Source organism: Aythya marila (genome assembly GCF_965140915.1).
Source record: "Aythya marila genome assembly, chromosome: 17".
In the NCBI taxonomy this organism is placed as follows: domain Eukaryota; kingdom Metazoa; phylum Chordata; class Aves; order Anseriformes; family Anatidae; genus Aythya; species Aythya marila.
Genome location: NC_139058.1, coordinates 10,131,082 through 10,203,170, shown reverse-complemented (window position 1 = coordinate 10,203,170; position 72,089 = coordinate 10,131,082). Strand labels below are relative to the sequence as shown.

The 72,089-nt window shown below is 41.6% G+C and overlaps 2 protein-coding genes across 3 annotated transcripts; both read right to left on the bottom strand.

Moving 5' to 3' along the window:
- Positions 1-12,671: 12,671 nt before the first annotated feature.
- On the bottom strand, positions 12,672-37,980 carry PPM1F (protein phosphatase, Mg2+/Mn2+ dependent 1F). Of its 2 annotated transcripts, none has more exons than XM_082774234.1 (7): positions 37,796-37,980; positions 29,324-29,457; positions 25,490-25,689; positions 24,668-24,856; positions 23,662-23,805; positions 22,614-22,707; positions 12,672-21,365 (listed from the first exon to the last, which is right to left on the bottom strand). In XM_082774234.1, exons 1-7 carry the CDS (start codon positions 37,969-37,971, stop codon positions 20,992-20,994), a joined length of 1,311 nt encoding a protein of 436 aa, XP_082630360.1. In that variant the 5' UTR covers positions 37,972-37,980; the 3' UTR covers positions 12,672-20,991. The 2 variants fall into 2 exon arrangements, with proteins under 2 accessions (XP_082630360.1, XP_082630361.1); XM_082774235.1 differs by having other exon boundaries at positions 29,324-29,454.
- Positions 37,981-42,665: 4,685 nt separating this feature from the next.
- On the bottom strand, positions 42,666-57,191 carry TOP3B (DNA topoisomerase III beta). Its single transcript, XM_082774458.1, has 18 exons — positions 57,038-57,191; positions 56,799-56,959; positions 55,999-56,130; positions 54,870-54,976; positions 53,412-53,486; positions 52,244-52,440; positions 51,642-51,798; positions 50,425-50,538; positions 49,419-49,509; positions 48,966-49,120; positions 48,627-48,732; positions 47,650-47,796; positions 46,710-46,883; positions 45,806-45,934; positions 45,412-45,561; positions 44,835-44,935; positions 44,378-44,579; positions 42,666-43,185 (listed from the first exon to the last, which is right to left on the bottom strand). The coding sequence occupies exons 2-18, from the start codon at positions 56,866-56,868 to the stop codon at positions 42,704-42,706; spliced, it is 2,589 nt and encodes an 862-aa protein (XP_082630584.1). The 5' UTR covers positions 56,869-56,959; positions 57,038-57,191; the 3' UTR covers positions 42,666-42,703.
- Between the last annotated feature and the right edge of the window lie 14,898 nt (positions 57,192-72,089).

Below are 72,089 nucleotides of genomic sequence, written 5' to 3'. Positions count from 1 at the left end.
CTTTAGATATGCAGAGCCTAACAATAAAATGCCTTTTTAAGTGCAATACATCCATTGTAATCAAGCACCACGTTTATCTTATTGCATTACTGAGTCTCTGGGTCTTGTACAAATGACACAAAATTGTTGAGAGGATCTCTGAGTGTCCTGCACCTCAACCAGCTTTTTAATACGACGTCTCATTTCCCACCATCATTAACAGAGCCAAACTGAACCCCTGCCCTGGAAATCCTTTGACTGAAAGATCAACAGCACTGAAAAGTATTTTTGATTATTTGATAATAAGGGATGCTTAAAAAAAAAAAAAAAAAAAAAAAGGCGGGGGAGGGGAGAAAAAAGAGCAAGAAAGAAGACGCTGCTCTTCTTGAAGAATATGCCAAAACATCTGTAGGATGATGCTCTACGTCCAATTTTACAGGTAATGGAGGTAGGGTAAGATTAAGCAATTATATGCTCTGCCAAACGCTACGTATGGGAAAGCAGACAGCAGATGTCCAGCCACTTAGGCCTGTGCCTTGTGCACCAGACCACGGTATGGAAATGTGTGTGGATATTTAATTGTAATTCAACTACAAATTGCTTGGATTTATGAGTCTGGGAAGCCCATATGCTGCAGTGAGAAACGAGCGTTTATTAGCACAGTAGCTATGTTGGCCTTTCCCGCAGAGAAGCAAAGTACCCCCTTCTATAGAAAATGGATTAAAAGGGGGCAGCATACCACTCTCACGTCCCATTTACCTTTGTGAAGTGCAGCTGGATAAATGCCAATATGTGGATACATTTCCATCGTGAACTCTGAACAGCTTTTACTGCCGCTTGTCTCAAATAATAAAAATGCAGCAGCTGTCCTCTTATCAAATCTCAATTTGGAGAGATGTATACCTAAATAATGGAAATAAACAGGACTCCCCTTTCCAGGCCTGCTACCTGGATACATGAGAAAAAGCCTTCGAGAGCTGGATAAGCAAGATGGGACCATTGCCCCATATTCCAGCATTTTCTCAGTGCTCGTTGCAGCAGCATTCTGCAGTCATTCTGAACACGTCCTGTTCCCTTCTTGATTCCTCTTCCACTACTCATACCCATGACAACACCCTCCTGGGCTCCTGCAGTCCTGCAGCAATTCATTCCCTTCTCTGCCGTGTGGCCTGGCACTGCTGGATTACCTCCCTTCACCTGTCCAGGCATCTTTCTTGATCAGTCCATGCTCATTTCATACCCTTTTTAGTGAGGCACCACCTAGGAGATGAAGTGGGAAGTTAGGTGTAGGGTAGCAGCAAGGCATCCTCCTGAACACCCCACACCTGCAGCAAAAATCTGACATCCACGCTTCTCCCACTCATTGCAGTTCCAGTTTTGCTTCTCACAGTGTCTAACCCTCCTTCCCTCCTGGGCTGGTACTTCACTAATTTTTGCTGAATTCATTTTCTTACCATTTATTGAGCTGCATAAACTCAAAGGGTCCAGACAAGCACCAGATCTGTATAAAGAAAGCAGCAAGGCTGGGAGCAGAACTGCCCTTTTTGATACCAGCAATTCATTAGATCTGGCTCAGCTGCCATGTGATATCACTCTGTCAGTCTAGTTTTGTCTGCAGAACAGGGAGATTTGGCTACACTACTGGAAAGCCTTCAGACACCTCTGTTGCCTTTGCCATCATTTGTTGCCCTTTTGTCCTTTCTGGCCAAAATGCAGGAAACAGTGATCATGAGAGCAGTTTTATAGTGCCTTTCTTGCTACCTCCTTTCCATTCATTATCTTCCTCTCCTGTTTCTGCCTTTTACTCCTTCCAAAATCTTTCTGCTGCAGCTACTGACATCTAGAAATGTACTCCCAATCCAGGACCTTTTTGCTTGCATGCACACTCACAAGCCAGATAGATAAATGCAAGCCTTCTTTCTCAGAACAAGCATTTTTTTTTTTTAAAAAAAAGTATTACACAATCCACAAGACATGCGCATTACTCACCAAAACAATCATGGGTATCCAATTTCTGCAGCCCTGCCTCTCGGTGATTGTTTCTTTCCAATATCATACCAATGTATCAAAGCCAGTACCCAATAACAATTACCTGTGTATGAAGCCAAAGCTGATGGAGTGGATTTTTTGTATAGCTATATACAAATAAGCAATAATGATCAGAGGCAGTCCTACTGTGAAGGACAGAGGTATCTTGGTGCGTTTATCTTGTGATGTGCTATGATCATTTATACTGTTGAATTAAGAAAAACAACAAGCTATGAGCTTTCCAAATGGAATCCGTTGCTAACTGTCATTCATTGCTCCATTCTTATTCCACATGCATTAGGAAGTGCACATTATCTTATAAATCAAGACATATAAAACAAATAAATGCCTTTATATTGTAAGAAAAAAACCCTTTCTAGAAATACTGTAGAAACATTCACATCCCCTATTTCTGTCTTTTATAAAAGGCTGGCTGTGTCTTATTATCAAGTAAAAAGTAAACAAACGTAATTTCATCAGTTCTGTCTTTCGTTGATTTGCATCAGCAAGAATAAAAGACAAAGGCAGAATGGAAAACAGCAGCTTTGTACTAAAAGTTTGAATGCACAAAATACTTCTTTCTCCAGCTGTCAAACATTAAAAAACGCTATGCATACCAGTAATAATAAAAGTGTCAAACAATCAACCACAATGGGAATCACAATGCTTCATTAAAAGCTCTAAAGCAGAGTAGAAAAGCTTCCAGCCATTTGTTAAACAGAACTAAATGCTAAGATACTTTCAAAAGCATCAGAATATGCTTTCATCTAGTCTCGTTAGCCAGATAAGTATCTTGTTGCTTCGTTTAGTCTGGTCTTGGAGCTTGCACCAATTCAGCAGCAACAGCTGTACATGGCGCTTGCTCTCCTGAGACTGGGGCATCTCTCCGTAAAACAGACAAGGTTAATGTCCCTTCCAGTGATCAGGCCTTCACTCCACGTGGTGCAGGGATATAATCAGTAATTTTGTATTTACATACGTAATTAGGTAGTATTCGGAGAACCTAACCTATTTGTTCAGCTGACAGGCGATGTTGTGATAAGGAATTTCAGCAGACAGGATATTTATAGACCCTTTATCTCTATGTACAATCAGAACTAAAATGTCAAACAATACCCTGAATGAAGGGTTGTTTCAGTTCAACTTTTCTCCATTGTTACTTTTCCCTTTTTTTTCCTCCTTGTCTGGTTACTGCTTAAAACTTGGCAGGGAGAGGAAAAAAAGGGAATGTGACTCACACTGACAACTTCATTTGCTGTAAGAGACCTCAGTAATTGCTCTAACCCACTTACAGGAAAGCTACCCCTCCTCTTTTTCTCTTCCTCCACCCTTAGATAGACACAGGCCATATTTGTAACACGAGCAGCCTCGCTGATCTCAGAGGTCACGCTATCACTTATAAAGTAGCCAGGCCTCTTTTCTTTTCACTTTTCTTGATCTGGATTCAAGTTAACCCATCACAAGAACTAAAAGCTGCTTCAGTTTAAGGGGCAGCTTCCTGCCACGGATTTCTCATGAACCTAATAACCAGGGTTTCTGAAGGATTCGCAGCTCAAACACAGCAGGGTTCAAGTGGCTGCTCCCATGACGTGCACCAGTCTGGCAGCCAGTGCCACAGCTTCAGCATAAAGCTCCTGGCGAGCCAAACAATTGTTGTCTTTTCCTTTTTGTATGGGCTGGGGGGCAGGGGGCAGCGAATAGGAACAGAAGAATCAGCACAGATGCCTATGCAGCACTCTACCAAAATATATTTTCATTTTTAATTACATAATCAACATAATGAGAGTGGCATTCGTAGTGAGGGGGCGGAACAGATGGCAAAGACTTAGTTTTCAGCAAGACATTAATTAACAACAACTCTGGTTTCTGCTAGAAAAGGGGTGTTGTTCTGCTCTAGCAGGGTTAAGATGGGTGCTTACTACATGGAACTAAGCTTAGTTTCCAAATACAGAACAATGATTTCTCCCCCCCCCCCCCCATATCCCTGTTGAAATGTTCAGGATGCTCTAAAACACAGCAACATCCTACCTGCAAGGTATTATTAGAACCCAGCACAAGTTTGCATCCTAAAAGCAGTTTGGGATTCTCCTTGCAAATGCTTTTGAGTGCTCTGTGGACATATACATAAAAAAAAAAAAAAAGGAGAGGGAGGAGGAGTTAATATGATTGAGAGAGCTTTGTGCAACTTAAAATTCAGGTGAGGTTTGTAACATACAGCAGCTTCATAGTGATATTATTAAAGTTAAAGCTTCCTTAGATGCTCTATGGGAAGTTCTCCTTTTTCCCGTTCCACACGTTCAACTTAACATCTTCAGCATACTGATGCAGCTGAGTTGGAAAGAGCTATCCCAAGGGGGACTGAAGCAGAAAGTAGCTTAGAAAGACATTTATTAAAACCACAGGCAGAGAATACATCACCCAGACACAATGAATAGGGAAATAACACATGCAGCCGAAAAGTCTAGCCTCTATTTTTCTGTCTGATGAGACAACCGGAGAGCCAAGCACACTGAGCAGCCCGCAGATCCCCAGCTCTCCCCTCCCTGTGCTGCCAGGTGACACGAGATTGCTTTTTCCTGCTTTGCATTCCCCATCACAGGCTCTCTGGAGTCACACGCCCAGGTCCTGCAGAGGCCTGTGGGCCACATTCCTCTGGGGATTACAGCCATCCCCAGCAGGAGAGAGGGAAGAGAGATGCAGGCCAAAAGGGATGGGCAAGCAGCAAGGAGGGAGGAGCTGGGGGGTAAGGAACCATGCTGTGGAGATCAAGATGAACACAGGCCAGGAGCTGGAAGCTGTGCTACAGGACAGGGAGAGAGGAAGCAGTCATACACTGTGATAACGTTATACAGAATAAGGCAGCAGGACATCTAGATTCATCCGCTGTAGAACTTGGAAGTGAACCCATTATTCCCACATCTCAACACTCATCCCTGTGCTGCCAGCAAATATCTTAACAGCTGACAAGAAACATCTCTGCCCATTCTAGTGACACGTACATTTAGAAAGGATGCTTTTCCATTACTCCTACTTACTCTGTGCAGGCAGTAGAGTTGTAGGTCTGTGCTGTAAGCTCAAAATCACACCCCTACCCATTACCCAGGGGGAGTGAATGATATGATTGCAGATGATTTTTTTTTCTTTTAATGTGCATGCTAAAAACATAGTGGGGCTGAGTTAAAAATTACATTAAAAGAATATTGCAGTTATAATGTCAAACACGAAAATATATGTCTGAACTAAGAATACCTGTTCCACCTTCCAGCAGCTACTTTTATTCAAAATATCAGCTCAGGCTCCCACACCATACTGCTATCAGCCACAAGAAAGCGCATCCTTACGTTGCTATACTGAGCAGAACTAACCCGCAGAATTGTACGTGACTTGGCCTCCATCAGTTCACGTTGTGTTAACCCAAAAACGGGCCACAGACAGGAACTCAGCTTCTTGCATACATCTGATGGCAGGCAGAGATTCTTCGCAGGATGATTTTTTAGAAGTGCCATATATCAGCAGAACTGTGCTTAGGAAGCGCAAAGTAGTGGAAAGGAAAGAATACAGAAAAGTATTTTCTGCTTAGCATGTCCTCATTCTGCAGGGCTTAAGAGGGAGATGAGAGAATCAACAGAACAGCATTTGTACTTACAGCTACTCTACCAGGGAGGGGAGAAGGGTGACTAAAAACCCTTTGCAGATACTAACTTTAAAAATAAAATAAAATCAGTGCAACAAGAAGTTAACTCTTCAAGCAAAAACTACCAGAAGATGCACAGACAAGCACTGACTTCAGTGGAGCTGCAAGGCTGAATTTGGCTTGAATTCTGTGAAGTACTTTCAAAGCAGGAGCATACTGCATACAAATGAGCGTTAAATAATTCGCATCATTAAGAGAGCTCAGAGCAGCTTATCTGGACTTTGAAAAAAGCTAAAGCAAATGTACATTGTTTGAATACCATTAGGGACAGTCATTAACTAGCATTAAGACATCTACTGTATCGACACTTAGCGCTGTAATGAGACCCATCCTCCATTCCAGGTTATTTTCCTTATTGATTTGTAGATTTCTTATACTCAAGCTTTTGAGTACCACAGAGGTCAGCAACTCATGTGGAATATCCATTAAAGAACTATACAATTGCTTCTAATTTATACTGGATCTTTTAATTTAGGTTTCCAGAAACACAATCCTGTTTGCGTGGTGTAGATACGGTAGGCGATTTAAACACCAAAGTTTATCAAAGAAGCAAACATGCTGTTTTACTCCAGGGTTTGGATGCCCAGGTCCCTGGTCTAACCATTGCACTTGATTGGCTCTAAGCACAGCTGCTGTAGGCCAGGGATAAACTATGGCCATATTCCACATCTCAAATGCTTGAAAACACACATCAGTAGTAGCAGGGACAGTACAGAAGGGGTCAGGTGGAGAAAGCAAGTTGTGCAAAGAACCAAAGGTACAATCCAGTTTAATATGGATGAAGGTATTCAACTGCCAGAGCTGCACGAATGGATGAGTGATGGAATACTGAGAGCTAAATCCGTGCAGCAAAGTGCACAGGGGGAGGCAGGGGCAGGCAGCAGCCTACAGGCAGTTGAAGGGGAGCTGGAAGGAATCTCTAATGAAGGCAGAAATCGTTCTGGGTGACTCAGAATATTGGTATTCACAAAGAGAATTGAGAACAGGCAAAAAATAAATAAAGCTGCAAGCAAAAAGGCCAAATCCCTCTCAATAGCCAGAACACTGATATAATCTGAGCAACCAAACAACAGGTCCTTGTGAAAACCTCTCCCCGGCTACTTCCTGCACACCAGCCCCTCTCAGCAGCCAGCAATGACTGCAAGCAGCTCACACTGCACAAGCCAGAGAGCTTTGCAGGCTGCTGTCACACTGACACCATTTTTCTTGCAAAATGCAACCCTGGTGGTCATTGTTCGACACCCCCAGCCCTTGGCTTCCCTGTGACATCTCAACTAGCGTGTTCAAACTTCACAATCTTCCCTTGAGTACTGAGCAGCTCAGCTCTGATTTCATTAGCTGCCAGCTTTTCTACATGTCACAGGCATACATCGGTCACTGACAGATTCCAAATCCCAGTACTTTTATTTATGAGTGGATTTATGCTAGCTGATTTCCAGATCCCGCTGCCATCAGCCTGAAACGTATGCAGGCAGCATTTAACTAAAATCTGTAGAACAGTTAGTTCTACAAGTTTTATTACAGTGAAGACTGAAAACCAGATTAGTTTCCATTTTTGATATGAATATAAATGTGATGGCTTTTTGTCTTTATTAAGATTTCATTAAAGAGTAGTCAAAGAAGTTACAGTTCTATGCATTGGAACTGAGATCAGTAAGACTGAAGAAGAGGAAAGACATCCTGACAGTGAGATCTATTAGTCAATGGAGCAGTCTCCCAAAGGAGACAATGGGAGGACAAGAAGTGCTTTAGCAGAGCCAGGATTAAGTGCTCCAAGTGGTGCAGCCAACTCCTAGAGGATTGCTGTGAGCCGCAGTGCCTTCAGCAAGGCAGGATGCCTGCCATTAGCCTGCTAATGCACATCCTGGCTTGGCCTATTACTATTTGGGAACAGCTCATTGACTTAAAATTTCATTAACAAGAAAATATTAGAAGACAGTTTTCCGAGGGTAAGGGCAGGCCTTTTCAACGCATCTTCCCATTACAAAAGGTGATTATTAGTAGGGGGAAGAAATGAACGGTTTGCATTAGTATTTCGATTACAATTTATTAATTAGCTTTTTCTTAAACTACTTAAAAGATACTAAATTGCTTGGATACCCTCCTTTTTTTACCCTGCAGAAGCTAGCCATTTCCTAATTTCTTTCTAACACTATCAAATAAATGATTAAATAAGTAACAGCCAGTTACAAAGGGGTTTAACATTAAGAATACAGATCCATAATTCTTTTACTTTAGACAGCAGACAAAACCAAAACAAATTGAGATGCCACAATTAAGGCAAAAAAACCACAGCCTTTTAAACATTGTTGTGAGAAAGAACATAATGGGAAAATAAATTTAGATGAAAATATTTTTCACAGGTTTTAATGTCAGCTGAAAAATAAGAATGTGAAACACTTTCTCCAAAATACCCTAATAAATATGCACTGCAGTGCATAGCAGGAAGGTTGTCTCAATGGTTCAGCGGGTAACTTCCAAGCACCCTGTATTTAGGCTTTAAATGTAACCTTAATAGTGGATGTCCACATTGGATGTTTACGCAGTATTCTCGTCAATTACCAATACAGGCACACAGCTGTAGTTCTGCAGTAAAAGAAAGGTCTTTCCATGTATGATGTGACATTCTCTATATCTTGGAGGTGAAAATCCATTGAAGGATGGGACAGAAAGATGGAGGCAAGGATTTCTTTTTATTATTAAAAGCCGACTTACCAATGCCACAGCAGTATCTGACTACACTGTTGAACTTGACCTTTGCCGCAACTGCATGTTTCTTCAGAAACACATGCGACTTCACGTGACTGATACAATAAAAAAGGGAGAGTTTGCAGAGCCATTTCAGCATCTAATTCATTCTCCCATTTTAAGTCCTTCGATATCGGGGACTTCAGAGGAGCATTGCTAAAGCAGCTTTGCTCCCAGATATCTTTGCAGAGCCAATACCAAGGACACAGTACCTTTAAAGACCAATGACATTTGGCCAGTTAAGTCTGCCAGGGAAAACTCTTGACAGGCATCCAGGCTTCACCTCATGCCAATCATTCCAGCTGCTGGAACAGTTGTGTGGAATTAGCTGCATCAACAGAAAGCAATTGGGTGAAATATCTGATGTCAGTGGCCCAACTCGCATTACCTGCGCCTGTCTGTAACCCAACAATTAGATCCATCGTTAGCAGCTTGGCTTAATTATAACTTAGAACTTCTTCAAGCAAAGACTGCGCACAAGATTTTTAAATGACTATAATTAATTATACAGAAAACTTGAAGTGTCTTCTGTTCCATTGTTGGTTTTGGTGTTGTTTTTTTTTTTTTTTTTTCCTCCTTTCCCCACACTGACACCAGAATTTAATTCTGCAAAGGAGCTGTGCTCTAGACTAAAAGTGAGGTCTCTTGGGTACACTGATAAACACACACAGAGAAATATATTTTACATCTTATGTGAAGAGAAACAAGACTTCACATTTTTATTATTATTCTAAGAGGTGCTAAAAGGAAAGTTACTTCTAACCTGTAACATCTTAGTCCCACTCGTTATGAATTACCACTCTCCTGCCTCCTACGTAAAAGGCTTCTTGCACTCACTCCAGTATCCTGCTGTTGGCCGTTATCAGAGCTCTGTTGTTGGACAAGCTGCATCCCATCCTGAACCAACTAGCTGAAATTTAGCCAGTAAGAAAACAAAACACAGTATTAGTGCCAGAATCATTGCAACTTCTTAAAAGATATGGGGTAGGAAAGAAGGTATTACCATGCAAATAAATTTTTCTGACTCAGCTTTCCAGTGGTTAACTGCAAGATAAAAATATTACAGGAATGACACAGCACACAGAGGGCTCTTAGAAACAGCTTGTGGTAAAGGCAACATCGGGTATCTTTTCCTATCGCCCTCGTTTTGCTTTGGCCAAAGGAAGGAGGGAGCCCTCTAGGGGCAGAAACAAAGAGACCTGAAAGCATTCAGGCACCAGCGGAGCAGCCGGCTTTTTCCATAGCGAGCCCCTCCTGCCTTACCTTGAGGTAGGAGCAATTCCCTGTCACTTGCAAGGACTGAGAGACGTAGATCTACACAGAAAAGTCAGGTCGAGTAGGAGAAGGTCACAAGCTGGCTCCTGGAATGCTTACTTTACAGCCTAGAACATGACGTGGGAAAGCAAGTCTTTCTCTACTGTTTGTGCAATCTTTTTCAGAGAAGACAGAACATCACCAAACTGCAGACTCAAGTACTGTACTATAGCTACTCTGGCCCACCACAGCATAGCTAGAATTTTTCTTTTAGGCTATGCAAAGGACTTGTTTTTGCCTTATAATATGCCTCAAGCATATGGTGAACTCTTGCATAAAGTGAGCAGGTTTACATTTGTCAAGGCATGTTCAAAATATTTCCTTCCAAGAGCTACTTATATCTCAAGGCTTGATAACAGCTGCACCACTTAAACATTTAAATATTTTCTCATTCTAATGAGAACTTAAGATTCTTTCCAAACAGCTCAACATAACAACATAAGAATGTGGCAAATCCAAACTTCAAAACAATTTTTTTTTTTTTAACTGGCATAAAAAAGTATTGGCATCTAACAAAAACATCAGGAATTAGCTATAGTGCAAAAGATAATAGATTTTGTAAGATATCCAAAACAGAAAAGTTCAAGAACAGCTTAACACATTGAAAAAACAGATTATATAAGGGATGTCCACCATAAGACATTGGTTGTATATATATAAAACTGCACTATCACTATGTTGAAAGAAGTGGTTAATACCTTCTACAGTCTCTACACAATTTACAAGTGACTTTCCGCATGGCAAATTCAAGCTTACACTTGATTTCTTAGAAAAAAAAACGATTAACATGAAAGCCTGTAATTTGTATCAGTGCTAGTTGAATAATGATCTTGATCTAGATGTAGAAATTGCTATGTCTGTCCCTCGCCAGTGAGTATAGACCTCTGAAATCCCCTGCATTCCTACAAGAAAACCCGTATTTCTTAAAGTTCTTCCAGTCTCCGATGAAGCACTGCTGCTCGCTGTTTCCCAGGTGTGTGGAAATGCCTGTCCCACACCAATCTGACAGACTTGAAGAATTGATTAACAACCCTCAGTAAAGTTTCCTAGAGAACCTGGAGGAAAACAGCAAACACTAGCTAAGGCCAACTGAGCAGCAGCTCTATGAGAATTAAATAGTCTTCATTTGTGTTGCAACAATCACTAATTCAGGCTGAAGCAGAAACATCTACCTCATCACCACTGTTACTTCATTACTTTCTACAGCCTGGGAAATGAGCGGCATCAGATTTTACTGCACGTTGTCTGCAAAGAAACATACATTAAAAGGAGGCAGTTAAACGGGACATGAAGATTTGTTATTGCTTGTCAAACGATTGAGGCAGATAATGCTTCTGTCATTAACTGTATGTTTGGACACACTGAACCTTATCAACAGCATCCAACTCCAGCCTCATGTAGTTTTAAATCAAAGTTTTATATTTGCTTCCATGGGCTAATTAACTGCTTCTTGCTCAAATCCACCAGCTTCAGAGAACTACGGATGACTGACATCACAGAGCAGAAGGTTGGCTGAGCCCCATTTTGGGCACATGGTATTGGAGATTTGCTAGATGAGGAAGAAAATATAAGTAAGATTGCACAGCCAAAAAGATTCAGCAATGTCTGGCTTTCACCTTCTACTAATCAAAAGGAGACAGAAAAGCCGATGTTGGACACCAGCAAGGAGAAACAACAGTCATGTTCACTTTTTTTTCTCTTCAAATACCACCTAACTGCAGTTGGAACAAGCCTCAGATCTACAGGAAGTACCAAGTATGCCTACAACACACTGGAGTGATTTAGTTCAGCTCTGTGTTATCAGTAAAGAATAGCTGTAGCTGCCTTTGGATTGTGGATCTACCCGGATGATCGATTCCCATAGTTGCTTTGCATACCCATGAAAGAACAGCAGCAGTTAACTGTTGCTTATGTTCCCTGGTAAGCTAAGAAAATCACCTGTTACGAAACTGCTTCTAAAGCTAGTCAAGCAAATCTCCAACTTACACTTTCCTGAGAATTTACTACTTCTTTAGAAATTATTACAAGTGAATTTTCACCCCGGCATTCTTATTTAAAAAGTTAAATTAAAATTTAAAAAGCAACAACATTTAGAACCATGAAAAGGAAGGTATTTTCAGGAGATCTGAGATCTGGTCTGATGTTCAAATATCCTGATCCTTATTTTTTGTATTTCAAGAAATACCTTACCTGCTTCCCTCTGACACAGCATCCTGGTTTTACTAGACTTTTTTTTTTTTTTCTTCTTCCCTAGGATAAACGCAACAGCATTTAGACAAGCTGCCTATCTCAGATTCTCAAGTCTGTTAGCCCTTGTGTTTTGTTAACTGTTATCTCTGTCGTGCTGTTTTTACAGCTTCCTTTCTTGAGCAAATGAATACCAGCACTTCAGAAACCACCACAGATCAGCTTAGCTTCCAAGTCCATCATTATATTTTGAAAGTTACCATCCTTCTCAAAACTTTCTCTATGCTCTGTAGTAAATTAACCCTATGTGCTTCCAGACCCTTTCTTTAACAAATACACAAGTAAACAAGTTTTCACCACCTCTTCTGAAACAGGGATTTTCTGATCATTACCCCATAACTTACCCTGCATTATTATTGTTGGTAGCTGGTAAGAAGGATGAAAGAAAACTTAGCTCAGATCGATGAATTCAAGATACACAGGCTTTCTAACATGGCTTTAGCAACACCACCTTTTCAAGTAAGCATGCTCTGTAATCCCAAGGATTGTTTCCTTCTAGTATTTCCACTGGTCTCTCCTCACAGAAAGACCCTATGGAAGAAAGGAGGATTTAGTGACATTTGTGAGTATGACAGGGAACCCCCTCAAAGGTAATGCAATGGATCCAGGTACTTGAAGGATTAAAATGATAAATACATTGAAGAAAAGAAACGAACAACACTTCAAATCACTATGCTTTATTAATACTTCGGAAACATCAGATCCCACAGTGAAGAATTCTTATCCCCACTTGTTTCCAATCACTGCTTTGAAACAATTTCTTGCAATATGCAAATAGATACATGAGGCACCGTGTGAATACAAAAGTGACAATACAAAAAAAATTAAACCTCATGCAATACATACATACATATATATATATAATATGGTAATGTAGGATAATACACTCAAGCACTATTAGAATAATCCATATAAATGAACATACAATATGCATAGCATGTAATGATCAATGACAACAGGTTTCTGAGCTGTGAGCAGAACCAGTCAGTTTAAATAAGACTTTTAAGATACTAGAAACTGGTTAAGCCACAGCTTATAAAACCTGCTGTGTTGCAGCTTTTCTGCTCAGAGTCACAAGTGCAGATTAACATACAAAATAAATAAAGACTACAGTTCTACAACACTTGGCTAACAGCTCCTACTTCAAAGTCACTGGCCATTCTTACTTTCATTCAAGGTTCATTAGCCAACACAGTGGCAAGAAATGTGCCTAAAGCAACAGTTCTGCTCTTAGACTACTTTAATACTGATAAGGACACGTTTTTATGTCAGCAGGAGTAGTTACAGAAGTCTAACTTACCACTAAACAAGCAAAGGACTGAGGTTGTTGTATAGAGCAGACACTGAAGAGGTACACTGGCTGAGAGGCTGGTTAGCCACGCGGTATGCTGCAGCCTGTCTGTTCAGTCAACTAGCGCAGGAAAGAGAGAGAAATGAAGCACTGAAGAAACTTAGAAAGCTTTCCCCCTCCCACCAAACAGTGCAAATGTTTGAAAGCACAGACAGTCTGCAGGAACAAGAAAATAGAGACAAGAATACTTCTCAAGTCCTGTATCCACGGTGAGAGCTACTCTTACCTGAAAAAAGCTCAAGTACTCCTATGTAATAGCATGCAAGTAACAGGATTTTCTTCTTACCCATCCAATAGTGGGCTACGCCAATAACAGAACAGTTGCTCTAGTCTCTTATCTTCCTAGCTGACCTGGTACTTTCTATGCTCTTGGTGTTGCAGGCATGCAAAGATCAGACTACTTCACTATGAACACAGATGAAATTAAAATTATACAGAGGCAACTAAGCTGACTTAACAGCCAACAGGGTTTACTGGTTAAGCAGTTTTTTTTGTTTTTTTTTGTTTTTTTTTTTTTTGGGGGGGGGGTCAGGGGTAGCAGAAGGAGGCTGACAGTGTTAAAAGGCCATAAAAGGTAGCTGAAAGAAAATTGGGAAGAGAATGAGGAGGAGAGAGAGCAGGACTGACTTTAAGAAGAGTAAGTAAGAAATGCTATACTGGCAAAAAAAAAAAGGTGTGAAGTTTTAACTCTCAACAAAACTAGCATCTGGCTATTATTAAACATGACATTCCTTCAAATACACTGAAGAAAAAAAAAAGGACAGTAGTATTAATCATGAAGTATTAAGCAGAATGCCTTTTAACAAAGTTAAGAAGGGCAGCATGAAAAAGAGAAGCCACAGTATCTAATTATCCTGAGAAGGTCCCTCTAAGATCTCCCTAGTTTCCTAGCTATTATCTCTTTAGCCTTAGATACCCAAAATGTATAATCATTCCTTAGATAAAAGGATAAGTACTTCCTTCAGGGAGTGATCATCCAACCTTCCAGGTCCATCTGCCGAGGTGACAAACCCTTCACGTGCCAAAGGTACTGCCACACAAATGATAACAAACCAAGAAGTGATCAACTAGATTAGGGAAGACTGATGTTCTTGTGCATGGGTATCCAGAACCACTTCGTCATTTGTAAGTTCAGTACTTGATATATGAGTATCTCCCAGGAATTAGTAATCAGGTTAATAGTTTAGAGTATGATTACAGAATTTTCTCTCAACTAGAGTAGTCACAAAACCCACATAAATGTAACTTTCTAAGGAGCTGAATGTATCTTCTCTCTTCAGACTAAAAAGCACATATCAACAAGACATGAAACCCTGACTGAGAGGAGTTTGTTAACAAAACAGAGCAAACATTACAAAGCAGCCAAATTTATTTGCTTAAAACAGTGGTTTTAAGCTGACAGCATGCTGCCAACTCTTCTATGTTGCATTTTTTTTATTCAATTGTTTGCATTCCAAGAAGTTTGAAAACATTTCTTTCCCTATTGATTTTGTCCTCTCCTATTTGACAAAAGCTGCATCTTGCTAAATTTCTGTGCTGCCAACACAGCTGTCTTTTGTTTATTTTTGTGTGCACCAGCAGCAGCAAGCACAGCTTGGAAAACACATTAACTGGCAGCACTGAACAGCTTGCGGGGAGGGCTCATGCCTGCTTGGGCTCTGGCGGGTCACTCCAAAATTAAGGTTTAAATGATTCTCTCTTGAAAGGTTTTGGCTTCCTGTTCTATTTGGAGAGATAAGGTTATGACAAGAGCCTATCAGCTTATTTTAGGGTATTTTAAGAAGTGTCTATGACAGATACGTGTGCAGATTCGCTCCCTCCATTTGATTACTTTTCAGCTGACATGACTGAAATCAATCAAAATAGCTTTATGCAAAGTAAAATCCATTAAACATATTAAAACCAAACAAAATGTATGCAGAAAGTGACAGGCTTAGCTCTTCAAGCTGTCACCACTACAAAACAAATGCTCAGCAGGGCTGGCTGTTTTAGTAGCGGGGTTCAGGAAAGCAGGGAGGATGAGCCTCGTGGCTTTGGTGCTGTCAGTTGTAAAGGTTATGATGGGCTTGGCAGAAAATCAATCCCTTTCCAGCACAACTATGGCCATGCTATCCATGTCTTTAGAGAGTACATGCAGCTTTGGGTAGATTAGGAAGTCTTGCACTCATTTTAAAACTTTTTTCTTCAACTGCAACCTTTCCTGAAAGGCGTTCCAGCCATCAGGAGCCATTTGCTCCTTAAAAAAGGGGAACAGAAAGAACATTACCTCCCAGTAGGATTTTGTCTGACAGCACAGGCCCAATTGTAAGAGGGACAGTAACAGACCTAAGTAGGGAAATTTAATTCAGGCTTAACTAGAGATAAATTACATATGAATCATCTGCAATCTGCTCTGTTGTGGCTAACATTCCCCCCACCTTCTCCCTAAAGCGTTTGCTTGCTACTTCAGTACTCTAAGAACAGAAATATACCTCGCCTGGTGCTATGCATTGTCTGCGTCCACGAGAACCCAAGTAATCACACAAAGAGTGGAGCTGCAATCTTAATTTAGGCGTTAAACACCTCAATTAACTGATTCTCTCCTTTACATATTGAGGGTATTTGCTGGCTCCTTAAAGCTATGGCTTTTTGTGCAACACCGTTTAGAAACACATATGTTCCGCAGCCACTTGTTCTGGAACCACATTTTTGCTTGTTTTTAAAGGACTGCTAAAAGGGAAATTTCAACCCCAAACAGCTGCTTTAAGCTATCAACTGAGAATGGGCTCTCCAATGCAGCCAGCCAACTTATCTCCCGAATTCAGAAAGCAAGAGAAGCACTTTTCCCAACATCCAACAAAAAAATGGAAATTTTAGTGGTTTTTCGTGACAGAAAGCTAATAGCACTGGAAACGCTTTTAAAAAGAGCGATATCTCATCTGACTTTGAATTCAGATAAGTGTCTATTAAATGCTATTAAAGTCATCACTGTGATTAACACTATTCAACTGCCAGCTCTGATGTAACTACTCTGTGTCCAATTACTCATCTCGTGAGAGCTTACCAGCAGCACCAACTCATTAACACACTTCATGGCATTTACTCATGGCAGCAGTTGCATAGTGACCAGTGACTGCGTATACCGAATGCTCCCTCTTAGCACTCCTTTACACGTAAAGACGTTTTAAAAAAAATCCATTTAGTAGCATTAACATCCAAGACAGTGCCGAGGGGTCAGAGTAAGTCACCTAGGATGCTTTTATTGTGATTTCTTCCCTGGCTGTTTGAAGACAGAGTTACTGCATCTGAGCGTTGCCTTTTTAATGGGTGTGTTTCTAATTCTTCCAAGCACTGGTATTTCACTCTAAAGAACTGACATTTGTAGCTCTATTTTCCAGCCCACTTCCTTTTTAAAATAGGCATTAATAATACTTAAATGCACTCCTGTCTCTCTCTTTCACTCCTCCATCACTTAGAGGGTGGATTTTGCTTAATCTCCCTCTGTTCTAAAATTTTTCCTGCCTTTCTATCCTCTGTATTAGGAAAAAGGAAAAAAAAAAAAAACACACAACAAAAAACAAAAGTGATTTGTAAAATTGTCATCTCATCTATGTCACACCCAGAAGATGTTACTGTCTTAGGCATATTTCTTTGCAGGAGAGGGTGGAGCACGGAAGGAAAGAAAGGTAGAAGTATGAATTACCCAGAACTACAATGACTACATTGTATACCCACAAAGCAGCATGACTAAAGCTGGTTTTCAATCAAGCACAATGTGAGAATTTAAGAATGCTGTGTTTCAAAGATGCAGGCTCCTTTGAAAGGCAATTTTTCTGGTGCTGGGTGCTAATATGCAGCAGCAGACATCCAATTGAAGTCTAGTAAAATATGAAAATAATTTTTCATTGAACATTTGTCTTGAATCCTTCAGCTAACTTCTACAGCTTCATAGATTTTGACTAGACTCAAACGTTGGTTTTGATGAAGGCTCATACCCAGTAGAAAGACAACAAGGAGACAGGCAAATTAGCCAATTGAACACTGTTGGACAAGTCATAATATACTGTAGATGATGCTAGGAAGGCCTGGAGAGATGACATCATTCTCTCACCACAACTACATACTGTTGAAACCCAAGGGAGAGAAGGAAAACAACAGAAGAAAAAAAAAAACACCCAACACCTGAAATCCAGAAAATTTTAAGAGGAATGATAAGAAAAGCTAACATAGCAGATTAGTACTTCAAATTAATAAACTAAAATACTAAACATAGCACCATTCCATATATTTTGGAATATTTAGTTCAACTTCATCATCTTCTTCTAGAGCTCTTACCCGTCTCCTCCCCACCCATACTGGTGAGGCTTCTTTTAACAGTATTATGCTAGCTACTATTTAGTAGCTGCTAGCTACTAAAAGTGATAGTAACGTCACAAGTGAAACAAATACTGGAGTTTGCATGCCAACCCAAGGATGGTAAGACCATCCATTGTGATTTTCAATAACATTTTGAAAGCTCTCTTCCAAAATCTATAGTTGTGTCCTTTCTCATACTTCCCTTACTGATTTACAAGTCAAAACTTTGAAGTATTTTTGAGTTATAAAAAAATTTCCATAGTTTTTAATCAGACTGTCAAGAACAGATAAGGCATCTCCAAAAGCAATTCTCCCTCCCCAAATAGTATATTAAATCAAATTTTACTGCAGATGACATGGTGAGACTTACTTATTCCACTGATAAGATACAGACTGCTATTTTCAACCTGTTTACATCTCCTACAGATCTGACCAGTCTTTTTAAAGCTAGTAAGAAGTTGCTGAAAATTGGAGAAATATTTTCTATCCCTTCTGAAATCTGTATTAATTTCAAAAGGTTATTCCTGCTCACAAGGATCAAAGAAATGATGTAATTGGTTATTCAGAAGGAAAACAACTTTTATGCTTTAGAGGAGAAATTCTGCATTCTGAGCTTAAGAATTAAGTTTATGATTACCACAGACAGCTTTGTAAAGGTGTATTTTACTTTTCTCCCATTTAAAAAAAATAAGTCCAAATTTGATAAGACATTCTCACATGGCTGTAAGTCCACACTGAAAGACTGTTTCTTCTGTATTGCAAATCTGCCCAAAGAGATTAAAATAAAAGACCTATTACAAAGAATTAGGCTTGTTCAGTTCCTTCAGGAAACTTGGCAAATTTCAGAAACTAAGCTATACTATGAACTTACTGACATTTCATTCCTCCCTTCATGAATACAATAGCTTCCCCCTCTCCTGATAAACCTCGGATAGCTGTGAAATCAAACAATTCTCTATGAATCTTACTATACTAACAATTGAGAACTCTATTTCCAAGACACCAAGAGGCACTAGTGGTCATCAGAATTTAGCATGATTCTGAATATCTGGGTTAGAAATCATAGCAATGGGAGATTAATCACGATTACGCAGGACTGAAGGCTTCCTTATCTGAAGTAGGTTCACTACAAAAATTAATACCTACCCTACCAGGCTACCCTCATAGAAAGCCTTCACCACGTATTTTAGGACAGCAAAATCTAGGATGGAGAAGGGGTTACAGCCTTCTCAGTGGAAAAGCAACTGTTGTTCAGCAAAACAGCAAAGTCATTGTCTGGGTTGCTATGCAATGAGATGGTAGCTCATGGAAGAAAGGCTGTGTTAAACTGTAAGATCACCCACAATAATCTGGCAAAAGGCTCAAGTCACCCGGGTAACTGCACTGCCCACACCAGCTGACGGTTCAGAAACAGCATGGACATAAGCACACTGCTGTTCTTGCCTTTGTTTAGACATCTCAACTCTTCTACCTCCCTAAGCAACACTACATTTCAACACATTTTGATCAACAGGGCTGACATATTGCAATGCCATGTGCTTCTAAATTAGGCATACAATCTTGCTGCCAGATGTAAAACATTTCTTGTTTAGATGCAGAAATTACTAACACATTTGCCATTGAGCCTTCAGATCTTGTTGAGTTCTGCTAGCCAGGCTAGCAAAGCAGGATAAAACACAGCCAGGGGATCTAGCATGTAATGGATCTAACAGTTGCAAAACAAAATACACATTCATTAAGACTCTTTCATCCTTACCTTAGATTCACATCTCCTTAGAAAGTTTAGATCCTGAAAATTTACAAAATATGGTCAAATCAACCATATATTAATCAAAAACTATTACTAAAATGTTCCTAGTTTGTGTTATTAAATTTTCTTGTGAAGGTTGGAAGTGTATTTCTTTTTAAATAAAGTTGTGATAAATCAGACTGTTACTTTATGATCAACTAGCTAGGGCTTCTTGCATGTGGCAGGGGCAAATCACAGTAAGCATTGTGAGGCTTTTATTATAAGCCACGAAACTTGGCAACAATGAATGAGATTTTTTTTTGAAACCTAGTTCCCACTAAAATCATTCACAAAAGTGAAAGAGTTAAGTGCATTACGCATTAATATTAATGAAATAGAAAAGTCACATTTTAAAAACACTACAAGCTGGCTCACCAGAGTATGACAAGAAGCCAGCAATCCTTGGGTGAAATATTTAAGGCACTTGAGGGTAGTCAGTTTTTAAAACCAGGTAATAAAGATACAGTCGCTTTAAACTTCTACTTTAAATAAAAACCACAACAAAATAAAGTAACACTGCAAAAAATTCCTCCAACCATAAAGTTCAGTAAACAAATAAACACTTAACATTAAAATAAAATTCTCATTTGTTATAGTACACACACACAAAAAAAAAAAAAAAGGAGTGGCAGAAACAGAGCATATTTAACTGCTAGAGCATACATACTGTAAGGATCTCTCTCATATAGAACAGTCCTTTCTTTTCAGGTTGCCAGATAGCTAATAAAGTGTGTTTGTTAGAGAGAAATAATCCAGTGCAGTTAAATGTTGGATTTCCAGTTTACAAACCAGAGCATCCCCGAAAGCAGCTGATTTTCTATCATTCTTGCTTGGGATATTTCTGGTTAGCTTTCTTGCTCTTTCTCTGGAGCATTCAGTTTTATTTTCCCCTCTCCATACACACAAAATTAAATGTCTCTGAAGAGGCCACATCATTCTCTTAATATCATCTTTGGTACAGAACAGAAGTAACTTACACAGCACAATGGTGTGCTACTTCTGGTCACCCAGTTCTCTCACGCACCAAGCCCATTCCTACAGACCACACACACAGTAACAAGCTTTTCTTTGATAGTGACAGCTTCTCTCCTCCCAAATTCCATAGTAACATCACAATTAAATATAACATATAGCATTCTTCTTAAGCACTAATTTAAACTTTCACTCAAAATTCACAAATGGGTATTCTCACCCACTAGCTTATATATATGTTTCTTACCACCTCCAGGGCAGAGGGAAATGACCAGCAGCCCTGGGACACATTTTACAATTCTGCTCCCAGAGACAAAATAGCTGTACAAATCTCCATGTCTGCTCAGTGGTTTTTGAAGGGAGGGGAATAGAAGGAAAAGACAAATGGGAACTCAGGAAAAGGAGTCTTGGCTTTTTGTTAAATGTTTGTCCATTTGTCATTTCTTCCTGACACGTTTTGCCTATTGTATTAGAGGCTTCTTCAGTGGAAAGCAGTTCCTTAACTGAACTTTTTTTTGAACGTTGTGGATTTTGTCACTGTGTGGCTGCTGCCTCACAGCTGAGGAAATTAAAAGGTGAGCCCTGAGCATCATCACCAGCCCCAAGGCTCTTAGTGTCTCTGAGACAGTCTGCCAAGATGTCCTGTGGATCCCTCAAGAACACCACTAAAACAGTGATGTTGTCACTGGATCCGTTTTCCTTTGCAGCAGCCACCAGTCTTTCTGCTGCTTTGAGACCCACTCCTTTGGTTTGCATTAAATGATCTAGGACCAAGTCTACAACCTCATACGGCTTGATAGCATCAAAGAATCCATCACAGGCTAGGAGCAAGTAATCTTCAGAACCAGTCAGCTCAAATGAATCTCCATCTGCATCACCAGAGATGTAGGGTTTCTGACACACATCACCTAAGACAAATGATCAAAGCAAAGACTTTATTACTTCAAATGTAAGTAGTTCTTCATCCACACCCGCTTTCACCATCCTAAAGGACAGATAGATCATATTCCAGAGATACCTGATGCAGGACCAGAGTAGTGAAAAGTTGTGTGTATATATGTGTGCGTGTGTGTGTGTGTGTGTATATATATACTATATATATACGTGTATATATATATATACGTGTATATATATATATATATACACACACACATATATACACATATATATAGTATATATATATGTACACACACACTAAATATATATAAATAAATATAAAATTTGTATACTGTGTGTATATATACACACACACACACAAAAGTTGAATAATAAGCTTGGAAGGGTTTCGTTTCCTTTGAAAACTCTTGGGGCCTAACTAAATCCAGTAATTTCTAGAGTTACTCTAATTCAAAATCTTCCTAATTTTGCAGGGAAATGAAGGAAATTCTTTCAAAGTTTACTGTCTTTGAAATATATTTGTGGAAGGAGATATTCAGGTCTTCATTTTACAAGCACGCCTCTTGCACAGCCTTCAGAATGCTATGAAAATAAGGTATTTCTTAGCTAGCCAGAAATACAGCAAAACGCCACAAGAATCTGCTTGTTGTGCTTAGTTCATCAGTTTTGTAGACACTGTAATCAAATATGGATTGCTATTGATCCAAATAGTATTATACAAATTTATAATAGTTTGCTTCCAGTCATATATTACAGTTATCTACTGCACTTGTCCAAGGTCTGTTCTCTTTTTGCCTTATCCTTTGAGTAGCAAAGGAGCCTTGTTTAATAAGATTCTGGAATACTACAACTGAAGTGCCCTACCTTGATGGATATATGCTATTTGAAGGAGGATGTGGTAATCTGATTTAAGAGCTGCAGTCAGAAGATAAAGTGGACCAAAAAACACAACAGACATTTAGACACAAATATAAAGAAAGCTAGATGAACGTATTTTTTTAATACTTTCTCCACTTTTACACATGAAATTCTCCAAGTTTGTTAAGCTACTGGAGAACAATACAATGTCAGCGACATTCCAAGGAGCAAAAGCCTTATAAAATTTGAACTGTCAAGGCTCACATGCAAGATAGATGGTAACAGTGGTTTACTATTCAATTGATACTAAACAAAGTGTTATTTATAGTCATACAGTCTCAGATGATGCATTTTGATCAAATTTAATCTGAACTGTACTAATTCTGATGGTTTAATCTTACCAATTGCTCTGGAGACAGCTAAGGTACCATTAACCCGCCAGCAGTCCATATAGGTTACACAGCCACCCAGAGCCTCAATACGTGCTCTCTCATCCTGAAAAACAGTAGAATACAAACGTTATAATGAGTCTACTTGTGGTTTACTGACCTTATTGTTAGTCATTCAAGTAAAAAAGACAGAACCCAAAACCAAGCACTGCCTTAGCTTCTGTATTTATAGCACGAATATAGCAAATAAACACATATCAGAATCTAGTTCAGAAACATGCACTTAATACGATTACTGGAAACAATCCACCTACTTCCCAAATGTGTCACAGCTTGTACAGAAAAAAATCATAAATATTAAGTTTCTGTCTCATCATGTTCTTTTCCATATGAAAGAGTACCCTTCCAGTCACTTCCTTCTATCCCATAAAGCTGGGTAAATATACACGTTTGGAATAAAAGACAAGACAGGTAGGCTATGTCACAATTAAATGTTGTGTTTGCATTGATACTACTTTTTCTACTTCAGTTACTACAAATATTCATGCTACGAAGGCAGATAGTCACACAATGCTATCTAAACTCACAGGATCCCCACCAAATTTTGTGTAATAAAATTCCTGGATATTTAAAATATATAGGAACTGCAATATACTTTAAGCTGGTTAGGCTAGCAGATTATCATTGGCTTTTGGATGGCAGTATAGAATATTATCGAAGTCTTCTGTGCTACTTATGTTAACATTTTAAATAGCTATTAATCTCAAAGTCTATTTATAACAGGCAGTTACACATTCACAAAAAAATCCTGTGAAAGTTTTCTAATTACTATAAATTTTGAAAAGACAGTCCGAGTAGGAACTGAAGTCAAGCCTGCCAGTACCATTAGCACTTTGTTGGAAGCAGCTTTTCAAAGCACACGAGTAGATGGAAAAAAAAAAGTCATTCTGTAAATCCTACTGCACTACACAGAAGTATGTAAAGCACAAAACATTTGAGCAGGCTCCATTCCAAAAGGTTTCAAGAGATATTCTGACAACACACACACAAAAAGACTTACTTCTCTCTCTGGTTTGTGAGGTTCCATTAACGTCACGGCATTTCCTTGCTGGACAAGCATTACTTGCGAGTCCCCTAGCCATGCTATGTGTAGCTTGTTCCCTACAATCAATGCAGATACACCTGTTGTACCACTCCGCAGCCTCTGCAGAATAAAGCAGGTGTGTGAGGTGAATATTCAACAAGCTCTGCTTGTCGGCAAAATTACAAACTTAAGTTAATTAAACTGAAATGCAGTGCAGTAGACCTGTGATCATAACTCAGGTACGTGAAAAGGGTACAAGATATCAGACAGATCTGAAATAAACTATTTATTCTAGCATACAGATAGCTGATACCAACTCTGTTATGTTCTTCCCTCTCTGCTCTTAGTTCCCAGACTGATCAGTTACTGCTAAACAAAAGATAACAGGAGTTTACATTACAAGCACTGTTACAATACTGTTACAATTACTGTTACTATAAACCATCCTTCCATTGTACAGATTTGAAGAAAGAACATTCATCATACCAGCTTGATTCAAAACAGATGGATAATACTGAAGAACTGAAGTCTGTTATAGATAATTTTTGTAACTATGGAATACATTTTCATCTTGCTACCACTTGTGACATTAAAGATATGAAGAAAGAGGAAGATGGTGACCACAGTATCAGAAAACCAGAAACCTTTTCTCCAGGTAAGGAGTAGGACAACAGAACACCTAGAGACTAATTCCGGCAAAGAGGCAGCAGTGTTCTTTCAAATAATTGGTATGTCAGGATCACTTAAACCACATAACACTTCTTTTCAATCACTCATCTCAAACTTGCAAGCACTGCCATTTTGTTTTTCCTCAAAGAAAGAAATAATTTGATCAAAATAAAACCTTTTCACGTAGCATAATTTCATAAAGAAGTCAGCACTTCAAAGAAGCTATACTGCCAGAATTTTCTGGATAATACCATGTTGTCCAACAGTTCTTGCTGTTATTTAAATACAATGGAATTAATCTCTACCCACTCACCTCTCTTTTGGCTTTGGAAAGAAACATTTCATCTGTCTTCTGGAAAGAACATTTCAAGGCCTTTGCGGGATTCTTAACAATCTCTTCGTGTAGCCCAACATTTACATGTAAATGGGTTGCTGAATAATTAGCAGCATCCACTCCACCATGGCCATCAAATACCGCAAAGTAAGCGCGATCGATGTCATCCTTTTGTGGGGAGGGAGGGAGAAGAAGAAATACAAGCGTTAAAAATAAAATAGTTCCTAAAACAGTACCGGCAAGGGAGCAAAGGTTCTCTATTCTGGGCTTTCTTCCATATGATGTTGTATAGGTAAAGGCAATTTAAATCAGTTTACCCATGTGCTAAATGGATAAAATGGGTAATTTACAGGGGCATTATTTTCCTTATTGCTTGTCATTTTGTCATTTAATATCCTTGAATATTTTGGAATTGAAACATCAGGCAGTTAGTTATGTAGTTCCACTGCTGTTGTTCTGTTCCCAGTCTGTCCTTTTTTTTTTTTTTTTTTTTTTTAGTTAAAACCTATCAGTTATCTGAGCCACAAGAACATTACAACTCTAGCAACATAGCAATAGGTAACTTCCCATCTCCCTACATCACTTATAACATGAAGCCCAATGTCCCAAGATCTTTCTTTTTCAGGGCATTAGTTAGCCCCTAGCAAAAGGATTCAGTAAGCACTTGCTCCAGGAGACATGATATGTACGTTGTGGCTACAAATTCTTACCATTTCCCAGATCATCCATCACTAGATCACTCTGTTTAGAGGAACATTGAAAAGCTAACAAATTGACCTCCCCAGTTTTGTCCAGACTTACTGATAAACCAAAGAGCTGATTGAACTCTGGGAGCAAAACATGTCGGTCCTCCATTTTCCGTCGAATGTTACGGATGGCATGGATGGAAACAAGCAGGAACCGCTTCAGTGGTCTCAGTGGTGGCAACTGCTTCTGCCATTCAAAGCAGACATCCCAAAGCTTGTTAAAGAAGCAGCGTTGCAGTGACTCTCCATCCAGCACTGACAGCACAAAGACAAAACAATAAGACGTGACTCATCATTTACCCCATCTTTCCTTCAAGTTTCTCTCCTTACAGCTGCATACCCTTATCCAGCACTCTGCCTCTACAAGCTCTGCAAGAATTAAAATAGGCTCCTGAGAATCATGTGGAAAAAAAGTGCCAATAATGGAGAACAGGGTACCACTAAGGACAAGAAAAGCTTCTTGTACTTACTGGTTGTCTTTCAAAAAGAGGCTCATCAAATAGGTAACTACATCAAACAACAATCATAACATGGATCCAAACATCAGTCTGGTGAGCTAGACATAAATGTGATTATTATGTAAGTAAAATGCACAAGGTATAGTGGTAGGAGTACATCCCTACAAAAAAAAAAAAAAAAAAAAAAAGATCAAGTGGCAGAAATTCCAACTCAATAACAGATTGCTGTTCTCTTCGACACAAGAGTTGAAAAAATATTAACCAGACTTTGGGTCAGGTTATGCCCTATTGAACCACTTCCACTGAAGCATCAAGGAAGTATGAGAATATATTTTATTGAGGTCAATAGCTCAACTCATAGTTGAACAGAACAGAATCAAATTATAAGCTGTCATCTTTATCTTTTTAAACACACAGGACTGTAAAAGCTAGAAAAAGAGACAGAAGAACACCTCCGCAACTTTCCTGCTTTGTCATGACAGAGCAGAACCATAAAGACCTACTGAGCATAGTGTGAAAAGCTCCAGCCAGACACTCAAATCCTTTTCTGGATAGGTCCCAAAGATCAATTAATCCAAACTTATTGTTCATCAGACTGAATGATTTGGTTTTTGGCATTGTATCTGGCTTTGCAATATAGCATCTCTCAGAATAGATAATAATTTGAAGTTCTGTTATTTATGAACCCCACCTCAATGCTAAATCAACTAACTCCAAAAACATTGAAAAGATCATGTATACAGCAAAAATAATATACTGGCCACTAAAGCATGTCCTGAAGAACTGCAGTGCATAAACTATCTTTTCTATTTCTCTTTTATCCTTACTCCTACTAACACTGCTAGCATTAAAGCTTCCTCAGAATTTATTTTATAACTTTTAGCTCTGAAGAATTTCTTTTCCTCAGCAATGCTAGATGGCCATCTTCAGATGCATCTCTGAGCCTGGAGAATTGAAAGCTTAGGTTTAAGCACAGATCTTTGATTAGCAGTCACTAAATGTTATCCAAAATTACTTTTGATTTGCTCAATATACAAATATGAGGTGGCAAGATATAAAAACTTTTAAATATTAAGTCATCCCATAGACAAATATACTTCAATAGGACAGCACCCTAAACAGCCTTGTCTACAGCTATTAGTCAAGACATGTACAGGTATATACCAATACTGACCAGGAGATTCAAATATATATTGCTGTTTAAGTACCAAGCTTGTGAAATTTGACATAGACTTTTGTACCTTAATGCCAGAAATTTTTCTGCAGTGCACCACATCAAACAGTAGTATTCGTATAGGTACACATACATACCTTACTTGTATATAGTCATTTCTCTTTCATTCCAAGAACGCTTTTTGCCAGAGTTGTTATTGCAATGTAGGAAGAGAGCCCATAGTGTGCTGTAGCACAAGGAACATCTTTCTTCCTAGCTGTACAAATGCACATCAGCTCACGTGTGCAATAACGTGTAACTGCTACAGTTCACATCAAATATAATTACAGGGGAGTCAATAACGGGGCTCAACAGAGCGCAAGATGCTCTGATGACCAGTGGCCAGCTGCTCTGTGAAATATTTGTGCTGAAAAACTACAGAATTATCACACGTGGGTTACAATATGTCATTTTGTATTTTCCTATATAGGTTGTGTAGTACCAAATAAAGACACACTACCGAAGCACATAGTCACAATACAATGAGATGCAACCCCCCCCAGTGAAGGAAAACAGAAAAGAAGATAGTTTTGTATCACTTTTGACAAGGGAAGATCTTACTGTGCCTTACGGTTGTTCCTGCAACCACAATACAGAACCCCTGTTTATGGAAGATCAATACTTCAATGTCCTTCAGTTTCCCCTGCCTGAAGTCATGCTCTAGCACTGCTGCCCATACCTTTTTATTTTCTAACAATTGCAACAATCTAGTTGCACAAAGCCCTTTTGTCCATTCATCTCAGGCAGCATCCTCTCCAGGTTAGCTTAGGACTGAAGCTGGGGCAATCGCTCACAGACCAACACATAGAACAGAGCGCAGATACCAGTGAGACTAACCTCAAAGTGATTACAAAAGGCACCCAGGAGAATCTCTGAAGGCTTGCAGAACATACAAGCAGGTGGCAGTCAGGCATGCTGAGGGTCCAGCCCCACTGGGGGGCAGCAGAGGGTGTGATCCCCTGCCCCCAGCCCAACCCCACTCCCCCTGGGAATCTCAGGAGGAAGAGGGACAGTGTATGTTGTTTAGACCCCAGCGAAGTTGATACGAAGCCAGCTCTTCTCATGCACAGTGCTAGAAACTCGCTAAATCTCTCCAGACACAGAAAGGCTACAACATTAGGCAAGGGAAGAAATATTCAGGGTGCAGCAAGATTTAATTGTGTTTTCCCGCCCCGTTTCAGGTTTGTAAATGCCTAATGAAGTAGGCTTCTCAAGAGTGTTGTGTCCTGGCCACTGCCACAGCTCTGCTTGGAGATGCATCTGCCATGGCACACTGAACTGCCTTTGAAGTCATCCCAGAGCAATGGAAGGATGAGGATTTCCCCTTACAGGATAGACTTGTTGTCAAAGACATCTCTCTTCTCCATTTTTTAATCTTCAACTGCATCCTGCTCCATTTATATTCTTGTCATTAGGATTGAAGGTTTAGTGAAGCCTAATGTTAAGTACTTCAGCATGTAAGTGCAATATGACCATCTGTTAGAGGGCTCAAACCCAGTACTCTATCACCACGGTCTGTTCTCTCCCTGATTCAGTCAGATAGGAGAAAATGCAAGTGCCACGTAAAAGATACATGATTCAAATTCTTCATAATCCCATCCTCATGGGAGAGGGCAGGGAGAAAAGAGGGAATAATTGATAAAACACAGAGACTTGATAAACTTGCCAAGAAAAAGACCTTTAGTTTTAAGATATTCAGTTTCTGGAGGGCCCAAGATCTAGTTTCCAAGAACACACAAAAGCAACATGGAGTACATGGATGAATTTAAGGTGTTACTATGGCTGCATAATAGCAATTGTGATGATGCCAACATCAATGTATATGTATAACTAGCTAAAGTCAGTCTACCAAAGGAGACGGGGCACTTAGAAAATACTAGAGGTTATCAACTTCAGTTGCAAGTTGCAGTAGTTCATTGAGAAAAAGGAAAGTTCTTAACTAGTTCAGTTCAGGAAGCACTGTGGACATACTCAGTCATTAATTATTTTGGGGAAGATAAACACTCTTCCCTTTCCAGAAAGCCAACCCACACATTCAGTCTGTGGCTCCTGACACCACGTTTGCACAGCTACCTTTTATTCCACAGGAGCAAATACAGTTCTATTCACTACTGTTTGCAACATAGCCTAACCAAATATTCTGGGAAACATTTCAAAACACTGAAGTCTTCCAAAAGACAGCCTCCGGGAAAACCACAGAGGGAAAAAGTATACTTACAGGTGAACCTTTCCTCATCTCCTTCTTCCTCCGTTTCCACACTTTGCTTCTTAAATTCAGTCAAGTCTGTTCGAAGAACTTCATCAACTGCAGCATGGATCAATGATGCTGCAAGAAGTGCTGAAAAACCTCTGCTGGTAAGAAAAGGAAGGGAAAGACAAAATACCATTAGTTTAAATTGAGCTACAACCTCACTGTTTATGACTGCTGACCTCAGCTCAGAATTAGAAAGCATTCAACACAATCGATAGTTCCAACTTTATTAGTAAACTTGTAGAAGAAACCATATGCGTGATGTTTATTCATACAAATGTTCAGTGCGATCTTCGGTTAGACAAGTGCTTTCTCAAGAATGCAGAGAAGTGCATGAATCATGTTTTCAAACTGTTGCCTCCCACTTCAGCCACAGATGGTATGTTCAGCTCTCCGATGGGAATGGCTACCTCCAATTCCAGTCTCCGAATGCAACGTTTTCTTTCTATCCACTACAGAACACAGCTCACTTGCAGCCAAAATGTCTCACCACAGTCAGCATAGAGATCTCTGCACTGTGGCACACACGCATCTCCAAAATGTTACTTAGGACTGCAATTCCCTTCCCTCCACAAGAGAAGTCATGCTCAGTACTAACCCACAAACCTGTCACGCTCAGTTTCTCCTGACTGGAAGTTCTCCAAAGAAATTGCCTGGGAAGAAAGCACAAAGGGTTGGCACCGGGGACTAGGCCTGATATTCAACTGAAGCTTTCAGGTGAGCTTCTAGAAGACAGTAACACTACACAACCTACAAACTCTCCTTTTTAGTCAGTGTTTTACACAAGCTGTCTGCCTTATCGAAACACGCTTGTTACAGTGCTTCTGAATCTGTGAAAAAATAAGCTCCGTCCAACTTGAAAATGGGACTACTAGAAAATGAGTCTTTTATATTCACTATATGCCCATGGCAGGCACTAACAATTACAGTATGCGACACACATTCCAGACATTTTCTATGAGCACAATGAAGAATAAGCGTGGACATCCACAAAAAGAATTTTATCTGTTGTTCATGGAGTGTTTGATGCCCACAAAGCCCCAAATTATGCAACCAAAGCAAATAACACATTAAGGCACCTGCAGCGAGTCAAGGACAAGCTGTTTTGCAGGGAAACATTTAAAAATTCCTGCATAAAACTGGCAGGCTAGAGAGTAAGAAATGGTGGAAGCAAATGGTCTCTGAAGAGGCTGAACAAAGATAACTGGTTCTGTGTGCACAGAAGAGAGGAGGGGAAGACTGTGAGCTGCTAGATCCCAGTGACAACAATCTGAAATGCATTTTACCATTGTGCTTCTGAAAGAGAGGCCTTGTCATATCCTCAGAGCCACGTACGAGTACCTCCTGTGGCAGCAAACAAAGAGCATTGTGTTAGTCAGCAGGCTGCGAACAGAAGCGTGTTTTATGCTCCGCATTCGGCAGTGGTGATGGCCTTCTCTAATGAGTCATTTCAGTACTTCAAAAAGATGGCAACGTGTTTCTGCTCCTTTCAGTGCTAGCTGCAGTCATATCATCACAGGAAACCAGCAATTGGCATTATTTGACTTTTTTTTCTTTAAAGACTAATGCATTTAGCAGTCAGTTCCCTTCCTACTTAAAAGTAACAATGCAATACGATCACCATGACACCAACAGACAATCTTTTAAAAGGTCAGGCAAGAAATACATCTGAAATGGAGATGGCTAACAGTCCTCCTTCCTGTTTTCCCTAGGATAGGTGGAAAAGAAACAAACATGAGAATACAAGCCACACAAATGCAATCAGATGCACTAATGATGCTCCTGTAAGTCAGAAACATTAGTTAAAGCAGGTTCTAGCTCCAGAAGTATTAAGAGGAGCAGCTATGCATTTAAGTGCATAGAAAACCACAGCTTCAGCCACCTAGAAGCCTCTTCTGCTCCATGGGAGAAGAAATTCAAATCCAGCCTTGGTTTCCAGTTCGGCACCAGAACTGATTGCCACTTCGTAGCCTTCTGCTTTACAAAGCCCCAGTTTGCTGAACTAGGTCCCTAGAAGGAACCTTAAACGAGAGGCATCGTGCTAAATGCCATAATTCACAAATCCCACATAAACCACTACTCACAGGAAGCTGGTAACTAGGAACAGGTTTACAAGTTATTAGGTCACATCCTTCAACTGTGTCCAGTTGCCACCCAGTTCCTAAGAAGGAAATCCAAGATTCCTCAGTACTGATATGCTTCATTCAGCTTTGCTTCCTATGCATTTCCTCCCTATCCTCCTTTAAAGTTTTACAAATGCGAACAAGGAAGGACAATGCCTGCTTACTGGGACTTTGTTAGGCAGCCAGCAAGAGCAGTGGGCAGCTGGTTCTGACACACTGACATGAGGGAAAATAGAAGTTTAAAAAACATGACCCTAAGCCCAAGAAGCCCAAAACTCCCTGCTGATGGGCTGAGCCAAGCCTAACTTAATTTTCATGAATCAGAAGAAATACTGTAACTGCTTCCTAAGTGGGAAAACACCCATGTTGGGAGGAAGAAGGAAGCTGGTGGGGTGTGTTACATGGAGAGGAAGCTACCTTCTGCAGGAGTCCCAGAAGAAACATGTCAGCCCCACTTCTATGACACATGCAATGCTAACTACTTAGCCTCAGCCCACACAGGCTAGCAGTAAACAGCCTCAGAGTTTCTTTGCCACAGGCTATTTCTTTGTTAACAAAAAGGGTGTGTTTTGACCACAGCAAAAATTTAAAAGAAAAATAATACATGTTGGAACAGTGGAGATGAGGCACTGTAGCTTCAACACCAGCTAAGTCAAAACACCAGTGGCTGGGGCAGAGAGTTCATATCCTCCAGCTACTCCATGGTAAAATATAAGCCTTGTTTTAAAGACCTGAGTACAGATAAAAGCACTAAGTTGAAGAGTAAAGCCACGCTTCTGCTAATAAGTAACACAGATTTATATGCCATCCTCCTCCTGCTAATAAATAACACAGATTTATAAGCCATCCTCCTCCTTGAAAGATTCTGCACAACTGGACACATACTGTACTGTTAGAAGGAACTATGTAAAGGTTTGCAAAGCTTCTCTTGATATCCATACCTTGCAGCCAAAATAAAGTTACACACGGAAGCAGAAAGCAATTATGACATTTTGCATAGCCTCAACTTGGCATGAGTTACAGAAGTGAACTTACTTTTCTCCTTGTTCACTTAGTTCCTCTCCTGCAACACAACTTAGTTCTCTATTTTATAACACATGAAAAGAGCAACTGTCACTGACCCATACGTATTGTCCTTTGGAAATAAAAGACAATGCACACAGGTTTCTTCAGGAACCAGAAACCCTGGTAAGATCACTTTATTTGGGTCTTCAAATACCCCAGAACACCTGCGGTGAGCGTTGCCACCGGCTCCATTCTGTCCCATCAATACAAGTGATATACAAGTGAGCCTGTTCAGCAGTCTGCAGGACACAGCTGCATTTTCAAGGGGTCAGGCCCCTCCGCCTCACCCAGAGCCTCAGCTATGGCTGCGCTTCTTTCAAAGGCTTGAAAACACAACAGGCTTTCTGTTGTGCTGTGCCAACAGCTTGCGGCAGCTTTGAGGAAGCAGGGAGTACTGCAACAGGCGGCAGACTCCAAACAGCTGCTCTTCGGCACTTCCAGCAGAGGAGCAAGCTCTGTGTAACCTGGTGGAGGGTGGTACAAAGCCCCACGAGAACCTTCCAAACACCCGATGTTTACACAAAGCCTGCTGCATTATTTACTTTTCTTGGAAGGAAAATAATTCACGCTCCCTAACACACACTCTTCCACGGCGAAGCCAGGAAGTCTCTGTGTGTACAAGGACAAGCACAGGAGATTGCCGACTGTGCTGCCTACGTTGGAGGATCACTTGCCACCTCTCAAAGAAAAAAAAAAGTTGCATGACATTCTTTCAAGATATTAAAGTGCTGCCACAGCACCACTGTACAATTTTCTCTCTCTTTCAGAGTATGTATTATATATAATCTATATACACACAGACAGAAAGAAGTATGCAAGTACAGGCTGTGCAACCAAGAGATGCTGTATCTGCTAGCAAACGCTTCTAGCTTAAGTCAGCCGTAGCAAGAGCACAGGGAAGATTTATTTTTGCTCTTATTTGCTACACAGGGTCTGTAACAGCAGAAGAGCAGATACACTACAGCTTTGCCACTAAAGCAAAAGCTCGTCACTGTGTAGTCAGTATGTGTTTGCAGAACATTGCAGCCACATCAGCAAAGCCATTTTAATGCAGGTTTGCAGATGCTAGCAGTTCTCTATCAAGTCTCTCACGATGCTGAAATAATACCAGGTCACAAGTTTCCTAATAAACAAAAGCTGCTTGTATTCACTGTTTTCTCCCCCATCTGCTATTTTTGTTTCTCTCCCCCAGATTATGTATCAGGATATATACATATACATATGTATAAAAATCTTGTCTCCTGTCAAGGAGAGAACATCTGAAATCCCAAAATGAATGGGAAGTCATTTCTTGCATTAATGACACCAGGTCTTTAGTAGATGAACACTGATGGAACTAAAACAAAACCAAACAAATATAATACAAATGCATAAACAATGAGCAAAACATCCAAGTTAAAGGGAAACACGATTTCACGTTTTCAAGCAGAGCCAAATAAATTAAGTACCCACAAGTCACCAAAAAGTTTCATCATCATCATAGATTTAATCTTTTTTTTTTCCTTCAGCGTTTACTCAAGTTCTTTTCTCTATTGCATTGCAGGCTTCCCCATACACATGCTTTCTTTTTGAAGGCAAGGTCTTCTAAAAACCCATTTACTGGGCACTAAATCAACAGTTTGTCCAGCCTCTATATACTGCTGGAGGCAGGTCAGGACTGCCAAAAATGTTATTAAGCATACACACATCCAGCGAGAGCTCCACATCTTTTCTGGCAGGATGACATACAGCTTGACAGGAGCTTCTGAAGCAGCAGCGGGCAAACCAGCTGCAAGAGAAATCACGCTGGTTTTGACCATCACCCAAAATTACCAGAGCCAATTTGTTAATCATTGACTAAATTAACTAGGAAACTGCAAAAGTGCTACATTCTTCTTGTACATTAACTTTATCAAGGCTTCCAATTCTAACATGATTAATCATAAGCTGCTGAGAACTCTGGCAGGAATGGCCTTCTCTTTCAGGAAGGCTGATGCACGTACCCTTCCACTACCAAGCACAACTGGTTCCACAAAAAGCAGAAAGTTTGTTTGAAGGCACTGGCAGATGAAATTCACTTTCCTGAAATGAACAGACCGCTGACACTGTAAACACGTTCCTAGCAAAGAGAATTATTGGTGCATTACAGTAACATACACTAAGTGGTAAAAATTAGGAGTAAGGAAGAAAGTTTTAGGTGATTCTTTAAAAGCAGAGGCCATGGTAGCTGGGTTATTAGCTTCCAGAGAGAATGGCACTAAACAGGGTTTTTAGAAGAGATTGGGTAAACCAGAGGCAACATAAGTCCCCTCCCAATCCCACTCCATGCGAACATCACATAAAAAAGCATCTTAATTGCAGAATTAACTATTCTAAAGGCAAGAAATTGCTGAAAATAAAGACACCAGGGCAACATCCTGGGTGCAAGCATTACAGTGTAAAACACAAAGACACAAAACAGGATGCTGAGGTAACTAAGAGATGAAACATTCGTTTGGGAGGGGTCACAACAGGAAGCCAGAGCTCACAACTGTTATTGTAGTAAAGTCTCCTCAAACAGGAAACCTGCTGGAATTTCACATTGTTCTTTGGCTATGTGACAGGATGGCCTTACAGGTTTCAGCTCCTATCAAGGCAAATAAGAAACTTCTGTATTGGAGCTCTGACCTCACCTTGTGTTCTGTTTCAGACAAAGTAAAATTTCAGGTTAATTTCTAAAGTTTTGGAAATAGCTAATGGACTTCTCACTCACATTGATCTATTTTCAGATTGTCGTAAAACACAGCTCTTATCCAAAAGTGTGTTAATTAAAATTCTGCAAAGCAAGATTACTTAAACCTGCCCCAATTCTTCAGCGTTTTATGCAAGTATTTAATTCTGTACAAGGCGGGCAGTTCCATAGATTTAAATTAATTATTTAAAGTAGAAGCATCTGCAAAGCTTTGGTGTATTCGCAATTTAACCCAAGCCCTGTGAGGAAGCAAAAGTGGCTGTCTTAGAGTGCTAGCTACATTTGCAGAAGGTAGTTAAAATAACTCATTTTAGATTTGTAAAGACATCCCAGGGGTTAGCTGGACACATCCAACTCCTTCCACACAAGTGACGTGTGTAGCCTCGGAGGAATAACAGCATTCAAAATCTTGTCGTTGGACACAGATGTTATTCCCTACCCCGTTGTCTTCCCAAACACAATCCTGATCGACGGCGGAGGAAGAATGTTTCTCCTTGTAAAGACACAAAGGTTTGCACCTCCAAGCAACTAGAACATGAGCTAACCCTCACCACATGCTGTCTCAGGAGCTAAGGATATTGCCAGACCGTTATTAGCTCAGGCTGCTCAAGGCACACTCCACAGATCTGCGTGGGTGTGAACGAAGTATCTGACAATGCAGAAATAAGAACTGTGCACCAAACTCAGCTCCCAGTAATGCTTTGATCTATAGACAAGTCCTTCATCATCACAAATCATCACATAAAACACGCTCTGCAATGCTGGAGTGTTACAGAACTCAAACTGAGCAAACTCAGAACAAGCTTCAACGCAAGCAGTCAGCAAGGTACACCTAACAGCACCTGCAGGGTGAGAGACCTGGGGATATTAACGCTGAAATATTTGAGCATGAATATTTTCCACTGAGCTGCCACCTGTGTGTTAGGGATATCACCATGATAGCCTGCAACAGCACATCCCTGGATCTATGCTACAGTGACCTCTTTGGAACTTGCTTCCTAATCAGGCATCACCTGTGCATTTTTAACTACTTTTACACAAACGTTTAAATGCTTCCTAAGGCATCCAAAGCTTTTTTTTTTTTTTTTTTTAATTTTTTAATTTTAGCAATCTTCTTTCTCCTGTTTGTTTATATTTCCTCACCTATCTTTTGTCAAAGATTTGGGGGAGTCAGATTAACTGCAAAGTTTATTTAGCCTTAAGCTGCATTTGAGATGACATTTGGCAATTCTTCACACAGTCACAGACTTCAGTTTTGGTCCTTAGTTACATGAATTACGAGAAGAAGGCCTGCACTTCCAAATTCCTACATTCCTGTCCTGGCCTTGGTCTCTACCAGGCTCTTCCTCCACGTGCAAGAACTTAGCCAAGCCAGGGTGACACTGCAGGCTTCCTGCAATTGTAAGGCAAGCTCTGTCTGCATCAGGAGTCCAGAACTGAGCTGCAAGGCTGCTGGGATGCCTACACTTGACACTTCATGCACGCTGTACTATGGCCAAGCACACAGCTGCACAAATGGCTGATTCTGTTTTGCCTACTGGCAGCCAAGAAAATATGTAAGAACACTAACCTGACGTACTGTTGTTTTCCAAGCCCAGTTTGTGAAAAGAAGTATAAAATAGATTTTTGCATTTTTACTCTGGGTTGCTTTCTTTTGCTGCCTTCCCCTTTGTTTGTTTATGTGTATTTTTCTAGCTTTGGAGCTCAGAAGCCCCACAAAGCAGGCAGTCTAATCAGAACTGGCTGCAGGGCAGGTATGTGAAAAATGCCGTTTCTGACAGGGCAGGCCCCTTTCTGGGTAAACACCAGAAGTGACAGGTGAGATGAAAGCATCGCAAAAGATAGGTTAACTTGTTAATGTGCGTGCTAGAGAACAATGCAGTACTAGAGGTAAGTACCTCATAAATGCCATTTTTTAAATCGCTGCAGTTTGAAGAATCTATCCTGTACCTGCACAGCCTCATGCCTTCCTCCAAGATAACCTGAGAGAGCAGTACCTTGCTCCACGTGGCAGGTGGGCTGCCATGGGTCCGTTCAAGCCTGGCATCACCCTTGTTTAAAGCACTCACCCAGACCCTCTCCAGCTCCAGGGCGCTCGGAAGTGGAGCACACAGGGTGCGTGTGCAGGCTCCTTCAGGAACACCACCGCTGCGCTTCGTCTGGGAGCAGTTCAGTGAGGGCACAACTCAGTAGCACATGGATCACAACCTAAAAGCGCACTTTTTAACGCATTTCTCACCTGTAGGTCTAGGCACAGCGTATAACTAAGCAGCGCACGCCATGGAATTGATGCTACGCCTGGAGCATCGATACACAGAAAGCGATTTGATTTTTTTAAGGCAATTCAAGAACCTGAAGATCACCGGCACCTCCAACAGCACCACCTCCTCCTCAGCGCCCACAGAGCCACCCGCGGGCAGCCGGCGATGTTGGACGAGCCTCGCCTCACCTCACCTCACCTCACGCCGCTCCCCCAACGAGCGGCCCCCGCAGCCCCCTCAGCCCGCCCCCGGCTCTCCCCCTCAGCCCCGGGGCCCTCACCTGCCGCCCAGGAGGCTCCTCGCCGGCTCGGCCAGCGCCCCCGGCACCTCGGCCCGGCTCAGGGCGCCGCTCCCCGCCGCTCCCCACGGCGGCGGCTCCCCCGGGCCCAGCGGAGCGGGGAAGTCCCGCAGGAAGGCGCCGAGGGGAGCCGCGGCCGCCTCCGCTCCCAGCGCCATGGCGGCGCCGCGCTGAGGGGCGGCGGGAGGGGGGGGGGAGGGGGAAAGGACGCCCTGACGGCTCCTTTAAGCGGGGAGGGGGCGGGGGCAGGAGGAGGGGAGGGGCCACGCGGGCACGTGGCCGGACGGGGCGGGGGCGCGGGGAGGGGGGCGCTAGGACCCAGCGGGGCTGTGAGGCGGGAGCGGCCGTTACGGGTCTAACGGCACCTGAGGCACAGCTCACAGCGTCAGGAAGCCCCGGGGGGCTGCCTTCGCCTCACGCTGGAGTGTCCCAAGCACACAGTGACAGAGAGCCCCCAGTCCTAACCCCGCAAACGCGATAAAGTGCCAAAAACCCCAAGGAAGTCAGTCAAGAACACCTCCTTACCTCTGCCTACAGCTGCTGGGGCTTTGGGGTATTTACAGTGCACGAGCTGAAACAGAACTGTAGGTTACTTCGTCTACTGACTGACTTTTAATACCACAACGCAGACGGGGGCTTTTCACAACTTTCATTTGTGTTAAACACGTCCAAAGTGTTTTATCAAGTCATTAACCCAGATACTCGTTTGGGGGGAAAAAAAAAAAAACAAAAACTCTGTGCCCTGCATCCACATCTAACACTATTCATATCCCATCCCCTCCTCCATACTCGAACACCTTGACATGCACAGGTGACAAACCAAACAGGAGCAGTTTCCAGCAGGTACAGTGAGGAACGGCTTATTGTGCTTCCAAATTCAGAGTGGTGGGACTTCCCACCTGGTATTAAAACAGCTTCAGTGGTCACTGGCTATGGCAGCACACTTTCACAGGAGGAAGGAATAAAGCAGAAGCGCTGCTTCACACTCAGTGAAATACTGCTGCAAGCATTTGCACTACCTTGGTTTCTTGTTCTCTCCTTCTCCAACATCTCTATTTCAGAGCATTGACTCATGTTCTTTCTTCCCCATTCTACTGAAAAAGCTAGCAAGCAATGTACCTCTTTTTTTGTTTGTTTTTAATCACCAGAGAGCTCTGAAAAGAAAGCAGCAGAACAGTTACTGCTTTTAAAACTTCCCTATTTTTAATAATGGGACACTGCAGAGGGGATCCTATAAAAAACTATCAACTTTGAAAAAGACAGTCATTACTACTTTTTTTTTTTTTTTTTTTTTTTTTTTTTAGAGTGGGCTTTTACTCCAGTGCTTGAAAGGTCAGTTTTGTGAAGGATCTGAGTGTTTTGAACTCCTGCTGAAACTGGTAAGTGTTTAGCACTCATGCCAAGTTGAAGCATCTGGCACTAAGTTAACTGTGTTCAGCAACAGAGACTGCTGAGGTTTTTAGAGATTCCTAAGTCATTACTGTCAAGGAGATTCTTATCCCACCCCTTCCCTTCGTATTCCCATGCTAAACTACAGTGGCCTGTATCCTATTAACAGTTCCGGGAAAGCAGGCAAAGCTCTGCTGAAGGTAAGAGCAGCCTTCCTCAAAAGCAGTTGGCAGGACGGGCATCTAAACATTGCTCTTCCCTTTGTTTCCTGTGTGAATCAAGATAATTTTTTCCCAGATGGGTTGATGTCCTGATGCCCAGAACCAGACTAGATTTGGATGACAAAAATCACTGAGGAATTTGACACAACCTGAACACAACAAAATGTTCCCAACTGGGTCCCTGCTGAAAGCCACAGCAGGTTTTACCAAATTTATACTGTTTGAACATCAGCCCCAGTAGATTTGGCAGAAGAAAATCTATCAAAGTTCAAAGCAACTTCCAACTTCATTCCTCACAAAATTCATTCACGAGCATGAGCCTTGCTCAAGATTTATCCCACATGCAATTATCTTTGGAAAAACAAAAAGTACATACTGTGCAGCCCTACAGTGGCTTCACATAGGGAAGACCAAAAACTACTTTCAAAGACTGCTGGGAAACCAGCCAAGAGGGAAAGCTGCAGCATCCTTATGACCACTCCTTACTGGCAGTTCCAAGAACAAAAATTGTTTTTAAAAGTTGAATGATTTAGATGAGTAACCATAGGTATGGGATGAAGTCACCCCTTCAGTATTACTAGCCCCAAGATGGCCACTGATCACTTTCAGACATGTTTTTTGTCCGCACAGCATCTTTTCCCTGTTTCCATCAGAGATCTGACTTTTTTTTCCCCCCCTTCCTTTCCATACAACCATCAGACCAAACTCTGTATTTTGATATTTGCTATATTCCTGAGCATCATCTGTCCATTTTTTGGCATCAACTTTCCAGGGAGACCAACTGCTACTTCTCTCACACCACGGTGACAAAAGCAAGAGTCCTAGAATGTGCTACTGCCATCTCAGGGGTGGACAAGCATGCAACAATATAGCACAGATCAATTCATTTTTGTTTCATCACCTATGTGAGACAAAATAATCTCTTCTCTTTAAAACTGACTAACAGTACTTCATGAAGTAACTTACCTAAATTGTAAAAGCTTTCTCCTGAGCTTTTTCCATGGAATGTAAACCAAAATTAGAAGAGATTTATTTCATAAGCTGTAACTCCTATTTCTTCAGTAAGAATCGCAGACGCGATCCATTCAGTGCTCACCTTACTGTTAGCAACATCTCCAGCAACTTCAACATTTTTAAGAAAATTCTTGCTCTCTCACACCTCATAAAGCAATCCCAGGAACGTGCCTCTAAAGTTTTAAACAAAAACTGGAAGCACTTGTCATCTCCACCTTCTTTCCACTCCACTCTGAAGACAATCATTATCGCCAGCCTGTGTGCCAGGTCACAGCACTGAGAGCCCGCTGGGGCACATCCTGCAGTGCCTTCATTCCTCAGGCACAGGCAGAAAGATCTTCGCCATCTGTGGTAGATAAAAGGGAGCTACTCAAACCTGCCAGAACACTTAAAAAGTTCGTTCCAAGCATGACAGAAAGTTCCCAGCACTTAATGTCTGCTGGGGCTAATTCAGCAAAGAGATTTTACAAGGAAATGTTTGTCTGAAAATGGCCAAAATAAAAACATAATAAATAAATACATTTTTTTTAAATAATAATAATTAAAAAAAAAAAAAAAAAAAAAAAAACATTTCCCACACAGGTCAAAAGCCACATGGAATGACTAATGACAGGTTTCCTACACTTTCAGGGCCACTCAACGTATTGCACAAATCCCAGCCACTGGCATATGCAGCAGCAGAAGCTAGCTGAACACACAGGTATTTTTAAAGCAGTATCCTAGTGCATCCAAGCAAACTACAGGAGGTAAGAAAGGGCTTGAACAACAGAATCAATACAATCCCCTCTGAAAATTACTACGGTTTATGCTAAGCTTTATGGCTGAAGATGTTACAGCAAGATTAACTTCAAGAGAATAAACTACTCAATCTAAGCTAAGGGAGATACGAAGAGTTTGTTTTTACCAGAAAGCTGACTTAGTTTGTGATAAAACTAAGTTATTTGTGATAAAAACACACAAAAATTACAGGGGAAAAAAAAAATCTACTTAAATCTGTCTTTTAAGTAATACTATTAAAATATAGGTCATGTTTGAGCTGTAACTATATAAATATTTGATCAAAGGAACAGGGGGCTGCAGTGTTTTGTGTTTTCTCTTGTTCAATAACTGCACACAGTGCCAATTAGAACAGTAGGGTTGCACAATACCTTTTGCAGGGACTCATCTTTCCACTCTGTTTCGAGTTAATCACGTGTCACGTTGCTCTGCGTATTCTGCGTTCAAATGCAGCAGCCTTTGCAGCAAGTAAAACCGATGGTGTCCTCTCATCCGACCACAACAAGCACTGAAAATGTTTTGGGGATACAGATGATACAAACTGTACCTGATCAGATGGACTGGCTATGTGCACATGGAAGGAAAGGAGAGAGTATTACATACTTGCACAAAATTAGGTTTTGTAGCGTGGCACCCAGTGGTTAGATACAGCTCCATATAATGAACCACAAGGACGCTCCTCTTAATGATAAAACTCGCCAACACTAAAATGACAATATGGGGTGCAGACATTACAAACTGTATTAGATCAGGTATGATCAGCTACATGAACAGAGGAAAAGAAGAGCATGAGAGCTCTATCTGTCCTCCAGCAGTGGGAGGAGGTCTCACTTCACTGTGACTCACTGACCTAAAGATACCTGGCTGCATGGACCGTTATTTGGGAATCACTACTCAAGACAGACATTCCCCTTCATGTTTGGGATTTCCAATTTGTATGTCTATTGGCATTATTCTCACATATTATTATACACAGCAGAGAGGCAGATTTGTAGTGCTCTTATTATTGCAGATAATTAAAAATCTGAGGCTACTAATCATTTACTAGAAGATGAGAAGTCAGATAAAATAAAACAAAGCCCATTCCACATCTAAAAGAAGTAGCAGCGTTACACCGATCTTAATCAGCTATTATACTCCTGGCATTCGTTTTGCTGACAAAGGCTTTGGAAATGACAGAAGAGGAAAATTTCATTTCCTTTCTATTAGCCACAAGTAACAGTATAGGTAGACTTTTTCAGTCTCCTTCCTGTTTGTGAAGTCCACTTGGACAATTGAATTACAATTAAAAGCTTAAAGGCTTAGTCACTAACTGATCATCCTGAAGGTTTGTTTGCTGATTAAACCATGATTAAATCTCGGACTGTTATACCCCTTTAACTTTTCTAAGGGCAGGAAAGTGATAAAGATCAGAAATACTTAAAATGAACTTAAAGAGAAACAAATTTTTATAAGAAGTTTATTTTTTTTTTTTTTTATTGTGCAGTAGTTATACAAAGTAAGCGGCCAGAGCTGCCATTTTGTCCTTGGGTTTCTTTGGATTGGGTCTTCCTCCAGGCCTCCGGCCTTTACCTCTTCCTCGACCTTGCCTTCTTCCTTGTCCCCCACGGTGCATGGGGTGCCTCATGGCTGCATGTTTCAGCTCCACCAGGTCTTGAAACACAGGGTCACAGAATACGCAGCCGGAATGCTGGGTCTCATCACCAGGTAGAGGAGATTTGGCTTTGTTAAAATCTACGTCCACAAGGGCTGCATCACACAAGTCACAGGTCTCTGGTGACACTCGGACTTTGTGGGCATTCTCAAAGAAGTGCACGATCACGTTGCATTTGTTGCAGGCCATCTTCCACTTGGGACCTGATGTCGAGTCTAGCACCAGAACCCCATTCTCACATTCAACGCACTGCCCAATTCCAAGCATGCTAAGAGAATGCTGGCATGTGGGGTGGGTGCATTCATTACAGCCCATTCCTGGTGGAAGAAGAGTAAAACTATACCACAAGGAACCCTCTACAGCACCACTACATAGTTTGCAGGAAGAGAAACACAGAACTGAAAGACAGTTTAGTATATTACAGGTTTTCTAAACCACTGCACAGAGGAACATATCCCCTAAAGGCAATCTGCCTTTTTCAGATACTCAGCATAATCCCTTCCTCTATTTTCTTTTTTATTAATGGCTTTCAGAATTCCCAGACAATGCCAATGTACAGTACATGAAGCTTGGATATATTAATGATTAAAAAAAACCAACTTGTTTTCAGTGAAATGTACGGATCCTAGCTATTTCATTTAATACTTGCACTGTACGCTAGCAGCATAAGACATTTTTAATTAAAAGATGGTAATAAAAAGATGCCAAAAAGCTCCTGATATGCAGTCAGAGCTTCCAAGCACTACCTAAAATAAGTTTTGATCTGCCATTTATTATACCAACTGCTACTTTTTCCCTTTAGTGTGCTACAAGTTGTCAAAGGACATTATCTTTGCATCAAAATACAATTCCCCTACTCTCAGGGCTGGCTTTAAACTATATCCCATCCATATATGGTGCATTAGAAAAGTCACCTTCATGCAAATAAGTTAATTTCTTATTTGGCTTCATAAAACCTGTTGTGGTCCATTCAGCATTCCGAGTTATTTCTCTAAAAATTTTAAGACGTGGCTATGTGACTAACAGTAAAGTGTTTCTCTAGCCACTCCACATAAGCCATTTTAAAAAAAAAGGTCACTTCAAAAATAGCCAATCTTGTGGTATTTGAATTCATGCACAAAACACAGCAATTTCAGTGAAAACAGCTTTCACTAAATTCTAGGGCTACTGAAATAACAAGAACAGTTTAAAACTTACTAGCCTCTCTCTTCTGTCTTACAGTGAATGTAATAAGAATAGTCTCTCTTGTATTCAATAACATACATGGGAAACTTTTGCAAAGATGACTAACATCTTTGCCAGTGGTGATTAAAGCAAAAAGTAATCGTGTTCAGAACTAACACATTTTGTTCAGCTATTTTGATACGAATTTTAGGTATCTAATATGATTTGAGTAGCCCTTTATACTAGGCAACCCTCATTAAAAACTATTTTAAAAGTACAGTCCATAACACTGTACCTAATGTATTTCAAGTGAAGTTGATGCCTGCATGTTCACAAAATTCCTACCTTTTTTCATGTCCCTGAAAGGAGGATGGTTGTAACAGTATGGACAGAGAGGGTAGCTCTTTCCTCTGGATCCAGAAGACCACAGCACCAGCTCAAAGTCATCCAGGGGGCAACGCAACTCTTTGTAGAGTTTAATTGTACCATTCTGTGGGAGACTGTAGGTGTCGTCACAGTGAGAGCAGTGCAGACGACTTGGTTTGGCCTGGAAAGAGAAAATAAATCTCCAGAACATCTGTGTTGTCAGTAGGGTTCAAAACTCACAGGAAATCCAACTGCGACCACTGTCTGGTTCGTAACCCATGGAAAAGCTCCATCAGACTTCTTGTCTTTCCACCCCTCCCCAAGAAATCCATTCTTGACAACCACATTTGAATCCAAATTCAGTAACGGAAAGAGGGTTTCAACTCAACGTCGGCCAGCAAGTGAAGTTTAAAATACAAGTGTGACATGAACTTACCTGAATATACTTCATGAAACGATGGCATTTGCCACAGCGGGAAAGAGGTTTACCCGTAGCAGCTAAGGGTGAAAAAGACACTTCCATCAGCTCATCCATACCTGCAGAAGAGATGATTACATTTATGTTAGAATTCTAATTCCTAGGAGGAAACCTTGCACAAAATCATCTACAGGACCCGTGAAGATGTAATGGGAATAGTCAACAGCTTATTTCAACTAGTTATTGTGAATAGCTTATTCACAATGCTCTTCTCTCTTTAAGATGACTTTTTATTTAAAGAGTTTTTCAATAGGCACACATGAACACACTGGGGTAAGTACTTCAGCTAGTCTGCAGCTTTTCAGAACTCAACACTACACAGTCACAAATAAGTTTGAAATGGAATTTTAGAGACTTGATTGAGTTTATTTCCCTTTGGAGAGAGAATTCATATGACTGGAAACTCTCAGTCATAGCATGATTTTCAGTGAGCCTAAACCCCTGAAAAAGCAACCTAATACTTAGGTAATTTCTAATAGTGTCTTTACAACAATTAAGTAGTTGCATAGAATTTTACATGTAAAACAAGTTTTACCTGCAATAGAATCCACAAAATAGTGAAATTTCCTTTTGAAGATGTCAAGGGTGTGCTCCAGGACCTGATGGTAATTTGCTTTACCCAGAGCTATTAAGTTGAGTTGCTTTTCCACAGCACTGCGAATTGTAGGAAGAACTAATTCTGCATCTAACAGAAAACCAGAGATGTCAGCAACGAAGCAGTAATGAAATATCAGAAACAGTAGAAAATTGCCTCATACATAAACTGATATAAACAAGTTTTAATTATTATAGCTTGTGGAATTAGTAATACTTTCCTAGATGCATCATTTCAGACACAAACATTACTTATACAGTGACAACAGCCTTTGACGTACTGAAGGAGCCAAAAGGTAAGAGGATGGATTTTGGGTGAAGAGTATTTGACTGACCTATTTTGTAATAACCATGAACCAGAACAATTCCAAGATTTGTAGGCTTTAGTCTCCGACCACTCTCTACCGTGACATAGTTTCGCTGGCAAATGTTGTTGATGTGGACTGGAATACTTGCATCAGTTCCTGCCACACAAAGGAAGACAATACATCCATCAAAGCTTTCACCAAATTAATTATTTCTGACTTCTCTGGTTTTACGTCATATTATAACATTTCTTAGCTTAAAATGCATATACCTTTTTATTGCTACCCTGTTTCCAATGGGTAATTATCTAGTAACGCCTATGTTCCTTTGCAGTTATGAAAAGTCTGAAATATGTATTTTGACCTAAATCCTTTCATCTCTTCCAAGGAATTAGAGATGGGAAGATAGCTATTCTCACAATCACTTGTTCTGGAAAAATACAGGGAAGTTAGAGACTATGTTGTTTTTGACTGAACTTGTTTATGAAAATGTATTGAATGAAGCAAGTCAGATCGAAAAAGAAAATTAATATTGTGATAAATTGTAGAATAAGACACAGAAAGGCTACTGGAGACAGCAGAGCTGAAGCATGCTGTTCTGACAGGTAATCATTCCTAAGAATAGTACATGTATTCTTCCACACAACACCAGATCTTTCTAACAAAGAAGCAACAATGATGGATTATGAAAGAATGTTGCTTTAGCCAGAAACTAGGCATAAGAATAAGAAGGGGAAAGGAATATTGGGAATAGAGAGTCCACTGTCCACTAAGAGATGCTATTGTGGTTCAAAAGGAAAAGGATCACTACTGAACCTATTCAAATGAATACTGAAAGGTCACTGCTGACAGAGATAGCTCAGAGAAATGATTCAGACCCTTTGCTCTCTTGATAGATGCATTACAGGATAACGTAATTTAAGTGAGTTCATACCAATGCCATGCTTTTCCATCAGAGTGATAAGTTCTGCTTCTGTCAGGTAATCAGGAGGGCTGGTTTGCTTTTCCAGCAATTTTATTTCACCAATTGGAAAAAGATCTCCTTTCTCACAGTGCGGAAGGCTCTCTTCTAATGGGATGCTGTGCCAAGGCATAATTTCTGTGAACCCTGGAGGTAAACAAAGTAATGAGAGATTATCTTCACAGCTTTCAAAAGGTCAAGATATATGCTTCTAATTTTAACATGGGCTGCACTATACAGATCAAGGTTTGCCATACATACAGACTGATGCCATACCACGCAGACAATATTTGAAATACTATATCAAGAGACAAGATCTCCCACAACACTGCATCAAATCTGTTTTGTGGGTGACTTGTGTCAGGGATGATGTATGGAGAGTAAAAAAAAATAAAATAAAATAAAAATAAAAAATCTTTCCTTGAATGAAAGCATAGTTCCAGAAGTCTTACCAAATGGCTGGGAAGAGCTTGTTAAGAAAATGCAAAAAGTAAGTTGTATTAACGTAAAAGACTATTGGGCTTGCTTGCCATGAAAATCTCAGTGGTGGGGTACTACACTCTTCTTACTGAGTGGTAACCGATTTTCTTACGCTAATGGGAAAAAAAAAAAATCCATCTTTGTATAAACTAAACCACAAAAGACACTTGCTGTCTAAAAAAAAGACTGTCTTTACACTGGCAAGTGTAGCATTAACTCTTGAGACTACTACATGAAAAATAGGACTTTTTCTAGTGTAATTGAAGTACGGAAACGAAGACAAAGGTTTGGTCCTTGTGACTTTAATGGCTGCAAAAATAAAAAGTCTTCAAAATTCTATTTGACCCCAAAACTTCACTTTTATATCCATTCAATGTATATATGGGAAAAATAATAATCTGTAGCTAGCTACTTACTTCCTGGCTAGTCTTACCTGGTGAAGTTACCAGTTTTCCAATACAGGTAAACCGTTCAGGGCCGATACTGAAAGAAATGGTCGTTTGTAGGTACTTGCAATCAGCGCTCACGGTGGCAATAAAATGCCTAGTTATGTACTCATATAGTCGCCATCCATCTCCACCTGAAGATAAACAAAATCTTAGTCCCACAAATCAAGTCCTGCAGCTCTACATAAAATTTGCACTAAATTTTTCACCAGATTTCCACGTCTATCACAGGAAAAACTGGTACATTAAAATAAAATTCAAAAGTCCATCAAAATCATGTAGTAGAGACGTTATACTGCTACGAACAGGAACTAATTCTTACTCTTGTGCTTTCAATATACCATCTAGCTGTGGCCACTTAATACATGGCCATTTAATAACCTTTACAGTTAGAAAAACTAAGTATGTTAAAAGTTTGAATATCAGAGATTATTTCACTGATTCCTGAAAATCAGAATTTACCAGTGTTCTACAACAATCTTCGTTATTCCTAATGAACAGCACAATCCATTTACTGTATTTTCTTATAAGTTTTAAATTATCTTTTGAGGGATTACAGCATAAAGTCAAATCTTACATTCTAATGTAAGTAACACAAACCATAGAGACCCATTTAAAATACAGTTAAAGTCTGATTTACAGACACATACAATCAAGTTTCAGTATTTAGGAGCTACTACTAAGGCGCAAATTTCTCTAAATGGAAGTTTGAAATACAATATTAAGTTGGCTACTCCCTGTTCTTAACAGTTTTAGGGTGCTAAGGATCAATTAGTGAAGAGCAGACCAGCTCTGATCTTCACTGTTATCAGAAATTAAAGTTAAGAAAGTCTGCTCTCTCACCCGTTCCTGAAATTCAGATAATTATATTTTATGTTAAAACTCAGGGATTTTCAACCCAGCCCCTATAACCCAAAGAACCAGTTTCCTTGTAGTGTTCTAGTGCTACTCAATTTGTCTATACCCAATTCTGCTTCTGTTGCAGCTTTCATTGGAGTGATGGGAGGATGGTCCCCTGCATCATGGCCTTTCCTTGGACGATTAATGCCTTCTGATAGCAATGCTTTTACCTGGTGAAGGACAAGAGAGAAAATAGACTGAAGTGGATAACAGGTCTCTATTATCAGGTTAAGAAACTTTTCAGATCAAATTCATAACAATACTATGTCCATAAGTAGAAGCAATTACAGACATTAACTGTTTGCAAAAAACTACAGACCAAGACATACCAGGTAAGACATATCTGAAACACAGACTAGAGAACAATCTGTTGAACAGTACAGGTTTTGCTTCATGTACTCACAGTTTCTGCCCAGTAGGGATTATTGGCTTGTTGTCTCAAACATCCTTTCAAGTCAAAGTTTTCTGGATAATGGGTAGTTTCTGTTCGAGGGTAGCTAATGTAACCCTGCATATAAAGACGCTCTGCTATTTGCATGGCATGCTGCGGACCCATTCCTGAGAAGGGGTATGAGAGAAGGAAATCACAATCACAGTGATACGTACATGATTTTGTTTGCTGTGTCTAGAAGTATTCATTATTGAAGCATTTAAATAAATCAGTTCAGCCTTTCTGTAAGACTTGTCACCTTGATCTTACCCAGCACTTCGCTTTTGACATGCTTTCTAAATTTGTTCCCCAAAATGATACATTATAGGGAAAGGACACTATCAAAATATGTATATGCTTATTTCTGCTGAGAAGCCAAGGTATTTTGCTTTAAATCAGTGTGAAAATCTGAACTTGTACACATACCTAAAGCAGCACTGGCCACTCGTAGCATTTCTACCGTGTTCAGAGCCAGTGGTCTCTGCTTCACCTTCTCTTTTTTACTCACAGATTCTACCTAGAAAATAGTATTTTTCCAGTAAAAGTTTTGAAGTTTGGTAACTGATAAATATATCACTTCCATTATGACTAAAACCACATGGTGTACCTAACATTACCTGTTGCTCTCATATCATATGTTTTTTTTTCTTAGAGCAGTAACCACCAATATCCATGTATTTTTACTTTAGGAAATCTGACTATAGACAGTTTTACCAAATTCTAAAGTTATAGTCCTGAGGTTCCTTTGTGCTATAAGATTAGACCTGCAAGTGGAAATGCAGCAAGGTAGCTTATTGCTATCTTACTTCTCGTTTAACTAAGCAGCACATATGTCGGTGCTGCAAGGATTTAATGCTTAATCCAAGTAATGGTCCTAACTATAAGGATCCAGATTTTTAAAAGCATTATGCAGTCTTTGAACCCTGATGGCTGTAAACACTTAAATCCAAACATACTGCCAAACAAGTATTGAACAGAACAGAATTACAAGTTAATTGGCTATAAAGACTGTACCATACACATGATTAAAAATTTAACTGCAGGAATATTGCCATATAAGTAATTAAATTCTGATTTATACAGTGTCTCATGGGAAATAAGAGGTCTGCTCGGAGAGTTCTGAACTGTATTTCTCAGCAGGTTTAGTAATGAAGACTTTCTATCACGAATGATGATCATTTCCGAAGTCAATATTAAGAATGGGCTTTCTGTTGAGATGACCACACTAGCATAATATGAAATACAATCAAGAACCTCTTGCCTTTTATTCTCTTCTATACAAAGTTGAATGGAATAAATAATAATAAAAAAGAAGATACAGATGATATTCTACACCCCTCTTTAACAAAAAACAACATGCAGCAGATGAGATATTACACAGTATTTCATTAATGCGAAACATGCTCTATCAACACTTCATACGTATTCATACCTTTGCTTCTTTTGCCATCTTCGTTATATTCAGGAACATTTGAGCAATCTCACGATCAAACACCCTCACTCTATCCCAATCCAAAGTCAGAGAACTTTCTTTCTCAGGATTCACCTAATGGACAAAAAAAAAATTAATTGCCACCAACACTATTACTGAAAGTGTGAGAATGCAAAATTCCAACAACAATCCAGCAAGCAAACCCTAATAATACTCGTTCTGCAACACAAGTGCTCCAAACATGCAGTTATACTCTTTTTCCCAGGGACTTCTGAGAAAGACAGAGTATGTTGAGTTCAGGGGCCACGAGAGTGACTAGAATTATTCTTGCAGTTAACTGAAATACCATACTTATTTTTCTGCAAGGAATAGCAAGGGTTGAAGCAGGCTGAAATTTAAAGCTTATCATTTTGATCTAGCTAAACTAATTTTTTGTATTAAAAGTACAATGTAACTAGGTCATGTTTCAAGTCCCACATACAAAAATAAATATGAACCAGACAATATGAGCGCAAGAAACTCTGAAAACAGGCAACAAATACTTCCTGGTATGACACACATGAATGAGATGCATCAGAGAACAGATGAGAGTAGATGCTAGATTTCTTCTTCTATTATTATTTGTTTTAAAATCTAAAAACGGCAACTTTTTACCATCTATCTTTTATTTGTTTAAACAATCCTTGTCATCACAAGCAGTAAAATCATGTTAGTTTGCTCTCAGAGCTTGGACAGCAGCAAGGCTATAAAACTGCCATAAGCTGCCAAAGTATTCAGAGGACTCAATTGCCAATTAACACAATGAGCATTTTATTTGCTTTAAAATTCCAATACTCAGCAATGCCAATGTTTGCTGGCAGCCTAATTAATTCTTGGATTCAAATTAACACCACAGTCAGTCCAAGGACCCCAGGGAACAAAGGCAAACCGTTTCAAGTAGTCTTTCTGGCTGAGTCTAAGCTTAGCTGGTTAACGCTGAAGAATTCTTATAAGCAGCACACAATAACCACTTTAATACAAAAAACTGACATCCTGGAATCTGTTCTAGAGAGAGTGGTGACACACATGTGAACTGAATGAAAGCACACAAGTAAATTGTAGGCATTGTGAATTCTTGTCAGCAACTACAAATTTATGAATGGACAAAATGGAAATAAGCACATTTCTTTGTATACAAGGAACACATATTTTTACCAAACAAGTATTGTAAAGCTTACTTTAGCTTGCAGCACCCAGTAAGTCTCAGGCTTAAATGACTGGATTTTGTCATGCCTTTCAACACAGAATCCAAGTGTTGGCGTCTGACATGGCCCAAAGGAGATGAGAGAGCTGTCTAAATTTCCATATTTCCCCTGAAAATACTTAGTCTGAAATCTAAGAAAAAAAATACAGGAACAAGTACATTAATATGCTCATTCCCATGAAAAGCAAAAAATTTCATAAACTTTTATAGACATAAATGAATAATCTATTCAGTCATTCACGTATTTGTCAAAAAAAAAAAAAAAGAGCAATCTCAGAAACATCAAGTCTTAAAGCTAAAGAAGTCATAAATACTTTGCCTCACAGAATCTTGTTTATTCAGAAAGAAATGTGGGAGCAAGTCATAAAGGAAGAGTATATAACAGCTGCTGATGTACTTTATCTTAGCTCAGTTAAAGCCGTAACGCTTTCTATAAATTTCTTTTTATTTGTCCATGCATAAAATTGTTTGGTTTGGTGCTCAGCAGAATTAGCCACTACAGCTTTAAGGCATATTTTGTGGACAGAGCAGTATTGCTGAACCTTTCACAAAACCGTCTGTAATCTGTGCTGTCACCTTGTAAATGCACAGCCAATTCTAAGGTCCAGCTCCTGGCGGGCATCCACTGACAGAGCTTCATTGCGATTGGGTTCTCCCAAATGATTCATGGCATTGCAGATGTCTGTGTCAGTAATGGAACTGAATTTAGCTCTATAAATCGTCCTTTCGGTGCTACGAGGTTTGTTCATAACAGGAAGAACAGCATCAAGAACCTAATGAAGATCAGAAGCATATTTTGTAAGTAATTGAAAGCTAAGGGCTGAAGTCATTTTTTCTCTTTAGAGGAGGAAAAAAAAAAAAAAACACTCCCCACAAAATGTTTGCTGACACGTAATTTTCTTCATTCAGAAGATGTCATGGCAATACATTAACTGATAAGAACAGCATTTGTCATGCTCTCAGAAGTGTATTAAGAATGGGCAAAATTGAAGGGTTTATTTATTAAACAGCAACTGCCGGAAGTGAAGCACTATTCTTAGCTAAGGGCGAATAAATCCACCAGTGCAGCTGCAGCATCTTTTGGTGAGCATGTATCTGTTTCTATCCCAGTTTACTTCTATGTATTACCAGGGCACAGTTATGAAATAGTGGTATTTAAAGAACTTAAATACTTGATAAAATGAAGTCATTTTTTAAAAAATAAAAAAATAAAATTAAAAAAAAAGACAAAAAATAGCTTTCATGTAGACTTCTGGGAATAGGGTATTTAAAAAATAATCTTTGTGCAAAATTTTAGTTCTATACCTATTGTGGGCAGAGTCCAAACTCTTGCTGCTGTAAGCAGCCACTAAGCTGCTTAAACTCTTGCTGCTTAAAAGCAGCTTCTTAGCTCAAAAGTGTCTAATCACCTAATGAATCAAGGATGATAGAAATTAAGTTTTATACAGATAGCAAAATAACTACTCCAGCTTTGAAACAGTCTGATTCTCAAAGCACTGGAATGTTTGAACTTTTAAGAGACCTTCTTATTCATCTCAGATGAGCAACATCTATGAAATTGTTTATACTTTTTAACTGACAACTTAAAAACATTTATTTCCACCAAGGCCTCCATGCCTTTAAATCTTTATTCAACTTAGTTTAAATTGTACTGTATATCAGTACATCAGAATAACATAATGGTAGTACTGTATGCCACAAATGAATATATTACAGCATTATGAATCTTAGAACGAAATCTTACTTCAAAACAGATGTTTTCTCCTTCCTTATCACAGTCCAACCACAAGACAATGCAATCACAGCCTCTCCCCTCCACCTGTGAGAGAAATTAGCACAGTTCTTCAGCAACTCAAAAAAAAAATCTCACTAACTGTATAGCTTTTATTTCTATTTCATAGGTAAATCATTTGGTGCAAAAAGGGTTGGAAGAATATATTAGAAGCGACAAGAAGTCTGCTGTACTTAAACAGTGGTTGAAGAAAGAAGCAAGCTGTTGTTCATGGGACCAGAAGTCTGCCTACGAGATACTTTTCTGCAGGATATGAACCTGACCCAGTCTGTGCACGCAACTTTGGGCACAGTTCTTTCCTCTTTCTGCATCTTAATTCCCAAATCATTTTTAAAAAATAATTTATATACATAAAACATCAAGAACCACTTTCCTAGCTCGTAAAGATACCATGAAGTCTACATTTACCTTACAGAAATCAGTTTTATACCACAAATACCTGCTTTCCAGAAACAGTATTATTTTGAAAAGGCATCCAAATGACCACTTTCCTCTCAGTACATGTGAGAAGTGACCAATAATCAGAGACATTTTAAAGCATTTACAAGCTAGGCCTTGCATGTGCTGCTATGAGCCAAACATGTATCCAACACTCCAATTTTGAGAAGCAAGATATTGACCGACAAAAAAAATAAAAAAGCAAAGGCATGTGTCAGTTCAACAAGGCAAAGATTTCAGAAGGCATACAAACCAATGGGTTGTTTTGTTTTTTTTTTTAAAAAAAAAAGATCTAATCTTTAACAAAAAGCCACTCTCTGCAGGGAAGAAAGCTCTCATTTAGGAATGTACTCATTTATCTTTTACTCTAGAGCAACTCTAGAATATTGTATAACATGCTGCCAAACGCTGCCCACTATAATGAAGTAGGAAAATATAAATAAATCTAACATTCAACAGCCTACAATGTGATGAACAGTGCCTTCTGATGGCTTGTTTATCTCAGAGGGAAGGTATGTAGCAAATATTTTGAAGTACAGGGAATCCTTTGCCATTACCCTCCAATAGAAGACCATCTATGGTGAAAACAGTCTCAATTTCTTATATTAGACTGAAGATAACTGATCCACTCTAAGAGCTTGTAAAGGGTTATATTTCTGGTTCTTAAACAGTGCTAGCTAAAGCGTAAGATTTTTATTTTTTATAAATAAAGCCAGGCTAATTCAGAGCAAAATACCGTTACACCGTTTTTTGAAAATTAGTAGTATTTTTTATTGCTTTCCAGGACCACAGAATAATTTCATTTGTTCCACTTTTCTTGGAACGATAAAAATAGATCTCACCACTTTGTGTTCAACAGAGGAAGAATAAGGACAACATTACCCTTGAAGAGAATATGCTCCAGAGGAAATAAACCAAAAGAATGACAAAACTGAAAGATGCATCTCAAATACATCTCATAAGAAAGCATACCTGTAAAAACTTCACCATGGTCAGTTTGGGATTAGCTTCTTTCTTTTCTGTGGGAGCTTTACTGAAAAGTTCTGCTGGATCCACCTTGTCCCAACTGTTGTATTTTCCTGAAAAGCAGAAGTGCATTAAGTTGAGCTGTAAACATATATTTAAAAAAGCAAAACAAAACATTATTTCATAAAATGCTTGGCTTTCAAAATTTGTCTTGGAAAGCCTTCTACCCTAATATATCGTGCTTTACTGGTTATCTAGGGACACCTTAACTTTTTGTGTGAATAGCGGCTCTAATTTTGAGACATGATAGACAAAAGAAAAAACACTATACACCTTTCAGTAATTTTAACATGAGCTATTAAAAAGCCTCTTTGTACAGTTAACCCGGTCATGACAAGGGGGGAACTATTTTTCCTTGTTTTCACAGCACACATAAAAGGAGCACACTGCAGACTGTTTTACTGCTCATTACTTATGGCCAGTTATTATGTCTCAGCCCTGTTATGCTGTGGAGCTTCCTGTGTCATCACTTTCTCATATCGTTGCATTTGTTCATTTCCATTTCCTAGAAGTACTTGTTGGTGATAACAGTTAGCAATTACATGATACTGTACCTCTTTAAAGCACTGCGTAAATAACTCAGAACTTAGTTCTCAAAATTGTGAGGTGGTTAGGATCAGAGAAAAAAAGAGTACTCACATGATTAATTCAACACTTCAATGCAAGTTAGTGACAGGATTCCTTGCACATGATCCGTACCACATTCACACTATTTTGTTCTAGCTCACTATGGTGCTTTAGAGATTATGCCTTTGGACTCTGTATTCCTGAATTACCTTTCATCCAAAGTAGTAAAATATTTTTAATGCTTAATAAACTGACTTTATCCGCCTTCTTTTTCCACTAATATAATTCAAGTACTGAAAACATAAGTTGCATGCCTACAGTCATGCAAGAAGTCAGCCAGAAGACTAGAAACAAGCTAAGAACTACTGCACATAAACAATCTTGTCACCCTCCTTTCCTCTTTAGTTTTCTTTAATGCTCTTCCTGAAGAAAACAGTGATCGTGGAAATAGTTAAGTCCTTGACAATTTTACAAATCATATCACTTAGAACATTTTGTGAACAAATACCTATGAAATCCAAAGTCATGACGTGACCACACACAGATGTCATCTTGAAATGGGCGCTCTGTCCCATAAATGATCCGGTGTACTCATGCACAGAGCATGCACCATTCAGTCCTTTGCGAGAGGACATGTTTCCTGTAAGAATAAGATCATAAATATCAATGGGATTTAAAACAAACAAAAATCGCCCAATGAAATAACCATTATTTCTTGTTAATTTTTTTCCCTATTTTCTAGGTCTGACAGCTAGGGTCTTCCTGGTCACAAAATTCTACTCTCCGATCAAGTTTTTTTCCAGTCAATTATCACTTTAGAACTTTTTCTAACAGACTTCGTTTTCCACCAAAACTATTCAGAATCTCCTTTACTTTTTCCCTCCCACCAGGAGTTTCTTACGTAAATACAACCCATTTTCTGGGTCAGTACAGATAACAATTAACTCATTCTGTGCTCCACACGATTTAAAAAACATTTGCCATAGCTTCAAAAATCCCTGAAAAGCAACTAGGTGCTTGGTTGGCACTTTCCAGAAAGCACGTGCACCACAATACGCTACAGCTACAAAGATTCCAGTTATAAAATTGAACAGTCATTAGCACATTAAAATAAAAAGAATAAAATGAAGAGAATGGAGCACCACACAGTTATTGCCAGAGCTGCAACCTGTGCTAAGGCACTGCTCACAGGTGAGCGCTGCCCCAGAGACAACCAAGCAGCCGACCTGGGTGCATCTAAACCTCACTTCACCTCCCGTGAAGCCTGGCAGAAGAGAAGGCCCGAAGCCAATTTATTTTCTCTCCTACCCCTGGAGAGGATCTTGGCGATGGACTGAGCCAGCGAGGGCTTCTCGGCGACCATCAGCACGGTCCTCATCTTCGGCCAGCGAGCCCCGCACCGCTCGGCGGCTCGGTGCAGCCTCCTGCAGCCACAGCACGCAGCTCACGGGGCACAACCCGCTGTTGGCCTGGAGGGGAGAAAACACAGGGCGGGCGTGCTGCAAAACCAGGTCGAGCAGCACATAACCGCGATTACACTCACACACACCTCGCAGCTCCGCGGGGCTCCGGCACCCCGGGCCGGGAAATGGCGGCGGGGGGCGCTGAGGGCTCGGGGGCCGCTGAGGCGCTGCGAGGGGCGCCCCGCACCTGGGCGGGAGGCAGCGGCCCCCCTTGCGCTGCCGGGGCACGGCTCCGGAAGGGAAGGGGAAGGAAAAGAAAAAGAAAAGGATGGGAGGGGAAGGGAAGGGAAGGAAGGGAAGGGAAGGGGCCGCCCCCCGCGGCAGCGACTCCTGGCGGAGCGGGGGAGCAGCGGGGCACGGCGGCCCCAGCCCGCGCGTCCCGCCCTGTGTGAAGGGAAGCGGCTCACCTGCGGGCAGGCTGGCGGGCGGTCAGTAGATGTGCACGTTACCAGTGGAAGAAAAGTCGAGACAAACTCGGGGCTCTTTGTTCTTTAGCATGACTGAAGTTAGGACCTGTTAAAACAAATGCGTTCCTCTGTTTCGGTGCCTGGTTCCCTTTGACATCTGGGGAGCAGCTGGAATAATCAGGAGGCGAGTTGGAACCGAGTCTTCAGATATGTCAGATACATATTTTTTAATTTCCTCTACTAAAAGCCCTGTACAAAATCCAACGCCTCTTTTCTTCTTTAACACGCAACACACGTGCAAACTCGGGCCTGTGCTTACCTGCAAGGGGCAGCCAGGGCTCTCCTGAGCGGGGCTGAGGGACTGGGTGCTGGGGGCCCCTGCGCTCTGCTTTCCTTCTACACACACATGTAGCTGGTTTAACGGGACACACCAAGACCAACCCAGCCAAAGGAGTCCCTGCTGACCAGGCAATACACAACTCTCCTTGGCCCATGTGCTGTTTTAACGGACACCTCCGTACCAGTCTTCTCCCGCTCCCCAGAAGTGAACACTGCAGCTCCACAGTCTCCCAACTGCACACGCTTGATGTGACCACTCCTGGCCTGCCCCATGCCAGCTGGGTCCTCACACGAACAGGCAGGCACTGGTTCCTGCGACATCTCTGTAAGGGCTATTTGCCACAGCTTTGGAGCCAAAGAGTGCTACCACGCTTTTTGAGCAGTTTTGTCACCAGACTTGCACCAAACGGTGCATCCCGTGCCAGCCTGGGTGCTTTGCAAGGTGCGAGCAGTCTGGCCTCCTTCTATGGATGCTGAGGAGACACATGCTGCCAAACCAGACGTGTGTGCAACACACAGCTGGCCTGCACACCAAATGTGGGGAATTAACACATTATTGCTCATTTAGGGTCAAACCACAGATCAGCATAGGTATGGGACTGTCCTGGGTGCTCGCCCTCATGGCCTCTTCCTCTTGCTCTCCACTTCTCATGCTGAGGACGCTTTCACCATGGCAGCAGGAGGCCTGTGTGCCGGGCTGCCCCATCGCTGTCTCCAGGGTCAGTGCTGAGCAGACCCAGATCACAGAATCACAGAATGGTTGAGGTTGGAAGGGACCTCCAGAGATCATCTGGTCCAACCCCCCTTGCTCAAGCAGGGTCACCTACAGCGTGTTACTCTGACGATGAGTAGAGGCGATGGGCACGAACTGGAAGGCGAGAGCTTCCTCCTGACCACCAGCAGCACGTCTGTGCCATGCAGGTGCTGTAGCCCTGGCACAGGCTGCCCAGGGAGGCTGTGGCATCTCCTTCCTCCAAAATCTCACAGAGCTGCGTGTGCACAGCGCTGGGCACTCTGCTCTGGATGCCCCTGCTGGAGCAACGGTTGGACCAGACGGCCTCAGAGGTCCCCGCCACCCTCAGCCCTTCTGTGCCACTAGCTGCTATTTTATTTTATTTTAAACACAGTCCGTCGGCGGGCAGAGCGGCCTGCCGGCGCCAGCCAGGTCCCGCAGCCCCGGCAGCTCCCCGCTAGGGAGCAGTGGCGGCGCGGGCAGGTGGCGCCCGGCGGGGCCCGCGGGCAGGACAGAGGCGGCGGCTGCGCCAGGCCGGGGCCGCGCGGGGCCTGGCCCCGGGCCCGCACCTCAGCTGGGCCCCGGCCCCGCTCCTCGGGCCCTGCTTTGCCCCGCTCCCCGCTCCCCGGGCCCGGCTCTCCCCAGGTCTGCCCGCTGCTCCTTCAGGTTCCCCTCTGGAAGCGCAGAAGGCCACATACACTGCTCTGCGGATGCGTGGATGGGGGCAAAATTAAATGTATTCATATTAAATAAAGCCGGGAGACTCTTCTGTGGTTTTCTCAGAGAAAAATAAGTTTTGTTTCTAGGTTTAAAGTAGCAGTTAGATTATTTTTTTTTATGCTGACTTGACCAAGGATGCTACAGCACTGGGAAAGCATCTGCACACTGGTGCTGCTGGCGGTAGAGCCCCAAGTTTTTAAACACCCCGGTTATTTCAGGGTATGGGTATTTAAGCAGCTAAAGCAGGGATGTTCAACAGATCTGTATTTGTAAGAACAAGGTAGGAAAACCTACAGAAACACAAATGATCGTGCAGGGAGCGTGATCATTCCTATTCTGCTTCCTTGGGTTCATTCTTGACCCTAGAGTAACTTTTTCCTGTTTGTTTCCAAACACACTTGAAAAGATAGCCATGAAATTAATAAGTATTGACAGGGGGGTCAGGCAGGCAGAAACACATCTGGAAGGATGCCACAGACATTAGAAATGATGAAAATGCAGGTCAAATTATTAAAATAGTTTTTCTTCTCTTCTGAAACTGAGCAAGAACTATGAGGCCACAAAAATGTGCCTGAAATCATGACTACAAATCTGGGCTCCAGATACTTCAGTGCTGGGAAGCAGGAGATGGAGTCAATCGCATACAGAGAAATAACAGCACTCAGTATTTTGTGCTGGAGTTCAAGTCATGCTTGTGCTCCTTATGAGACATTATATATATATATATATATTTGAATAATAGAAGGGACAAAAGAGTGTGAATGCTGACTGAAATGAGATACTATTAGTTGCTGGTGTTGGGGACACACATGACATACTATAGGATCTTGGCTTCATTTTCCCCTTAGGTAGCAACCCTTTAATCAAAGAGAAATGGCAAAGTTACAGATAACCAAAGCTCTATATCAGAAAATATCCAGGCTTCAGTCCCATATATATCCGATGTATATCTGCCAATGCATGCAGTACTGATTAGGGACAAAGGCTCACCTACTAAAATGATGGGGAAAAAACAGCAGAGTAAAGAGACTGTGGAGCTAAAAGTGCCCATTTATCACTTGCAGCACTTCTGCTCACTTTACGGCTTTCTTAAAATTGATGAAGGGATGCAGAAGGGATCAGTGTGTATAGGAATTGATCCACAGGGACAGAACAAGAGAATCCAAACACACATACTGTGTTCTAGTTTGGTCTTGTACCAGCCACTGTATAACCCAGCCCAGTTTTGGCATGGACAATAATCCACAGTCCAGCTCCTCTCCAAATGCAGCCTGCAATAGCAGAACAAAACAGCAGAAAAAATAAATAAATAAAAAATAAAAGGCAACATGATGCTGACCATCTAAAACCTGTGCCCCCACACACATGTAATTGCACTGCAGGCCTGAGGGTATGGCTGGGGGAGAACAGACCCCAGCTGCTTTCATGGGGTTACTTGCAAATTAACAGCAACCCATCCATGGCCACACAAGGCACCAGTCTCCAAGCAAGTAGCTGAGATCTGGGTAGTGCAGCCCATGTGGGAGCCTATCTGAGCAGAAAGATCTGCATAAGTTGCAATCTCACCACTTTGGTGTAGACATGCCCTAAGATCACCAACCATCAGCAGACTCAGCATGCTTCAACATCCGTGGAAAGCTTGTCCTCCCAGGAGAAGCAGGGAAGTCACTGCCACAGGGACGCTGATGCACAAGTTTTCTGAGAGCTGAGCTAGCACCCCAACTCCTGCACGCTTTTCCCAGCTGTGTTTGAACTTCACCTGAGAGACCTGGCTTTGCTCTTGCTCTGCTCTGCGTCCAGCTTCTCATTTTCCACCCTGAGGACCTGCTACTGCTGCCCACACTCCCTGAACCTGCCTCAAGCAGTGCTGGCACCAAAACCAAGCCAATAAATTCCCAAATGAGCTAGATCACCTGGAGGCACTCGTGCAGTCTCTACTTCATGTCCCCCAGCTATACGTACACTACTGTCCCATCTATAATACTGCAACAAGGAGACATGCAAGCTGGCCTGTCAGAAACCCAACAATGTTCTGGCAGAACAGACTGAGGTGTGCCCTGGCCATGTCTGCATTGGGTATTGGCTATAAGTGACTATATTTGCAGTTTTTAAATTCTTGTTCAAACGATACATAGATAACAAAAGAGCATGGGTAAAAAATGCTAAAATTGATACCTGGATGTGAGGAAATATGTATTTTGTAGTTTAGAACCATACAGGCATGTTTAGACAGCCTTGTAAAGTTTACTGTATAGCTAATTACTCATGTCTGCTTTCCAAGTGTCTGAGCTGTGTAAATTAGGGGTGAGGTAAATTCTTTGCTGTCACTTTGCAGAAATCTCATCTGGCTGTTGAATCAGTTTTTACTGGGTTTGGAAATTGGGATTTCTGCTCTGAGTTGGGCTTAACCCTCACTGCCGAGAGCTCTGCCAGCTGATCCCTTGTGGAGCCAGCCAAAAGCTCATCTTTGCCTGAATTTCACATCTCACTCAAACCAGGATGGGGCAGAATTCAGGACCTTGAAAACTTAATTGCATTTTTATGTTTTATCCTTTCTTATAGTTTTTCTCTATTCCACATTTCTAAAGTTAAGATTACCTAAAGAACCATAGCTGGGCTGCTCTTTGCTCAGGGACAACCTCCCATCTCCCCTCAAGTCTAGGACCTAGCTGAGATTGAAGCAGCTGTGAAAAGCTGAAGAATGAGTCTTGGAAAAAAAATGAAGACACCTTATAACCAGAAAGTTCTCAGAACTTAGTTCAGAATTACTGTGTTCTTAAAATTACACCTAGATGAGAGCCTCCTCCTTCCTCTGCCTGTGTCCATCGCCTACCCTAATAACAAATTTTTGCCTTTGAGTTGTGGGGTTGCTATTTCACTGCTTGTGGCCCTGGCCTTTGAGCCGTGAGTCAATTTTGTTATATATTTGGAGCTAACACCCACGTTTGTGCCGAAGTCCACATTTGCCTTGCATCTCTGCTATTTGGAAGTTGTTTTGGCTCTGGACGCAGGCCACAGCTCCCTTGCCACAAGCTCCAGCGAGCGTCCTGCCAGCCCAGGCACATGCAGAGGCCAGGGAAAGGAGCCCCACATCTCAGCCAACTCGCTTGCTCTGGGCATTATAAGACCCTTTCCCTCTCTCCTACAGGAGACCAGCACTTCCCTCACTCTCTACAATTACAGGTGAAAAAGCAAACAAAAAGATGCAATGGGGTAGAAACGTGGTAGAGAGGAAGTCTGACTGTGTTAGCTACCAACTCACTTGCTTTGCAGCTCCGAACAGCCCATTGGAGCCTACATTGGCACAAACTGGCTTCAAAGTCCTACCAGATACAACCTCGTGAGCAGAGTACACCCTTCCTGATGGGTTAGCCGTGATACACACTGAGAGCCCTGAGAACGAGACCCCAGACTGCTTTCTTCTGTCAAAGCTTGAGTTCATGCCTGCACAGCTTCCCCACCTGCCATGGGCTCTCCGCAGGCTTTTGCCTGCTCCCTGTGCAGCTTCACCATTCTCGTGTCTTTTCTCCCCACTTCACATCTGCGGCACAGTGGGGGATCTAAATGGGGAGATTTAGAATCTCCCACAGAAACCTCTCAGGGTTGGATTTACAGAACTGCTGCATTGTGGCTCTCACTTGCAGCAGAGTTAGCATCTTTGTGAAACAGGTCCCATTAAGACCATTACTACAACAATGAAAATCTCTTACTTGGGTTTTATTCTCCAGCTGCAACTACCTAACCCCACCTGGATAGTAAGAGCCATACAACCTCCATTCAGAGTACCTTCAATGAGTTTGTTAGCCCAGAAATAACATCAATCAGCGATTGTTTTTGAGGTAGGGAAGTAACTTGACAGATTCTTTCAAAGGAGAATTAGGTTCCTAATTATCTGTGACCTTGCGTGTTTCAGAATCATTACAGCCATTACAGGACATCACTTGTCTTTACTTTGACTGTTCCTGCTTCCTTTGCATTCCTCGACATTTTCCTATTGATTTTCAAAGAAACTGATGGGGTCACGCTGTGGCCCTCAGCGGAGGAGATGAATCCTCAGTACCTCCAGCAGCTCATAATCAGAGCGTGGAATGAAAAGCCATATATTGCAGGATTGCTTAAACTCTGAGCCCTGTGCTGCTGGCTGAGAGATTGAGACAGAAGCAATGTCCACGCTGCATCGGGGTGGGCTTGCCAGTTAGGGCAATAGCCTGAAAAATGGGCTGGGACCCTGCTGGGATAATTCAGCCTTCCTGGGACCCTCCTGACTGTGCTGCAGATAAACCAAGGTCCTGGAAACCGACAGTCGGGCACAGAGCCTGTATTTGCTGGATTTCCCAATTTCTCATTGCAGGCACTTGGCGGGAGTATAGCTGCAGCTCTTACAGGGAAACCCGAACAAAGCAGAGAGCTTTACATGGTGACGGGGTGGTGCGACTGTTCCTGTCTGAGTATTTTGAAATCGCATTCCTCTTTGCAATTTGATAGCTCTGGAGGTATTTTAATGCACAGCCTGCTGCCATCATTGTATCACCTGAAGTTGATGGGAGAGAGGCTGGATGAGCCAGTGGCAACATGGTATTTTAGACATATATTAACTATGAGCTGGAGCTGAAATCAAAGAACAGCCAGCTGTCGAGAACATTTCCATGGGAGGTGCCTGAGGTCATTTTTCCATCGTTTTCAAAATAACTCTTCACATCTCCACAGAATTGCCTGGAAGACACTGCCAAGGACACTTACACTCCATTTTGAGCCTCCATGGGTGGAGTGATGGAAAGGGTTAACCGGGCAAGAGGATCGTGAATCCTGGAGACATTTTCAGATACCTGGGGTACCTTCGGCTCCACAGTGTTGACCTCTGACTCTCGAAGTTTATCAGCACGTTCACTAATCAGGGGTGTTTAATGGAACAGCCACACAGATTCCTGGCATTCTTGAAACGTTATGACCCTGTCAGTTGTATGAAGACTAAAAGTCTCTCGCTTTTGAACTCGCTAGAGTTTGCACTGTCTTAGAAGCCTTTGATAAATACTTGCTGGATTTCTTACCTAGCTGCTCTAATCTGCCCAAGGTCATCATTCCAGGAAAAGAAAAAAAAAAAAAAAAAAAGGTTTTATTCTGTGGGCATTCATCACTTAAATGGATCAAATCAATGTTTTCTCAAATTGTGGAGTGGAAAAAAGCATTGTGTGCCTTGTTTATGAAAGCCAACAGATAAAAGATTTATTTTCATGTTGCATGTGGGTTTTTTTTGTGTGTTCAATGCCAGTCTCTAAAGACCAGTAAAAAACAAATGTCAAATAAATTTTTCCACAAAAAAAAAAAAAAAAAAACCACAAAAAAACCCCTAACATTACTTAATTATCTCACACAAGTACCCAAAGGTTTTATCAACAGAGTCCACGTGGGTGTTCTTCCTTCACAGTTCACACTGGAGAGCTTCAGCACAAAGGTCTGGATTCAGTTACAATCAGGGATCCAAGCCTGGCTGAAGGAATGTACGATCCAAACCTTGCTCAGAATTTAAATGGACCTAAATTCAAATGGGTCAAATTGCCCACAAGTGAGGTGCCCAAGTCACTTTCAAAAATTAAACTAGTATTTGGCAGTATTTTTAATTCATTAATTTATTTTTATTTACTTCAAGTCCAACATACAAATATAGGACATCCACCTTCAAGTAAAAGTGCTTCAATTTTGATCAAGAAATATTTTTGTCAAATTTCTTTTGAATAAGTTCCACAGAGAGAAAGCCTTGCTGGCACAGATCGTGTGGGTAACCAAGCTTAACTCACCAGGGTAAGAAAGCCTTGTAATCAGAGTATGGCACAGCAGGCAAAGAAAAGAGGCTGGAAATATTGGGAGTTAACAGGTGACTTGATATGGATGGCTGTCTCTGCTACAAAGCTTTTAAAAGCAAACAGCTCACATAATTTATGAATGGTTTCATAGGAAGGCTCACATTTATCCTAAAAGGCCATGCCTCAGCATAGCAGACCTCCCAGGAGACTTTTCGGGTGACTCTTCCTTTATCAACTTCATTTTATTACTCCTAGTTCTATTCTTCTGCCATTTCTCCTAAAACAGCCTTGATATTTTTAAACCTTTCACCTACTGGCAGATTATCATTAGATTACATTGTTCGGCTGAGCTCCATACCTCTGTTTCAAGATGGACAACAGTAAGGGCTGACCCTTCACGGGGCAGGGGAGAAGTGTCCAAAAAGAACTGAGGAGGGCAGATCCTGCACACGGAGGGAGCCAAGATGCTGGTGCTAAGCTGAGCACTGAGCAAAGCCACGTCTTTTGTGGGTGAATCTAATGCTCACCTATCACTTCACACGCATCGTCCTCCACCTCTAGCTTTTACCCAACGCTGCGAGGAGCCAAAGAATGGAGACACAGTGAACAAGGCACTTCCCCTGTGCTCGACGCCACCGGCACCCAGGCAGTGCAGCAGATACCTTGTGTCCTACTGAGCCTCACAGAGGGGGGCTCAAGCCCAGGAAGAATTTTGTAGTGATCCTTGGAACATCTTGCTCTCCTCGTTACCTCTCCTGACCTAGAAAGAGGTGGGATCTTTGTATCTAGGTCAGATCTTAATCTTTTTTCCCCCTTTACTACAGAATCACTCCCTCCTGTTTCCTCTCAGCTCTTTTTAGGGTTTGCCCTTCAACTGCTAGTCAAATGCTTGTCTGTCATTCTTTCCTCCTGCCCTCTTCAGCCCTGGGAGAATCCTCTGTACTGAACAGGATGGCACTTTTCTTCATTTTTGCTCACTTTTCTTCTCCCCTCCCTTCTGCTCTGCCCCCACATCTGACGGATGTAATACAACGAGATATTTAAAACCACAGAAACTGTTGCAGAAGTGCCCACGCAAACCAGATTCTTTATTGCTCCTTGCTTACCTACTGGCAGAGCAGAAGTCAGCTGAGGACCCACTGGTGTAAAAGTGGGATAAAACTCCCTTTACCAGTGAGACTTATCTGTCCCCGGCCTCACGTTCCTCTGGTCCATGAGGCCACAAAGCAGATACAACCACTCTGTCTGCAATCCAGCAACCACATCATCCAGCACACAAGGCCATGGAGGAGGATCAGGCAGGTCATTCAGTGCCCTTCCCTTACAGCCTGAGGGACACGGTGCCTTTCCCTCCATACCGCTCTGATGCTGGGCATACCTCTGCTGCCAGACCATTGATCCTACTCGGAACTGCATCACCCTGAGCACGTTTACAGCTGCCCTTTCTGGGTGACTCAGTCCTGAGCTTACTGTACCTCTGTGCTCCAGGTCCTTGAATCTCGCTGTCACCTTCAGACTCAATACGCCCGAAGACACAGCATCTCCCTTGAAAGCAATTCAAGGGCAAAACAAACCATCAAAAAACCAACCAAACCTCAAGGCCTGTAGTCACAAACACATCCCGTGAAGTCCTGAGCCTTGCTGTATGCTCTAAAAGCTGCAAACACCATCAAAATGCAACAGAAGTTGCAGAAAGGAAGGCCTATGCAGGGGCTGCCCAGCTGGCAGCTCGGTTGTATGTCAAATCCCAGGGCTGGCTAGCAGATACATTTCATGTGGTGTCCCTCCTTAAGAAAGCTTCACACTCGGTCCTCAAATACCTAGTTTTTACCTTGCAATCACTCCAAAGATACCCCTGAGACAAATAATTCGCACAGTCACCAGCTCTAGCTCCTCTATGTGAGGATGTTCTTCCTCTCCGACAGGGAGCCGAGTGCACAGAACCAAGCAGGTAGCTCTGGTCTAAGATCCAGCATAACTACTTGGCCACAGTCTACAAGTCCAGTCCTCGTTGACATTTTTGTCTACGCCTTCTATGGCTCCAATCCAGGTCAGCTTCACCATTAGCATCTTACAGAAGGAACCACAGAAGTCATTTTGATCTAGAGTTTGCACTCACGGCTGTTGCCTGAACCAACACCAAAAGCCAGCCCACAGCTGCACTGGGACTCACCCCACATGCACAGCCCTTTGAAAACCACCTTGCAGCCCTGAATTTCCCTGGAGCAAGTGGCAGTTGGATGAGGAGACCATTGCTAACACAACCCTGGCACGCGCTGCACAAGGCTTTGAGTAGAACAAAATGTCATCACTGATTTAACAAGTACCAAAATAAACTCAGAAATTACCACAATAGAGGGAATTGCAGAGCAATGGCACCACAAGAGAAAAGCAGAAAAATACCACGAAAGCCTCGAAAGGCAGCAGCAGCCAGGCCAAGCACAGTGCTCGTCCCAACCCCGCTTTCCTTGCAGAGGCAAGAAAGCAAGCCAGGGCTGAGCCTGCAGCTCCTCACCCATCCTAGGTGCCAACAAAGATGTTGATTTAACCAACTAGCTACAAGTAAAGCTTTTGAAAGGAATATCAAATAAACCATGGAAGCCCCATGTGTAAGAGCAGGCAGCGTGGCAGTGCAACTCTGCAAAGGCCAGCTGAGACCTGTGCTAACCCAGCCAGAATCTGGCACTTGAGAAATACCAGTGGGACAAGTCTGGGAGGCGACTGCTGACTTGTACAAGAACTGCTGCTATGATCTCCCTCTTCTACCTATTCCTGTCGGGCAGGAAGGGCTGGACCAGCAGTCCCAGCTGCTCTGTTCCTCCTTTTCTTCTCCCATCGAGCCTGTGGACTCTGATCTGCAGCAGGGCCAGGCTGTGGGCACTCGCCCGCTTCCAGTCGCCAGCATTCGGCTGAGAGGCAGCTCTCCTGGTTTGCCCTCATTTCTCCTCTCCACAGCCTCCCCCTGCCTTTTAGAGATTATTGCTGTCTGAGAGCTGAGCATCTTCTGTGTTATTAAGAGCAGCTGAGTTAGTTTAAAGCAGCAGAGCGTTGCCAAGCTGACCTGGCTCACCTAATTCAGGCTGTGCCATGAAGGGAACAACAACTGCAAAGGGAAGGACAGCCGGGAGCTCAGCCCTGGGGAAGGCTGGAAGAGAAACTGGAAGGGGGGTGCAGCTACAGGTACAACAGTTAATAGAGCCCTGGCTGTCAGACGCCAACTCTTCCGTCAGCAGAGACAAGTAGATCCCACACTTTGACCATGTACTTTTTTATTTGCTGTTGCAGCTACTTTGGTTGCACACAGGGATGTGTCCAGTTGGAGGGTCAGCTTGGACATCAGCCCATCTCTCAAGGACCCAGCTCTCAAGGACAGAGCAGGAAACGAGCAGGACAGCAGCTCCTACCTGGCACCTATCCCCACCCCATCCCTCTCAGCTCTTCCTCTAAGAGTGAGTCCTACTCCCTGAGAGTCTGGGCATTGCGTGCTCAGTAACGCTGGGCAAGTACTGGGTTTTATTCCTTCACATCTGTTCTTTCCTCCCCTATTCTTCCTTTTAGGGAAGGGGCAAGAAAGTAAACTCTAGAAAGCGTTTGAAACCCACCAGCCCCTTGGAGGCTGGAACATTTTCCACTCACAGGAATGTTACTGGTTTAAGGCTATATGGCAAATTGCTCATTTAAAGCGAAGCTCGTGAAACGTTAATGTGTCCATATCCCTGCTAAGGCTGCAGGATACTTTGGCTGCTGGTGAAAGTTTAATCGTCCAAGCTAAAGTGAACAATTTAGCTGAACAGTTGGTTTCATGCTTCACTTACTGAACCACTCCGAGCCGCGAGGCTCCCCGTTAGCTGTGCTGGACACTGCTTGCTCTCCACGCGTGCCACTTGTGCCTGCTGCTCAGATTCCTGTGTGCGCTGTTAAATCGGCACTGCGAGGGACTAAGGTGGACAAGCCGACAGCTGGGAACTTCAGTCACTGCCCCAACAGCTGGCACTCACGGGAAGCGCCACGATCTCTGCGGGTTGCCAGCAGAGGCAGCTCTGCCGAGGGCTGGCTGGAGGCTCCGTCACTTGCACAGCTCTCCCATTTTTGCTCCTTAGATGAGAAGTTATTTTTGGCTCTGTTTTGCTATATTAAATATTAGCTCTAGGCTTTCCCCTATGTGCTGCATAATCCTGTTCTGTATGGGTTTTTATATATTGTTCTTTTGACATTATCACTATTGCGTATTAATAAATTAAACTTTCAATTCACGCTACTCTTATGGGCCAACGTATATTGCTAGGGGGTGAAAAGAAGGGATTATACTGGCTTAAGGTGTTCTGCTCTCGTATCGCATTACAGCAGATACGTAAGAAGGATCAGGGAGTTTTCTTGGCTCCGAATCATTATATTAATAGAAGAATTGCAGGGTCATAATTTTTATTACACTCTTTTAATAAGCTATTGATGTAGACACTTTTTACACCTATGGGGAATATATAATTATGCTGGAATTGTAACATTGGATGTTCTTAGTGGAATATCACAAGGTATTAGGAGGAGAACAAGACTTCACGTTACATTGAATGAAGTATTAGCAAGCCTAGGGGGAAGCAAAGGTTTGAGATAGAAGAAAGAATAAAAATGTCTGAATGTCACAGTGTCTGGGCTTTGCAAGTTTGCAATTAGCATAGCAGTCAGGGAGCTGGTGCCATAGGCTGACCTCCTTAACAGGAGCACATGCAGGTAGGTGCCTGATATGATGCTGCATACAGTCAACAGGATCCAGTAAGAAGAATGCACCGGAGGACAGCCCCCTGGTAGCATGTAGCTTATGCAGGGGCTTCGAGGCATATGTTGCATCTCTGCCTTATGAAATGCAGGGCTGAGTTGTACAAAGGTGAGGTGTGGAGTAAAGCAGTGTCAGATGCAAGTGCCCCACCAGCCTGCTCCGAAACAAGGGAAAGGCTAGAGGCAACTGATTTTCTTTGAGATGGAGCCTGATGAGGTAAAAGAGATTAAGCACTACAAAAATCCCTAAGAAAAAGCAGAATTATAGGATTGAAAGCTGGAGTCAGAGAGGCAGAAAGCTCGCTCCGAGGCGGGCAGCTGCTCTGCGTTAACTCCGGCACACGTCCAGCCGCACTGCAAGTGCAGCCCTGGCCAAGCCACCTCCACTTCTGCACTAAAAAAACAGCAGCTGAAGCCATGTGCTTCCCCCAGAAAACCCATGCCGTGTCTGACTATTGCAGGGCATCTGCTATAGCAGGCACCTCATTCTGAGCACATCTGGCAGCTCTTACAGCCAGCCTTACTGCCAGTTTGTTTCTTGCTCCAGCAGCCAACACCGCAAGCCCTGCATCTGCACTGTCAAACACATTCTGTCCATGGCTTAAAGACTGTCCCCAGATCGGATGTTCCTGTAGCCTCAGAATCATACAACATCTGAGATATTTACAGTTTCATAAGGGGCCTTTAGGTGGACAAATTCAACTCGCATTTCCTATGCCTATTATTATGATTATTTTGTATCCTGCAGGACTCCAGATGTGACAGGCTCTTTACAAATGTTAAAGTAAGTTGGTTCCTCACTCTGAAAATCTCAGAGAAGAACAAAAACCTGTTGCCTTAACTGCTTTGTTGTTGTTTAGCACTTGGCACCAGCCACCAGCTGAGATGCAAACAAGTTCTGCAGAGACCTTTGCATTTGAGTCCCAAACAGTGACTCCTGGGTTATGATTCCTGCTTGAAGCCCTGTCAAATGTATCTTAATTTGTTAACGGTTTTGCTCCATTAGGCTGACTTTGCTAAAAGGCTATAAAAAGTAATAGTCCATTTGTGAGTTTACTACTATTAGCTACAAGTGTTAATTCATGCGCAAAAAACTGTACAGCTATATACATCCAGCCAGTAATGAAGTAGGGGAGATTACAGAGTGGGTGAGGAAATTATTCCCACTGTAGATTTGGTGCTTATTCATCTGTAAACAGCCACCCCTCCTGCTTCAAGAAAAAAAAAAGTAATAACTTCTTGGTTTTAATCACACTCTGTCAGTTCTAATTGCTTCACAAACAACATCACAGGGTGGGTAATTGGCTCCTCAGTTTCTCCATCCTAATGGTGTGACTACTCAGGAGAGGGAAACATCCTCATCCAGTCCAAAAGCTAAAATACACAAGCGCACGGAAAACGAGCCTTCTAATTTCTGTGCGAGTCATGAGGTACCTCTGCAAGGCAACACTCGCATGCTAATGCTTAATTAGCGAGTGAGAACAGGGATTCCCCCCAGTGAGCCAGCCGATGAGCCTGCAGACACAAAACTCTTGCATTTGGAAAAGTGCAGGCTGGAGCCCATCACCGACCTGCACAGCGGTGTGAAGGGAGATAAGCCCTTTGCCACCTTTCCCTGTCCTGTTTGCCAGTGCTTTTCCTTTTCCCAGGACACGCAGAGAGGAAAGTGAAGCCTGGCAGGCGCTGGGCCCTGCTCTGCTCTGCATGTGCTCTGTGCCTCAGTGCTGGGCAGAGCCAGCACCAAGGCGACCAAAGTGCTTTTGGAGAAAACTTGCAGGAGCATCAGATCTTCCAGCTAAACCCCTGGCAAGCTGGCATCACCAAGCACTTCTCCTCTCAAGTGATCCCCTAACTGAGCCCTAACTATTGAGGATAATTTTTATTTTCACTAGCTAGAACAAAATTCCTCAAAACTAAAAGCCAGCAGATACCAATAAAACATGGTATTCCCTAGTCTTGAAGATAAAAGAATTGTAGTCTTCCAAGAAGAGTTCCTAATCATGTTGTGTTTCAGGAGGCCACAGAATGAGGAAAGTCTGATAGCACAGCGTCCCATTGCCACAGCTCACTAATTACTCAAACACATTGCAAAACAGCATCAAGGAAAGGCCCCAGCCCAGCAAAGCACTCGCTCCGTGTGCATGCAGCTTCACTTGTACCTAAGCCAAGTGACTTGGGACTCTTGAGAAGAATTTTCTGGCTTTCTACATCAGCTCTGTAGCACTAAGAAATTTTTGCCTGTCTTTAGCAAAATAAACATGGCTGTGAAGATAAGATGAATAGGAAAACAAAAGAACTTATCATAGCTAAACCGAGCCTCAAGTGAGACCACATGGAATGAGACAACAGGGAAGCTGAGAAAA

Excerpts from the sequence above, each read along its gene's own strand:
- PPM1F (XM_082774234.1), bottom strand. The coding sequence starts at position 37,971 with ATGGCGCTGGGAGCGGAGGCGGCCGCGGCTCCCCTCGGCGCCTTCCTG. Across the intron at positions 29,458-37,795 it reads AGGAGCCTCCTGGGCGGCAG|CAGAGGTTTTTCAGCACTTC; the intron begins GTGAGGGCCCCG and ends TTTTCTTACCAG. Across the intron at positions 23,806-24,667 it reads TTTCCAAAGCCAAAAGAGAG|AGGCTGCGGAGTGGTACAAC; the intron begins GTGAGTGGGTAG and ends TTTATTCTGCAG.
- TOP3B (XM_082774458.1), bottom strand. The coding sequence starts at position 56,868 with ATGAGGACCGTGCTGATGGTCGCCGAGAAGCCCTCGCTGGCTCAGTCC. Across the intron at positions 54,977-55,998 it reads CATGACTTTGGATTTCATAG|GAAAATACAACAGTTGGGAC; the intron begins GTATTTGTTCAC and ends TCTGCTTTTCAG. Across the intron at positions 53,487-54,869 it reads CCATGGTGAAGTTTTTACAG|GTGGAGGGGAGAGGCTGTGA; the intron begins GTATGCTTTCTT and ends TTTCTCTCACAG.